The sequence below is a fragment of the Humulus lupulus genome, chromosome 8 (assembly GCF_963169125.1).
Source record: "Humulus lupulus chromosome 8, drHumLupu1.1, whole genome shotgun sequence".
Classification (NCBI taxonomy): Eukaryota; Viridiplantae; Streptophyta; class Magnoliopsida; order Rosales; family Cannabaceae; genus Humulus; species Humulus lupulus.
The window spans coordinates 79,251,825-79,323,913 of record NC_084800.1 but is presented as its reverse complement, the minus strand read 5'-3'; the positions used below and the strand labels follow the sequence as shown (position 1 = coordinate 79,323,913).

The window sequence follows — 72,089 nt, the reverse complement described above, 5'->3', positions numbered from 1 at the left end:
ATAATTTTAAATAAAATTATAATATAAACAAAGTAGATTCGGGATAGATATTATGTCCCCAACCCTATTTTATTGGGGACGGATTCCCGCAGAAATTTAGCCTATGAGTTAAATTGACATCCTACTTAATATTATTTCTTCTTCTTCTTCATTCCCGATCAGAATAAAAGATAAAAGGTAAAAAAAAACTGTATTAATATGGGAGAGAGACTTTATTAGGAACAAATTTGTCCAAGGAGAAGCAAATGGCTGGACCCTCCCCGAAGCTCTCTGCTTGGCTTCTTCCTTGGCTGCTCAGATCATCCTCACCATAACCAGCCACAAAATCTCAACTCTTTTTTTATTAGATCTATCTCCATACCCTTAACCATAACCATTCTCATACCCAAGCTCTTTCTAAATATATCAATTGGAGTTTGATCATAATACTCTATCTCTCAATCTCAATTATTTTTGTTTTTTTTTAAAAGTTTTTTGGTTTTTTATTTGATATTTTTTTTTAAAGAAAGCTGTATTCGCTTTTTGTTTTGTTTTTATTTAATTTGCTAATTTAAATAAGGGACAATAATTATCCTTTACATTGCCACATGGCAATTCCACAACAATTATGTGAAAATGATGGAAGAAGAGACTTGATTGCTACTTTTTAAAATTTGGGCACTAATTTGCTTACCCACTTATAATTCAAGGGGCTACTATTGCAAAAGAAAATAATAAATAAAAGTAAATTATCATTAAATTTATGTGGGTCTTTGGTATTATTTTTCAGGTAAATAAAATCTAGCCTCCTATTTTTTTTTTTTAAATTTATTTTAGTATTCAAACACTTTTTTTGAATTTATATAATTTTTTTTTTGGCTAAGAGGTCTACTATATTTACAAAGGAAAATTTGAGTTTTTATATTTAATGAGGTCCTAATTACAAAAAAAAAAAGTATTAGGTATTTTACCATTACAACAAAATTTATTAAGAATTCAAAGTAATTTTTATTATTTTTAGTATAAATAAAATAAAGGAGTATACAAATAATTTTATACAAATGGGTAATTTTATATTAAATGAGAATTAGAAATGGGTACTTATTTTAGAAAAATATAAGAAAAAAGAAGCATACAAAAAAATGTATAGTTTATGGGGGATTATGTCAAAAAGTAGAGTTCGTGATTTATCGAACCATCACATGTGAAAAAAATAATTATAGTTTCAACACACTGTAAATTATCCACAGTTTTCGAAAACGTACATGATGATTACTGAAACTAGAGTGCTTATCTACGTGTGTGTGAAATTGAAGTGTGCACAACAAAATTTGGCTAAGTCATAATCCAATGTTTTTACATAATGATGTTTACTGTAGTTATGAAGACCCTTCTAGATGTTTTCGAAAAAATAAAGATAATTTGGTGCACCGAAAAATAGAATTTATGATATTAAAAAAAAATCAATCATATTTTAAACACACTAAATCATCCAGAATATGTATAATTAAGGACAAGCCTATCATTATTTCTTTTTATAAAACTATTAAAAAACATTTCATTTAATTTTTTTTTGTGAATTGTTATTGGTAAAATCTAGATCAATCTCCTCTTGATGAAAAAGAAAAAGAAAAAAAGAAATCACAAAAATTATCAAGGAAAAAGAAAAACTGCTATCAAATAAAAATTGTTTTTACGTTGAGCAAGGCATTCAAAGTAGCGAGTTTAGGGTTTTTCAAATTACAAAAATACTGAAGCTTTGGAATCGAATTAATGGCGAAGAAGAACAAGAAAAGGGGCGATAGTGATGAAGACGATGACGAAACCTTCTATTATCGTTACGCCTCAGCTCCTACCACCGGTAACCATCCGTCTCGGACCTCCGGCTCCGGGAGCAAGCCCTCCGGCTCCGGTGCCCTAGCTCCTTCCAAATCGACCCTATACGTCTCCAACATCGACTACTCCCTCACCAACTCCGATCTCCACACACTCTTCTCCACCTTCGGCAAAGTCGCCCGCGTCTCCGTCCTCAAGGACCGCCAAACACGACTCAGCCGTGGCGTGGCCTTCGTCCAGTTCGTATCGCGGAACGACGCCGTTTCGGCAGCACGCCAGATGCACGGGAAGGTCCTTAACGGGAGAACCCTAACGGCTTCGATCGCCGCAGACAATGGCCGAGCCTCGGAGTTCATCCGCAAGAGGGTTTACAGGGACAAGAGTCGGTGCTACGAGTGTGGGGCCGAAGGGCACCTATCTTACGAGTGTCCGAGGAACCAGCTCGGCCCGAGGGAGCGACCTCCGCCTAAGAAACTGAGAAGGGGTGGCGATAATTTGAAGAGGGAAGACGAGGAGGATAACGAGGCGGGGTGGTCTGATGGAGCCGTGGAGGTGTTTGAGGATGATAATTGGGCGTCGGTGGTGGATAGTGGCGCGGACGAGAGGTTGTTGAGAGAAGGCAGCGGCGGTGAGGGTGGTGAGGAGGAGAAGAAGAAGAAGAAGTTGAAGAAGGCCAGCTACTTCAGCGATGAGAGTGGTGATGAGGACGACTGATGTTACCAGGTTGGGTTGCTCTGGATATGGGGTTAATCAAATTATTGGGCTTATGAAGGTATGAACTTTCTTCATTTGATTTCGTTTTCTCAGCATTGAGTTTGAGCTGGGTAATGCTGGAAGATGATAATCTCCAATTTTCGGACAGTGGGTTCTCTTCCCATGCTTACTTAGAAGTTTAGGAGCTAGAAAAAATCATTTTTAAGTATGGAAAGAGTTTGAATTAATGGATGGAGAGACTAGAGAATTATTTTGCAGTCACTTAATGCAGCTTTGGTTAAATATAGGCAATGTGTATGGCATCATTTTTTTTAATCCTACCGTTCTTCATTGGATTCATTTTTTTCTTTCTTTTTTACATGTTTAACGGGTAGACTTCTCTCAAAATGTTTAACAATGGCCATTTACATTGTTTAACTTGTATTATGAAAAATGTTTTGGCTGCTTGATACTGTGATGACTCCAGTTGAATTACAGTGAAGAATCAGGATTCTTATTTTCTATAGGCATGTCGCATGTTCTCTCGGCCAAGAACTTTGTGTGACAGTAGCAGACAAAGTGTAGTATTTCATCAGCAGATAATCTTATCAGATGAAATATGGTTTAACTGCCTTGGAATTTGCAAGTTCTGCATATGATGCTGTGGATTGGATTGTTGAAATTTTTGTTTGTTCTGCCAGCAAGTTTATATGTACAGTTTGAACAATAATAAGATTTTCATTACTGTACATTTGGCATTATGGTATACGATATACTTTTTTTTTTAAACCTCCCTTTATCTTCATTGTGATTACAATGACAATCTGTACTGTCTTAAATAGAATGCATATATATATATATCTTAAATGAGCATAAGAGCTGCATGTCATATTGGTACATGCTTACTTTTCTACAGCAAACAATTTTCGGATAACAGAGATATGAAGAGGTATGAGTAGGAGGATGCTTTTCAGGTCTATTTAGCACCAAAAATCTCAACTAACAAAGGTCAACAGAAAATCATTGCTCCTTGTGAAGACCAAGTCTTGTCAGCATTTCCAGAAGCTGTAGAAATCATGGAGCAAAAATTCTTCTCTTCCAAGTTTGGAATATGTATTTGGAGTTTTCTCGATCATTGTTTTGAAGTCTGGAAAATTAGGGGTAATTATAGGTGAGAAAGATAGTTTAGAGAAGATGAAATCTATGTATGAAAACAAAGAAACTTACCATCATTTCATGGTCTCCCATTATCTCATCTATCAACTCCTGCAGAGGTTTATCGGCACTGTTTGGAACAAGTGCTGCAAAGACAGCTGGTTCTAGTCCTATAAACCAGGAGCACTTTTAATTATACATATGATTTAATAAGAAAACCAAACAAGTCAAAACTCAGTTCCATGCTGCAGTACTACAACCATTATCTTCAGGATCTGATTTCAGCGCTGACATAGTTGAAAGCATTGAATTGAGATAATAGAAAAGGGTTTCAAATTTTCAAACCATTTTTGGGACATTTTTCTATTGAGTGGTAAAAATAGTAATTGGAAAAAATGAAACATAATAATCATACAAAGCAATATAAATAGATGGACAAGGAAATAGTAAGATGAGATGCAAGGGATAATTGTGGCGAAAATCTCTATCTAATAATGTTTGTAGCATTTAAGTTGTAAGTAATTTTTTTGGTAGCAAAAATCTCTGTAATTTGGTGTACATGTCCATTTAAGATTGGATAAAATAAATACTACATAAGGACTTAAGTGCCACAAATATGATTACTTAAGGATATTTTATTTTTGGTGCACATAACCATATTTCATATCATTATTTTAACCACATTTGTGTTTTATAAATAATTTTACTTCTAAAAATATAAATATTTTTTTATTATTTTATTGTATAATTTCTTTATTTTATTGAATATTTTAAATAAATTAATATTAACAATTAATACATGTATATTAATTTACAATATAATAATGATATATTTTAATTGGTTGATTTTGTATATACATATTATGTATACTATAAAATTGTAAAAAAATAAACTATAAAATTAATTATGTATATATATATTTTTATTAAAGAAATTATACTATAAAATGATAAAATAAATTATAAAAAAATATATTTATATAATTAAAAGTGAAATTATTTATAAAACACAAATGTGGTTAAAATATAATAATATGAAATATGGATATATGCAGCAAAAATCCTTATAAAGCCGAGTTGAGAAAGAGGGCTAGACCCAAGTTATCATATGTGTTAATCCAGTTAACTGCCAGGGACCAATTGTGCACCAAACACTAACCGATAGGACTTTTGTCACCAAAAAAATTACTTAGGGACTTAAGTACGATAAACATAATTATAGAAGAATTTTCACTGCAATTATCCCTAAATAGATGGACAAGGAAATAGTAAGATGAGATGTATACCAGCTTCCGGAAAAGCATCAATGAACATTATCATCTCCTCCCCACTGAGACCAGATAAGAAGCAAATTCGTGGCAGTGACTTGGCAATCTGTTAGAACGAATCATAACAAAGCATAAGCAAGCTCAACATGTGAGTTACTAGAGTTGGCATCATCCCAAAATATAAAATAAAATAGATGTACTATAATGTTTTGAAAAGCTTTGAAGAACTTCAGAAGCAGAAAAGCCATTTTCAATAAGAGACTACCATTAATGTGTTCAAATGATTTATATATAAGTAACCAAGGAACGTGATCTAAACGAGTTAAAATTACAGCTTGATTGCTCAGTCAGCTGATGTAGTTTGCCAAAGGAATTTTGGAAATAATTGTTTCTACCAAGTTCTAAAACTACTAAACTTTCCATTAGAATTTATGATGATCAAGACAGTCTTCAAATCCTTTCCATACATAAAAAGCCCACTAATTAAATTACCTTCACTTCCTTCAGATTGGCCTGCTTAGTATTAATAGCCTCCCAAAGTGAACGAGGAATCATGTCTTCAGTACAGAGAATAATCTAAAAAAAAAAAGAAGACATCAGTAGCAATTTAAGTAAAACATTTGTATCCCTAAGCACTAGTCAATTATTAATACTCGATCATACATATACCATCTGTTTTCCATATATAGCACACAAGAAAAACTAGTGTAACAATTATTTTGCTTGATTCCTTCCAACTGTGAAGATAGTTGGAAGCATATTTTATATTTGGATCAAACCAATCTAACCATAAAAGTGTGTTTAGTAAGAGGATGATATGTGGAAGGAATGAGAGGGGTGAAGAGACTATTGGATGGATTTGGAGTAGAGTGGACTGAGGGATTACATAATGAAATTCAAATCCCCAATTTTGACCAGTTTTCAATCATTTCAGCATGGGTGAGGCTTTAATAGGGAATTTTTTACTCAAGTGTTAGACTGTCATTTTACAGCTAAAATCCCTCCTTCCTTAATGCTTGCATTTCTAGCTCCTATACAAGAAAAATGATTACTTCTCTCATTTCTTTCATACCGAACACAAGGGAAGAGTATTGTGCCTTCTCTTTCCTTAGATAATATACCTATTGTTTCCTTATATTTCATTGTTGTGTCGTTTTTCTTTACAATAAATAATAGATATGGTACCTGTAAGAATTCACCATCCATTTCTTTCAAAAGCTGTTGTATCTGCAAACCACATCACAAGACTATGAGGTGAGGTAGAACTAAATTTATTGAACGATCTGATCTTTGAAAAGAATTTATATATGCACATCAAAGAAAGAAAAAAACACAAGATAACCAAACAAAACCAGGTAGATATAAAACAACAATCTCACCTTCACAATTTCGTCCACTTCAAAGCCCAGCAATAACAAAGCCTGCAAAACAAGAAAAGTTAATTCTGATCAACATCACTGGTATGATGGTTTCTTTAGTATATTTCAAGATTAATGTACTATGTTCTTTAGACAGCCAAAACTTGGAAGAAAATCTTAAATATAATAGTGTTCTTTGCAAAACAAATGGAACGAAAGAGAGTATATGTTGATATGTATTGAACAGGAAAGCAGAAGACACATGGAACGAAACTAACCAGAACTTACAGGTGGGCCAAATTGTGGATCTTCGGCATTTAAAGGAACAAATTTGGACTCTTCTGCAACTTCAAGTGGACCTCCTGTACCTGTAAGATAGTGAATTCATGAACAAAATAGGCATCGACTTCAAGTTATTACAAGAAAATTTGGGACAACTAGCTAGAGACAACAAAAAGAGAGAAAATAAAGCAGTGCTACGAAACACAAATCCATGAAGAAAAATGCACTGTTTTTGGGTCCCTTAAAGCTTTCCGGATAATGAATAGCATCCATTAAAGCCTTTATACTTTAATCCAACGAAAACCCATGTCCTAAAAATCCATTTCAGAGAGGAATTGAAGCTCAAAAGATGATATAATCGAGAAAGTTGAGAAGGGTAAGTCTACCATCAGATGATGTCCTTGTGAGATGTTTGATCTTGAAGTTGAAGCGGCGATGAGCATTCTTTGCTAAAGCGAAAGAAACTGTTGAAATGTGTGGCGTTGCTGAAGGAATTGGCGAGCCTGGAGGCAGAGGAGACGTGCGAGAATTCAGAGTTTGAATTAGAGAGAAGGTAAGAGAAGAAGCCATGAGGATGAACAACTCAACTCTCTACCCAGCTTACTATACTGAACTGAACTTGATAACGTTGGATAAATATCCCTCTTTTCTGTTCTGTTCAGTTATTATTTTTATATTTTTCTTGTTTACTAGTTAATCGGGTAACTAACTATCTCATTTACCTCTAATCTTACAACACCAAATTTCTTTTTATTATATTAAAGTCAAAGTCATTTTTGTGTTGATATTTAATTTTTCTAATTTTTCCATGATGTGTTTGATTGATAAGTATTTGTATTAATTATTAAATACCCGTATGATGTCTTAACCAATTTAACTCATCAAATTTTAATTTCAGAAAGTAAACATAAATTCATCAATACAAATCATGAATCAAGTCTCTAAAATATCAACTACAATGTCACCGAAATATAATATAACATAAAGTTGAATAACTCCAAATTGTTGCAAAAACAATTGCATCAAGGGACCTAAAACAAAATTAGTCAAACGCATCTAAGATTAAATAAAAAAAAAAACTTGGCTAGCATTGAACAAAATGCACCAATGGATAAGATCCCTTGGAATAAAAAATATTACTATTTATTACAAATATATGCCATGTATGTGTAAGTAGGTTTAATCCAATGGGTGATTTAACATAAAATGAGTGTTAGTAATAGTTTCCTGAATAATATTAGGAAATAGTTTCTGTCATTTTTAATTTCCGGGCTTTATGTATTAATTAAAAAATAACATAAATACGAAACTTTCACAAAGTGACTGTTCTTATAATAATTTTAGAATGATGAATGCATGTTGAACATTATTCACTGATATAATAAACTCGCCACTAACATAAATTTATAATTATATAAAAAGGTTATTTATTTTGTGATTTTAATAATACTAAATTATATTCTATTATTAATAATACTAAAATACATTTTTATGTTGAGAAAACAGTATGAAAATAGCTCAGTTTTAATCCACATATTTTTATGTAAATGATTATAGGGGGTTTCTTTGGTGCGGGCGTACGGAACGCCCGCACCTACGGTTTTAAGTATTGTTTAATATATATATTAGTTTATTTTAAGTATTGTTTTATATATATATTAGTTTATTATTATTATTGTTATCATTACCGTTTTGTATTATTATATTTAGTTTATTATAGTCAGATTTGTAGGCTGTTTTTATTAGATGGGTTTAACATTTAAAAATAGTTTACATGACGACAAAAGTACAAATAGTATTTATTATAAGTGGTATACACCACGAGATGAAGAAGCATAAAAATATTTTTGTCAGATATTAGTCAATTTGTGTATCAGTTAGTCATTGTATCTATCTCTCTCCTTTTTTTACTTTGATATATATGCTACACGTAATGGAACTTTGTTTGCAAGTGGGTGTGGTTCCATCCCTGTTATCCTTTCTTCTTCACTGAACTTTGTTTTTTCAAAGTTCAGCCGTGAGATCATTTCCAGTGATTTTGTTTCATTCTCTGGAGAAATGGGTTTGGTCTCCTTCTCCCATTTCTTCTTCTCAGCTTGAAAACAAGGTATTCCATAGTTTATTTGATTTATAGCAAATGAAATGATATGATTTAGTTTCTGATATGTATATTATATATATTAGTTTCTGAAATATATGCGTTTTATTTCTGATAAGAGGAAAACAAAACAAGGGAAAAAAGTGAGAGAAATGGACAAGGATTAGAAATGATGAACTCATGTGCTTTTGTATATTATATAAACATAAAAACATACCTAATACAGTGGCGCACTCTACAGTCTACTCACTCTTTTCGATCAGAGGATTAAGGGTGGTTGGTTTGTCATGATTATTGCCTTGGAATCTCTTTTCAATCTATTTTTATTTTATTTCGTTTATTAATAAGAAAACGTGCTTTGGTCTTTTGGATACCTACATATTTTCTATTGACCCATATTTTCTTCTTCTCAGCTTGAGCTATACAGGTATTGAGAGAAGAGAGAGTTTTTCCGGTTTTCGTTGAGGGAGGCAAAGAAAACAAGGTATTCCATGGTTTATTTGATTTATACCAAATGAAATGATATGATTTAGTTTCTGATATGTATATTATATATATTAGTTTGTGATATATATGCGTTTTATATCTCATGCTTCTACCTTGTCAATCTCACTCGTAACCCCTGCTTTTTTTCTTTGTTTTTTCAAAGCTCACATATATATATATGCGTTTTATATTAGTTTCTGATATGTATAATTCTCATCGTGTGAATTGGTGTGTATGTTTTTTTTACACATGGTTAGTTATTTTAAAAGCTATGCCCACTTTCAAAATCAGTAGGGGTATGTAAATATTTCAATTATTTTACTGTTTTGTGACTATAAAGGTGGTTCTGATTGATTATTTAGTATATAATTAGGGGATGTGAAGATGATAGAAAATTGATTTAAAGTAGGCAATGTAGTTAATTTTTTTGGGCAATGGTTGTAGTTTGTGAAATCAAGTTTGTGTTTTTGTTCATTTTAAGGGAGCATGTTTGATGTGAAATAAATTTGGAGGTAAGTTAAAATTTTCTTTATTGATGGTAGGTTATTATGGATAAAAAGAAGTTAAGCAAAATATTATTGGCATTGATTTCACACGAGGCTGAAATGAAAGTATTTAAACACGAACTTGCTTCTATAAGGCATGATGTTTTAGAGTTACTTCATAATTCGTTAAGAGACGTTGAAGATGAGATTATGTTAGACAAATTGGTTGAGGAAGCTATGCGGATAATGATGAAGGTGGAAAGTTGGAACGTGAGTTTAAATAATCCTTTTCTCTCAATCGAAGGTAAATGTTGCAGATAAATTATTGGGAAGCATTTCTTCCGATACTATGAATGTTTTGATTGGAGATCTGGATTTTCAGCTGAGTGGTGAAGGTCCTACTAATGTTGACAGTGCTGGAGTTGACTTGCATCCAGGTGGGTTTGTTGATAGAAAATTTGTAGAGGATGAGGGGTTGTTTCATAATATGGGTCCGGTTGATAATTTGGAAATTGAAGGACATGATATTTGGTTAGTTTCGTTGAATGGGAAAAGCAGAGAGGATGACACGCAATTTAATAGTTCAGATGAAGTTATATTGTCAAATGCATGTGCCAACTTCGACTCAGGTGATTTGAAGCTGAAGCTTCATTCTGAGGATGAATACCATTTAAATGTTTTGAAAGTTGATGAGGTAGATGTAAAAGAAAAGGTGAGCGATGAATGTTACACAATGGTTACGCCAAGGAATTTGGTTGAGGTAGAAGTTGCGGGTGGAGATATTGATGTTGTAGGAGATTTGGTAGATGCGGTCGTGAATAATAATTTGGCTAAGGCAACATTTCAAGAGGAACAATTGGAAAAGTGTAGTCCTCGTATGTGTATAGAAAATCGTATGTCTACTGAGGAAATATTTGATAGTAATTTAGTGAATACGGGTGCTGAATTAGGTGACTTTTGTACGCATCTTGATGGAACCACGAATATGTTGACCTTCGGGAAGAGAAGATCCAACACTAGATTTTCCAGTGTGGAGGATGAAATAAGATGGCACTTCAAAGATGAGATGGAGTTGGTCCTTCAATACGGTGGTTCTGGATTTGATTGTCATATGTTCGATGTGAGAGACAATGAAATTGGATTCTTTAATGCGCCAGTGAGTTTCTATTTATTGTACTTTGAATTTTATTAATTATGTTATTTTGTAGTAAAGTGAGTATTTTGATATTGTGCATATGTGAATGAGATGTTATGTTACTTATTTGTATGTTTTAACAGCTGCTTCTAGGTTCTTTATTCCCAGCAAGGATAATTAATCGTGGGGTGTAGGGAGATTTGGAAGATTTACATGACTGGGAGAAAGTTATTGTGAATTATGTTCTTGACCCAACTTTGTCGGCCAAGTAAATTTTATATAGGTTTTTCTGTATATAACCCTCATTTGTAATGTTTTTATCAAACGTTATAATTGTTTTATAAATATTTTGTACAGTGAGATTGTATTTCTTGGGGATAAAGTGATTGGGAGGAGGGCGGACTTTCTAACATTGAATGCACATCAACTGGTTAGCGCTAGAGTAAGTTTAATGGTGTGAAAGTTTTTTTTTAGTTAGTTATATTCCATTATTTTTTAGTAATGTATTAATTTTGGTGAACAATATTTGTTTCAGGTTGTAAATTTTTTAGTGGAGATTTTATCAGCAGAGGAGGTTCATGGACGTGGTAAGAGGAGAAGGTGTTGGTGGATTCCGACAGTGTTATCGGTGAGTTTTATTTGGTTTTAATAAGTAATATAATATAATGTTGTTGTCTTACTAGTGAGTTGTATTATGTGTGATGTTTTTAACAGTACCAAATAACAAATGTTGGAGTAATTTCAATTGTTTTTAGCGTCCTAATCCGTACAATTTTTCTACTAAGAGCGAAGGAAAAAAATGGGAAGAGTGGTGTGGAGAAGTTGGTGATTGTGAGAAGGTATTGATTAGGAGTAGGTTGAAATTTGAAAATTTGGTATATTTTTTATTTTTTTATGTATGGTATTGGCATAATGGGTTGTTTCGTTGTGATAGGCATATGCTCCTGTGCTTGCAAAGAGACATTTGTTTCTGGCAATTTTGAAGTTCGAAAAGAATCTTGTTGAATTGTATGATAACCTCAAAATTCCTTCGACACCATTTGGTCTTGCTATAATTGAGAATATGGTAGGTGTTTACTAGTGTTTTATTTGTGGTTTTTTAGCATGAATTTGATGAGGGAGATTGATTTTGAAGGTAGAAATTTGTTTGGAATAATTTCTTTTGTTTTAGTTGGAGTCAATGGACAATGCATTTAGTAAGACGTTGAAGGAGGTGCGAGGGAGTGATTTCTGTTTCCGGGGTTTTCATATTGAGCAACCTGTATCTCACAACAAAGAGTGCGTACAGTACGACTGCGGTGTGTATGTGATGAAGATGCTTCTGCAAGAATATGTGCCTGAAGTTCTAAGTCGACAGACAGATGATAAAATAGATGATTTGGAACTTGGGAAATGTGTAAGGAGTGGACCAACTAATGTATGTAGTTATTTATTCAATATATTTTGCTAAAGTATATTTTTGTTTTTTTACTACAATGTAACATTTGAATTAATTGTTCTGTTTGTGTCCTAGGTGGCGACCGAGTGGGATAGGCAACTTATTGCAGGTAGAATATTGACTTCTGGCATTAATAGAGTAAGAGATAATCTAATTGAAAAGGCATCCAAATGGTGGTGAAATGAGTAGGGATATATACGGTATGTTTGAAGTCTTGTAGAACAAAATTATTTTGATATTGTAACGCCCCAACTCCTGGGACCGTTACGGTGTGCCTTGTAAATAGTGCTAAACTCGCTAATCGAGACATTTGACCAAAATCGTGATCTAAGTATGATTAGCGGTTTAGGGATTAAACATTTTGGTTAAGATATAATGTTTCACTAGAACGTTTAACATATACATTGGGATCCCGAAAATACAATTCAGAGTTTATTACAGAAAATATTTACAACAGGCCGTTCTAAGCGGCAAAACAGGGTTCAACCCTAGGTCCACTTTAAACCTCGACCGTGGCGGTCGAGCAGCCGCATATGTACACGTCATCACCTAAGCCCTCCAACTCAAGGATGGTTTAGCTTCCTCTTGCCTTTACCTGCACCACATAGCACCCGTGAGCCGAAGCCCAGCAAGAAAACATAACACTTTTCATAAACATTATCAAATGATTATCATTATAATCACACTGAATATAAAGCTTTCAAACCAATGGGTGCACATCACATGATTCTAGCGGGAGAGTGTCTGTTACATAAGCCACTAGCCTCCAAGCTCTCTTTTCTAGCGGGAGAGTGGCTGTTAGGTAAGCCACTAGCCTCCAAGCTCTGTTTTCTAGCAAGAGAGTGGCTGATAAGTAAGCCACTAGCCTTCAAGCTCTGTTTTCTAGCAAGAGAGTGGCTGATAGGTAAGCCACTAGCCTTCAGGCTCTGTTTTCTAGCAAGAGAGTGGCTGATAGGTAAGCCACTAGCCTTCAGGCTCTGTTTATTCATCGACCCTCAGGGTCGGTCAGGAATTAATGCTCCATGAGTCATTCAATGCTAGTAATCGATTAGATCTAATCTCTGTTGGCTTGCGTGATTCACGCTAAGGCCGTTCTGACAAGTAAGTCAGCGCTTCCTGACCTGTGTCCAGTAACACTGCCGAGCCTGACAAATAAGTCACAGCCTCACAGCTGATACTAACACTTTTGTCGATTCTGTATTCAGTCCATACACAAGTAAGCAATGCTATCAATATGTATCATATGCCAGTTATCCAAGAATAGGGCATTCAACATGCTTACTAAACAGTTTCTAGCACAGTCATGATCATGCACAAACTCAGAGACTCAAGCTCAGACCAATCTCATACTCATCGTTCATGGCATGCCCTATCACATGTTTCTCGTGCATTACATGCATCACACTTAATCATCCAGCACGCCTCAATAATAATCATATGCAAATGGACAAGATTTGCCAAGCATTCATTATGCTAACAATGTTTACATTTAATCACCGAACATGCATCAATCATAGCCATGCATGTCATATTCAGTAGCCAATCAACATGCATCATAATAGCCATGCACGTCATGCTCAATAATCAACCAACATGCATCCATAATAACCATGCATGTCACATATACACAGGGTGCAGTTTTCTTACCTCAGATTCGAGCTAGTACTAATATAAGAACGATCCTTGAGAACGATCAACCTTTAAGTCCTTAGCGGTCACCTAATCATAACCATATATGGAACACCATTAATAACATGATAATCAAAGGTTCCACACCAATATCTAGCCCCCAAGAGATCAATCCAAACTAATCCAAGTAGTAGGGACACTCCCGAGGCCCATAACTAAGTTCCCGGGGTCAAAACGAGCAAACGGGGCGAAAACAGGGCAAGGGCTGCGGCCCTAGCACCTTGGGCCGCGGCCCCCAGGGTTCTCTGAGGCAAGGGCCGCGGCGCCCAGCAAGGCTCACTTCCTGACACCTGCTTCTTCGAACTAGGGCCGCGGCGCACAAGAACAGGGTCGCGGCCCCCAACCCTGGGCCATTCCCAAACGCGTTTTAAACACTCCAAATCTTCCAAAAACATACCCAAACATTCCCCAATCATCAAATCAAAGTTCCCAAGCTTCCTAATACTCCAAAACCCTCAAAACCCAAAGCTCAAACCGACCAAAAACTCAACAATTAACAAAGTCCAATTCTAAGCTTTAAAACTTTAAAAACTTAAAACTTCAAACTTAGATTACCTTCGATTGGGTTGTTTCTCGTCAAATCCTTCGGTTAAGAAGCTTCTAATCTTTCCTAGGATCGCTATGCCTCGACCCTCGCTTGATTCCGACTCCTAGAACTCAAGATTTCCTCAAAAAGGCTCAAACGGTAAAACGGACTGTTTTGAGAGAGAACGAGAAGTTTCTAACGTATGTTCTTATCTGTCAAGCTACTTCAAGCTTAAGTAACCTTAAATAAAACCTAGTGCTCGGGGTCCCGAAAACACCCCCGGGGACACTATAGTCAAAACTTCCAGAATTTCACCCTGATCTCAAATATTCCCAATCTATCACCAAATAACATTTCTATTACCCCAAAATTGACCCCGTTATGACAAAACCGCTAATCCATTATATATGACCGTCTCATGTCGAATAGCTCGAATATATCTCCATAATAATGAAATCTCATTCACATATTACAATATGCACCCAATTTACAAATATGCCCTCAGCAGGCCAAATTACCAAAATGCCCTTATCATTTTAAATACTCCCATACGCATGCATTTATCATCATATAATAATATAATTCACATTAACATGCATATATTCATTTTATAACATATTAAATCAATTATGGCCCTCCCGGCCTCCTAATCAAGGTCCTAAACCTTATTAGGAAATTTGGGGCATTACAACTATCCCCTCCTTACAGAAATTTCGTCCTCGAAATTTATCTGAACAGCCCGGAATAAGAATTCCGCACAACCAATTTCAGTTTCCCAGGTCATTCTCTTGACCTCACTGTTTCTGCAACATACCTTAAATCAAGGTATACTTTGTTCCTCAGAACCTCATAACTCAACTCATGAGTTCTTTCAACCCATGTCCACTGCATGGAAATGCACAAAACAATGTACAACTATCGGAACCCAAACTATGGTCCAACAAAAGATAATCTGACCAGTCCTATCCAGGACTTAAACTGTCATACCAATCTAGGCTCAACTTGCCTTTACTCATCACCCCTTACCATGGTGATTCTTTAGGAAGACATAACTTCCTACCTGGAACTCCATGTTCCTGCTTTTCAGTTTAGTATCACTTTCCATGTAATCTAAGAAGTGAGCATCCTTGCTCCAACCTCTAATAATCTCTATGGTTCCCTGGACCATCTCATGATCCAGATGTAACATCTCACCCATCTCACTCCAATGAAAGGGTGACGAACATGTTCCTGTTGGAAAAAACTTATACAGGATCTTTATTTATTTTCATGTATATCTAATATTAAACAAATTAATATGAGATAACCTAAAACATGTTTCTAAAATTGAATTCAAAGAGAAACAAAAATAGAATACTTACAGTATACGCAGCGGAATTAAGAGTCCTTCCTTCAGTTTCTCTAACTCTTGTATCCTTTCTGTCGCAGAGTATTATCAAGAAACTGAACCGATTTTCTATTTTCTTCACGATCTTCCAATGTATCCTTAGAACCACCTAGACTAGTGTGGGAAATTCTCAACACATGAGATAGATATAGAGAGAAGAAGAGAAAATACAAAGAGGCTTAGAAAAGGACTTGTGTTTAGAGAGAATATAAAACTATCAGAAAATCTGACTTATCAAAAACCCTTTTTTTGACTTTACTATCAGCACTCCTTTTATAGACTCAATTAGGCCATTTAATTTAATTAAAAAATCAATAAAATAACAGCCATTTTGAAGCCCTAGGTCGAAATTATCATGGGCTATAGGTCCGTGAAATTTCCCATTTGATTATAAGCCCATTGGACTTAAAATCAATGCCTGTATTATTTTCTATTGATTTAATTAATTAAATAATTATTTAAATCCTTTATCAAATTAATTATTTATAATTTGAACCTTGATTTAAATTTATTTATTAATTTAGATACCAATTTATCTTAATTAATAAATCTGCCATAATTTCTCTTTTCTTCTCAAAATTACACAACTCTGTGAAACTATCCAAAATTGACCTGGTCAACTTTGATAATTCTAATTGATGATTAAATCAATTAATTGAGACTATCTAGATGATTTTATCCAAGGTACAATGGGGACCATGGGCCTATGAAATCAAGCTCCAATAAGTTATCATAAATCTAACAAATAAATTTACTAACTTATTAATTTCTCGTGACTCCACTATAGACTTGGAATTGCACTATTGAATTCATAGAACGCTCTATAAAAAATATAGATACGCTATTAATTATCCATTGTTACAACCATAATTGTCACTCAATCCTCTATAGACGGTCTACAATGAGATAGGACTAAAATACCGTTTTACCCCTCATTGTATTTTATCCTTAAAACACTTAGTTCCTTGTAAATGATATTTCAGTAAACTAATTTAATTACTGAAATGAGATCTCTATCATTTAACACCTTGAACCAAACTAAAAGGAAACCATCGTTTCACTTCTTCATCAGAAGCTATAGATGTTCATATCTATGATTAACACTCCCACTCAATTATACTACCGAGTTCCCAAGATGTAAGTATGGGCTAGTCCGTAGGGTAAGCTGGTAACGAACAAGTCAAAGAACTCAAATAATACAATCAGTTTGAATACTAACCACTCAGAATTGAGATTGAATTGACCTATGGTCAACTATATGATATGACTAGAATAGATAATAACGGTATGTTTACTTATCTTATCAACTGTCAATATCGGTCCTGTCCGATGTAACAAATACATCCGATCTTATCTACTTTGCTAATGTTCTGGAAAGAACATAACACTGTAATGTGTAAGTAGATCATATCGTAGATTGGCAAGTCAGTGTAAATCCGGTGCACTGACTAATCTTAGGACTAACTTATTTTTGAACATATAATCATATTTATATTCCACTGTGATTACGTCACTATAAATAAGATTAGCTATATGCTCGGGATTTAATAGAAGTTTATATTAAATAAATAATCATGAAAATAAAACATGTGAGCAAAGTGATTGACCAAGTCAAAAAATGATTTCTATTCTTTTATTGATAATAAAATGAGATTACAAAGAATTTGGGTTTTAATTAGGGCATAAAACCCCAACAGTTCCGCCATACCTTATCTCATAAGGTACCTTTTCAACTCTGGACAATTCTCCCTCTGATTATCATCAGTCTGAGACTAATGAACTACATTGAATTCCACCCATATATTCATTGCCTTCCCTTCACCCCTTCCGTAACCTAGTAGTAACATTAGAGTCTTCATCTAATAAGATGGACCTTGAGTTCCCGAAGGCTCTCTATCCTTCTCACAAGGAGATTCAAATATAGATCAGCTATACTTTTCACCTGTCCTTACTGATACACTAGACTCACTTGGACTACCAGTCCACAATGACTTAATGCCAAATCATTTCAATCCATCAACCTGGGAATCCCACCGCGAAACCCATCGCGATGTTCACACATTTTTCTCCACCATAAAATACCCAAAGGCTGTAATGGCCTTGCTGTTTCCTGATGCACTGTCTCGACCTGCTAACAGGTTAAGAACTTTATACATGCCTCGATATATGCCCATTCATCTCAGGGTTAACAGGTAAAAATGAATTAATTTAGAAATTCCATTTCCAAACATTTTTAAATGGAATTACAATTCTTCCATTTCAATGTAGTAATCCCTTTGGAAAAAGCATTCTTGCAAAATATGAAACCAAACAAAGAAATAGAAATCTATTCAATTCCATTCCAGGAAATTTGTACCAAGCAAGCAAACATTCCGTATGGATTTTAATTTCATCAATTTTTCAGTTTATCATGTAAATTGTGATCAAGCAATAAGAACGGATAAAATAATTTAGAATATAACTGAATAAAGAATCATGAATTCGTCATAGTAATTAACAAAGATCCAAGTGGTTACATTGAAAACCCTAGAAAATAAAATTAGGTCATGTTTATAATTACAAAATCCTTAAAAAAGAAAGTAACATAAAGCAAAGATAAATAGAAAATATAAAAACTCTATGCCAATCCAAGTTCCTCTCCAAAGTAATCCCAATGCTCTTCTTCCAGTCTATGTCTGCAAAAAGTACCTCTTGTCTCTCAAAAATTGTGATTTAAACCAGATTAGGGTTTCTCCAATACATGAAATGACCCAAAAACCCTTGATTTAGTTGTATGCGATTTTCACACTTTTACATAGCTCATTCGGTCGCAAGAGGTGTTTTTTTTGCGGTCGCACGATTACAATATAAATGTCTATATTCTCTGAAATTGCAGCCTATTAATACTCTGTAAAGCCGTCGCAGGAATACCTTGTAAATGACCATGTTCGCTGGACTTGCGGCCGCATACTCCTATTCCTGCAGTCGTAGGAATACTTTTAAATGCCTACGTTCTCTGGACTTGCGGCCGCAGAAACATACTCCTGCGGTTGTAGTAATTGCGTAGGAATGCTTTTCTCCTCTGGAATTGCGGCCGCAGGATTTCCCTGGGAATGCCTTTCTCCTCTGGAATTGCGGCCACAGCATATCCTTCCTGCGGTCGCAGCACTTGCCTGGAAACACTGTTTTCCACCAACTTTTTTCATTCTGTTGGTTTTTTCACCACGTATGCACACCTATGTCTCCCAAGCCCTTCTATACTTGAAAACATATAGAAAGAAGCGTAAAACAGAACAAAAAATAACTGATAAGTGAGTTTTAGACTCATTTATCTTTGTGTTTTTCAGGTAAAGTATTAGATGTTTGTTTTTTTTTTGTTCTATTTTACGCTTCTTTCTATATGTTTTCAAGTATCGAAGGACTTAGGTGTGAAAACATGGTGGAAACATAGACAAAATGACAAAAAGTGGTGGAAATTGTGTTTCGGAGCACTTCCTGCGACCGCAGGATGTGTGTCTTGCGGCCGCAGCTTCAAAGGAGTTTTGCTTTCCAGAGCATTCCTGCGACCGCAAGAAGTGTGTCTTGTGGCCGCAGCATTGATAACTCTACAAAATAGAGTTATTTTACCACTTTTTTTGTGCTAATTGTTGCTTAATTCTTGAGTTTTTAATTGATTTATTAAGTTTTTAAGTAATTTTGAATTTATTAGTCTTCTTTTAATTTTATATATTTTTGTGTGTTTTTATAGTTATTTTGTTGTAATATATTGTAGTTTAATTTGTGGTAAAAAAATGTTATATTATTGAGCTTAAGTGTTAAATATAAGTTAAGTTATAATTAATATTTTCAAAGAATTAAATTGATTTATTTTATAGTGGAAAATATTCTATTATGATTTATTTTATATTTATGTTGTAGGGATTTTGGTATATTTTTGCTCTTAAAAAGCCAAGAAAAATGAATGAAAGAAAGGAGAAGAAAAATTGGCATTTATCAAAGGCCCAGTCCACTTGCCTCCTTAGGCCCACTTCAGCAGGCCCAAAGTCATTTGATGCTCCACCCAGCACATCACGCCTGGGCCTTTTTTTTTGGTTAATCACCTCCAAGCTGCTCCAAACATCACAAGACCACCCATGCACACCTATTATCAATGCCAAGCATAAATGCCCAGCTCCTTCCCACGCCTGCTTCAATCAATGCCCCATCTTCCTGAAATGCATCCAGCCAATTCAGTTAATTGATGCCATCCGAAGCTGCCACACGCCTGGGCCAGCCGCCCAAATGAACCAAAGCAACCTCCTTGAGCCCAAAAAATGATTTTGTACCATTTGTCCCCTATGACAAAAATACTACTTTTTACCACATTTTCTACACATTTTACCCCAAAACATAATTATTACACCCTATAATTTACCCCTATTTGCCATATTATAATTAATTCAATTAATTTAATCAATTTAATTAATTTGAATTGATTATTTTAATCATCATTTTTGGCTATAAATAAGGGATTTGTGGTGTCCATTTGGGAGGAGGTTACTCTACACAAAGTTTCTACACATTTCAAACCTCTCTATTCTCTTCATCTTCTTCTTCTTTTTATTTTTTTTCTATGTATTTTTAGAGGAAAAATTTGGGGGTTCATCCTCCAAATTTTCCTATTTATGTTTGTAATTTTTAGTTTGTATTTACTATTCTAGTTATGTGTTTCTAATCTTTTTAAGATTATTAAGGTGATGATGACACAATATGTAACTAGATAGTGTTTATTTTGTATGTTGATTTCCCATTTTGTGCAACAAAGTTTATGGAATTTTCTTCTTCAAATATCTTCTTTCATCTTAAATATCATGTATTTTAAATTGTTAGCACATATTTAAACTTTGTTCTTCATTAGTGCAAATACATAATATTCTTTGTGTAAGATGTGTCATTAAATTGAACACATCCATGCTTAGAACAAAAATATTATGTTTTGCCTTATAAATAATGTTCATTGATTTATTTGTTATTTCATTAGATTGATTTACACTAAATGCTTTGAAATTATAACCTTGAAAAGTGAAGAAAAATCCTATCTTTTTAGAAATAATTTGTGCTTAAAATTATAAATCTATTTAGAAAATGATAGTTTGATTTATTTTAACTATCACTAAAACTTGGGAATCAATGTACTTATAAATATTATTGAACTTATATTTTGTGGATTCTAATCCTTAACAATCTTATTTTACCACCTTCGTTTCTATTATTAATTTATGTTATATATATTGTCTTTAATTTCTAGATTATTGTATTTTATTTTTATTTTCATTATTCAAATTATCACCAATCTTTGGAACTAGGTTAGAATTTATTATTTTTGATTTAAAATAGTTTCATTTTCGATTTTAGACAACTCCTTTGGGTTCGACATCCTTGCTTACACGATCACTATTCTTTATGAACAATTCGTGCGCTTGCGATTTATTTTAAACATACCCGTTTTGGGTCCATCAAGCATCAGAGGAGTTTTGCTTTCCAGAGCATTCCTGCGACTGCAGGAAGTGTGTCTTGTGGCCGCAGCTTCAGAGGAGTTTTGCTTTCCAGAGCATTCCTGCGACCGCAGGAAGTGTGTCTTGCGGTCGCAGCTTCAGAGGAGTTTCACGTTTTAGAGCATTCCTGCGACCGCAGGAATGGCATCCTGCGATCGCAGGATACGCCTGAAAAAGAAAAAAAACGCATATTTTAACTAAGGGGTTTTTAGTCATTTGAAGGGAATAAAACAGGGATTAGGTTAAAAAAGGACGGGGAATTAGACAGAGAGAGGCGTTTTTGGAGTGCTGAACAGAGGGAGACGACGACGGAGAGTGGAGGACACCATTGGAGGATCCATTCTTGAGTTTTCTTCATCTGTCTTCATTAGTTTCATGTTTGTAATTGAATTCTATGACTGCTAGAATGAATATAATGGGCTAATTTTCCTTTAGGGCTATTATGTGAATATTTTGGAAACCCTTTTTATGGATTAATGCAGAATTCATGTTCTTCTTCATCTCTTTCAATTCCGTACAGTCTGTGTTACTTGTGCAATTATTGATTGATCACATCTAATTGTTATTTCATGAATCAAATTGAAATCTGAAAAGTGAAATTTGATATGTTTTGATTGTTTGGATGCAAATTCAATTTAGAACGAAAGTATCTAAATTGTTTGCCTATTTTACTGAGTTGCGTGGTTAATGCCTTCTTCATGATTCAACTGACCATAGAAATATAGGAAGTTTTCATTTAGATTGAATTTTGTAAATCTTAACCAGATTATGAATTGTTTTTGCAACTTGTTCTTGAATAGGGAGAAGGAGATATAATTCTTGCATTAGGAAATAAAATGGTGGAAAATAGAGGAGCATAATTGTCTTAATTTCATTTTCTCTGTTATTTTGTTTTAATTTTCATTGTGCTTCGTTAGTATTCTTCTTTGTTTGAAATCTCTGAAAATTGTTTAATCAAATAGAATTAAAAAGATTGATTGATTGGTAATTGATAAATCGGTCCTTGAGGACGATACTTGGTTTTTACCATTTTATTACAAAGTGCGACTGTGTGCACTTGCATAGCAAAAAAATATCGCAACAACAACATTGTAACCAAAAAACACACATGTTAATGAGTATAAAACTCGTTTATCAACCTTCCCCAATTTTTTACTTTGGAATGGGACGATGGAGTAGTTAAATAATAGGAATAAAGTTGCTAATTTTGGTTGATTTTGAATTGAGGTTTATATGCCACCCAGTTAGAACAATTTCAACTTTAGAACTGACTGTAGAGGGGTGATAACATATCAATTGATTGGCATTAACTTTTGCTGGAGTTAGTAATCCATTAACATCCTGGTGCTTAGTCAATTAGCGTACTTTAAAACAGGATTATAATTGGTTGTACGTTTTCATATAACTAACCTCAATAAAATAAGTAAGTCATTTATAATAAAAAAAAACAGAAAAGGTGTAATGCAAATATGGTGGCTTGGTTACGTAAATTGGTGATATGAGAGTGCCCACCAAAAATAAATGATGATTTATACAAATAACACCTCGGAAGATGAGCTAAAATTCTGGGAAACATGTCAAGTCTTATGTTGTTAAGCAACGTATGTACTACATTGATTTGTTTATTAATAACCCTTGTCTTTGTTTATTTGGCCAATTAGTTGTAGCCTTATTAGGGCTGTGATTTGAATATTCATCCCCATTATCACACAGAAATAATGAGAATAATAGATTTTGTATAAAATGTTAATTTTTTTTATGCAATATCAATGAAGTTATAAGTCCTATCATTGGGATTTAACGTTGACACATTAAGAGAGAAGAGTGCATATATATATTTAAAATGAACATAAACGAATAGGAGGTTCAGAAGAATGTATATGGGAAAAATAAATAAAGAAAAAAAATCAGATTTGAAGGGGTTAGGTGAGTTATTACAGTAATTATTGACAAAAATTTTAGTATTAGTTCTGCCTCCTTTAGTGAATTGTACACTTGACAATGTAAAATAGAAAAGACCTAATAAGCGGATGGGGCTTTTTTTGGGAGCAATGGTTTGTAAATTTCTGTGTTGAAACATGTCAAAGGCGTACGTTATTCGACATTGATTCTCCTTCGTCGTTATCAACTTCAACCCCTTTTGAGTTTGTCTCCTAACATAAAAAGAAAAGTGGTCAGTTTTTTATAATATTCATATCGACTTTGATGGATGATAGTGAACAGAAAACTCATAAAATAAAGAGTTGTAGAATGGGATGTACTACCATTTCCTTTTGGACAGTTTGAAGGATTCCTTTGTATTCCTCCACGGCATGGGCATTAGTTGTAATTTGGTGTATTAGTCTTTCACCAAAGCCTTCCATATTGTTTAGGAGTTGTTCCCGTCTTTCTCTCTTTGTATAGGTTGCGCAGTATATATAATGAGATATTTGTTACATTAAAAAGTGACACCATATAAATGTAAATAATAGAAAAAATTGTACCTCCAAACCACATTGCGGAAGAGGATTGTCCAAACTAGTTTTGCAGTTACTAGTGATTGTTGGATTTGTTTCCTGCGAAAGAAGTAGTAGCAAAACATTTGGATCACTTTTTGGATATGTTAAATAACCCAACTCCTATGTAATAATTAAACAATTTTTTGTAGTGCAAACAACTATTTTTTGTTTTACCTTCATCTTATTGGTTGTGCTTAAAACTTGATTTCTATATATATCCATATTCTTCACTGTTGTCTCGTCCAGGAAATGTTCTGCATTTTTTCCAATCAAACACCACGGCTTCGTAATAATGACTAACTTCTCCTTGCGGAGCATTGACTTTGGGGGGAGCTTTGGAATACACAGACACTTGACACGAGTTGATTTCCTAGTGACTCGCTCTGCCAAATACCACTCTCCACCGTCTGGTCCAACTACTAGTATCCGACACTTATTCGCTTCATCACTTTGGGCTACATAGTAAGGGCGGATGTCATCTTTCCCCATGGACACCAATCAACCTAATCAGCATTAGGTATGTTTGTTTGTTAGTTCCCAGTATTAAGTTGTATTTTACGATCCCCATCTTCCCTATTTAACCTGATAAAGATATTTAGATCTTCGTTACCTCTTCCAAACTCAGGCGACTTAATTTTCCTCTATAGTACTTCAACAAAACATAACGATCCATTGTCGGGGGTGTGCAATTACACCATATTAGACTACGCGGGAAGACTTTTGACGATATTGATTGGGGTGTGACACGAAGACATGGGAGGTACTCTCTCCCCCAGACCTGCCAGGTTGAAATAAATAAGAATTGGCTATGTGTTGTAATTCAATATACAAAACACATGTCAAATCTAGTTTAAAAATTAACTCATAAATTAATATTGAACTTGTATTTACCTCCCAAGTTTTCCAGAGTCCTCCTATGCAGTGTGTATTAAGTATGCACAAGTCATCCATTTGTTGGTATGCGAAAGCCAACCCAGCACCACCCCAATTGAAATTAGGTATGTCTGCAATACATTGTAAAGAAGGAATGTAGTATAGGTCGACCATGTTGTTACGACGTGCAAACATAGTTGATCCCAATAGTGCTAATATGAACACCCTAGCAAGTCTATCACAATCTATTCCAGTATTCAAAGGCATGTTCTTATAAACAGAGTACAACCAACTAACTTCCACTCTACTTTTTTTGAGGAGTGCCAAAGGTTCTCCAACCAAGGTCCTCAACAAATTTGGGTTTCTATGCACCCTCTTGTTCATTTTCAGAACTTTCCCGTACACCGGCAGGCCAGAAATTGCACTAAAATCTGTAGGAGTTAACGTCATCTCCCTGAAATCTTCAAAAATGAATGTGTGTGTTGTATCCCACCATTTTGATGCCAGCGCTTGAATGAGTGGAACGTCAATCTCAGACCGATTGATTCCATCAACTAGGGCATGCATACCAGCAACTCTAATTCGGTCTCTAACTGGCGAGGGTAGGGTATTATACCACTTTAACACAAGTAGAGAATTCCCTGCGCCTGTAATGTCCAGTAAATTTGTCTGGATTTATAACATATGTTAGTGGATTGATTGAATAATGTTAGTGGTTTTAAAACATTAAATATGCAACACTGTATCTGTGACGCCCCACGTCACTATGGCTGCTTTCTGGAATGACGACTGGCCCTACAAACCAAGACAAGTCTTTCCAGTGTGTTTTGTCCTCACTCGCACACTTCCTGGGAAAACTTCCCAGGAGGTCACCCATCCCTAGATTACTCCAGGCCAAGCACGCTTAACCATGGAGTTCTCAAGTGATGGGCTACCGAAAAGAAGATGCACCTTCCTGATATAGGTAGTACCCATCAATCCATTTAAGCCTTCTTCAACTGTGTAGTCCCATACCTACACAGTCTTAGAATCATTAAACTTGACCTTCCCCAGGCGGTGTGGGATTGCACAGCTTACCCGGTCTTTCCCCTTACGGATCACAGGATTCTGACTGTCACAATCACCCCCCCTTCTGGGCCCGACGTCCCCGTCGGCCACACTTCCGGCTGGGTCAAGGCTCTGATACCATTATGTGACGCCCCACGTCACTATGGCTACTTTCTGGAATGACGACTGGCCCTACAAACCAAGACAAGTCTTTCCAGTGTGTTTTGTCCTCACTCGCACACTTCCTGGGAAAACTTCCCAGGAGGTCACCCATCCCTAGATTACTCCAGGCCAAGCACGCTTAACCATGGAGTTCTCAAGTGATGGGCTACCGAAAAGAAGATGCACCTTCCTGATATAGGTAGTACCCATCAATCCATTTAAGCCTTCTTCAACTGTGTAGTCCCATACCTACACAATCTTAGAATCATTAAACTTGACCTTCCCCAGGCGGTGTGGGATTGCACAGCTTACCCGGTCTTTCCCCTTACGGATCACAGGATTCTGACTGTCACAGTATCCATACACCATCATAAACATTAAATTGCCCCCTCAATCACAAAAACCCAGTTGAAATTAGCAATATTTACCTTTTGTGATATGTGGGAATCCTCATTCAATCGCACTGTGGTCAAAGAATTCTTAGAGGGTGATTTTTTTTGCCACCGAATACCATGTTGCCCTTGTTGGACAACTAATTCATGGCTGAGGACTTTTCTTGTCATGTAGGAATCTATTTTGCTTTGGTTGGTTGAGGAGTTACTTACGACTTCCTCATTTGTTCCATACCAGACTTTGTTCATGTCCTTTTCATCTTCCGTTTTGCATAAGCTGTGTCTGCGCTTCATTTGGTCTGGTATTTGCACAATGCGACATCAAAAATTAATAAAACAGGGGTACAATAATAAGTTTAACACCTATATTGTAAAATTCTTCAGTTGTGTAATAACTAATAAGAAAAAGCAGGGGTTTTGATTCAAAAAATTAAGTTTAAAACAATTACTGTTATGACTAAGAAAATCTAGAACCACGATCATAAATAAAAAAAAAATTACGTTTTACTTAAGGAAACATTATAACACAAAATATATAAAACCATAACGATGCTAACAAATGCATTCAGTGCTTACATGGTTCGGTGGTCGGTTAGGAGGAGGCCGGTGTGAATAATAGGCTGAAGTGCACACCAATGGAGACTTGTGAACCTTAACAAGGGACGGTAAATCCGTGTCTCTTTTGAAATGGGAGTAAAATTTTTTTGAATGTATTAAATTCAGATATTAAATTCACGTGACTACCTCACCAGTCGACCATGGAAAGCATTGATGAGGACTGTGAAGAGAGTCTCGATGTGTAGATGTTGATGATAGAGATGATAGGTCATTGACAACTTATTGGGCCCATATGATTGGGCTTCTGCAATAATTGCTGAAAGACTTTAGTTTACAAACACACATTTTGTTTAAAAATTTTATGGGCCTATTCTGTTTTAAAATTTTGGTACCATGTTACGGGCCTGCTCCTATTTTCTGTTGATTAACATTTTTTTTAGACTTCAAACATGTAAACCAATGAACTAAACAGAAATAAAAATGAATAAAAAAAATTTCCCTTTCTTTGTTACCTGTTCATTTGCAGCACTTTCCCTCTTCTTTCTTCTGCGTCTTCTTCTTCTTTTTCTTCATTACCAGCCACCCACTTCAGCACATTTTGCTGGATAGAGCTGCAAGGCTGGGGGAGCAGCGGCGAGGACGGGCACAGAGCGACAAGGTCGGACCATTAAGTTGATGTTGTACAACGGTGAGGTTGGATGTGGCTGGGTTTAATTATTTTTCAACAAATCCCAGATCTAGCTTTATTGTTTGTTTCTGGCGAGCCTCTCTTCTTCTCATTCACTAATTCTCTTTCTCTAATATATGTTTTTTGTCAACTATTTCTGGCCTCCGACTTCGACTGCGACGGGGTTGGGTTTATGGGCTTCGATATCTCTGTTTTGCTGGTTTACTACTTTCTGCATATACTCCACTTGGTGGCGACTGATCTAGACAACATAAACCATGTATTGAAACAGAGATATGGCTACATAGGGTGATGGGTACGGGAATCAAAGTTAATTACTGTATGAATGAACAATTCATATAATTTAACTTTAACTCTGTTATCTACTTGTGTAACGCCCCAAACTCCAGGGACCGTTACGGTGTGCCTTGTAAACAGTGCTAAACTCGCTAATCGAGTCATTTGGCCAAAATTGTGAACTAAGTATGATTAGCGGTTTAGGGATTAAAAACTTTGGTTAGGATGTAACGTTTCACTAGAACGTTTAATTTATACATTGGGATCCCGAAAATAAGTCTCAGAGTTTATTACAGAAAATATTTACAACAAGCCATTCTAAGCGGCAAAATAGGGTTCAACCCTAGTTCCACTTTAAACCTCGGCCGTGGCGGACGAGCAGCTGCATATGTACACGTCATCACCTAAGCTTTCCAGCTCAAGGATGGTCCAGCTTCCTCTTGCCTTTACCTGCACCACGTAGCACCCGTGAGCCGAAGCCCAGCAAGAAAATACAATAAAGCATGATATAATATCAACAACGATCATAATAACCATTCAGGACTATCAGTCCAAACAAATAGGTGACAATAGCTAAAAGTCACAATACTGAGCATCGCTCCTTCTAGCCATGTGACGATAGGGTCACCAGGGCTTAACTGACAAGTGATCCTTTCATAAGTTTGATTAGGACAGGTGCATGGTGAATGGTCACCAACATAACCTTCCTCCCGACCCTAGAGTCGTGCAATGGACAACATCCCTTGGCCATGTGACAAACAGTCACCGGGGTCATATACCTTGGCCATAAACATCTGGTCGTAGACCAGGCAAGCGCTTAATAGTTCTTCGACCTTAGGGTCGGTCTGGCATTAATGCTATAAAGCCATTCAATGCATGATTCTCGACTTAAGCTTGATTAGGACAGGTGCAAGGTGAGTAGTCACCAACATAACCTTCCTCACGACTCTAGAGTCGAAACTATGGACAACGTCCCTTAGCCATGTGACAAACGGTCACCGGGGTCATATACCTTGGCTATAGTCATCTGGTCGTAACCAGGCAAGCGCTTATAAGTTCTTCGACCTTAGGGTCGGTCCCGCATTAATGCTATAGAGCTATTCAATGCGTGATCATCCACTTTAGAGTCGGTCCCTGACTAGTCAGTGTCGTTCACGAGTAAGACATGCCACCAATCATATATCACATGTTCAATATCCACAAACAAGGTATTTAGCATGCTCACTAACAGATACCAGTACAATTAGGACCATGCACAACCACAGAGGCTCAAGCTTTGAAAAATCTCATACCCAGTATACAAAGCATGTCCTAATCACATGTTTCTCATGCACCGTATGCAATATATCCAACAATCCATCATGCACCTATAACAGCCATGCTTGTCACGTTTAATAGTCAACCGACACGCATCAAGAATAGCCATGCATGTCATACATAATAATCAACCGACATGCATCAATGATAACCACACATGTCATACTCATTAATCAACTAACATGCATCATAATAGCCATGCATGTCATACTCATTAATCAACTAACATGCATCATAATAGCCATGCATGTCACATATACATAGGGTGCAGTTTTCTTACCTCAAAGCCGAGCTAGAACGATTAAAAGAAAGACCCTTGAGAACGATAAACTTTTAGTCCTTTAGCGGTCACCTAGTCATAACCAAATATAAGGTACATTAATAAAAATGATAACTGAGGGTTCCCAAACCAAATCCCAGCCCCCGAGATCTCAAATACTACCCAACCGGGTACTAGGTCCAACCCCGAGGCCTATGGTAAGAATCCCTAAGCTAAAAACCACTTTTTAGCAAATTTGGCCTTAAGGGCCGCGGCCCCCAAAAGCTGTGCCGCGGCACGCCCCAAGCCTCATCTGCCAGACACGCTTGGGCCGCGGCACGCAAAAGCCGTGCCGCGGCACCGAGCCCAGTTCAGCCTAAAACCAGCACGCGAACTCAGAATTGCCCCTGCGTTTTCCCTTAGAACCAGCCCCTCAAATTAGCCCAAAACCCCTTCCAAACACTCATTCAAACCTCTAGACACCACCCATAACCTCCCCTCATCAAAACCCAATCTAATCACCCATCAAAACCCCTTTGAATCCAAACTTCTCACAAGAATCAAAAGCTGAAAACCAAAACTTGAAAACAGAGCACACCTGAATTCATTGGCTAGAACTCACCTTAAACACAGTTTTGAATCCCCTTTGATGATTGCTACAGGTTCCCTAGCTGCCACCTTTGATTTCCAAGCTTAACTTCTTGATTTGGGCTCTCAAAATTCAAAGAAAAGAGAAGGGGAAATCTTGTACGGAATGGAAGAGAGAATGAGAGGATAGGCTCTGTTTTACTCTGCCTTCTACAACCTTCTAAACCTCATGCATATCCAAGCCAAATGACCTAAATGCCCCTAGGTCTTTTAAAGGCTTCTAAACACTCTCAAGGGTAAAATCGTCCTTTACAGCCTATCTCGTTAATTATAATTAACGCTCTCCAATTCCCGCTATTCTCAATATTCCCAAATACCATTAAATCATATCCCGTTTCCCTTTAATTCCCGGTAACGCTCTAATCATTAAATTCACCCCGAGACTCACCCCGAGCCCCGAACTTAAACCCGTTATGACTAGACCGAACACTTACATCTCATGATCGTCTCATGTCGAATAGCTCGAACCAATCCACCTTATAATGTGGCTATATTAGTCAATCACAAATATGCACCCAAAATATACAATTACGCCCACAGTGTCCAAATTACCAAATTACCCTCATAATTAACATATGAGCCCATATGCATGCATTCACCATCATATAATAATATAATTCACATAAACATGCATATAATCATTAAATACTATAATAAATCAATTATGGCCCTCCCGAACTCCTAACCAAGGTCTTAAACCTTATTAGGAAATTCGAGGCATTACAACTTGAGTGAGAGAGAACTCTGCTATTGTCTTTCCCAAGAAAAATGCTAGATATCAGGATGGAAATTTAACCCGAGTCACATGGCATGAAAACTGGCTTATTTTATTTATTTATTTAATAAAAAAATAAACACAACTCTACTGTATTATGATATGACAACACATCAAACTGTTCATTTTATTTTTTATATACTGAGCATTTTCTGTTTTACAGATAAGAAACCACTCACAGGTTTCTAGAAAAACCATTCCCCGTTTGTAATAAAAAGAGAAGAAAAAACTCACCTTTGTTATGAAAATAGGTTTCCATGACAGAAGTTGAAGAGTATGGTGTGATATACTATTACACTGTTATATTCTTGCATCATTTTTTTTTCAGCCCAAGTTAGTAATCTTTCGCTCACTTTCTATATACTTTAATTAAATCTTTAAAAATCTAGTAACAGAGTGGCCTATAAGCCATTTCACCAAGAAAATGAGCAGACCCATTACTGAGTATTCAGATCAAACAACATCAATATTTAGATTTTATAAAGAAATCAGACAAAGATTCTAAAGAATAAGAAATTTTCTTGACCGAAAATAGAAATACTATAGATCTATAGTACAAGTTTGAGATGAAGAGAATGAATCTAGATTTAATTTGAGTTTTGAGATGAAGAGATGCGTGAGCCAAGAATAAGTTTCTGAATCTTGAAGTGATATGCATTTATATACATACATACATATATATATATAAACAGGGTTCATATTTATAGCAGTGTTGAAAGCAAGTTTTTCTGATCGACGAAGTCTTCTTCGAACAACCCCGACGCCTCCACTAGCAATCCTTGATAGATCGACTCAAAATAATTCATCTCATAACCAACAAGAAGAAATCCAAATCCCCCTTAGCCACGCTCCCCACCTCGGCATTTGTTGCCAAACCTTGGTTAACAATGCCAGTGCGAAGAAGGACCTCAAGGATCTCAAGAGAAAAAAGACTATCTCAACCTTCCATGCCTTCCAAATCGAGCTTCACGACCTCCAATTCGTTGATTCTTGAATCGTCTCTCAATTTGAATATCACAAAGACACGATCAAGGTTGTCTCCATTGGAAGCTTTTGGATTTATGGAGCAAGTAATTTGTCCAGACATACATGGTAATGGCTTCTAGTTTCAAACGAGGAACTTTGGTAAGATAGATGTAGTGAGCACTGAGCAAGATGGGTTTTGTTGGAAAAAAAACAAAAAAAATATTTTGCTTATTCAATAATATTGTTTTAATAAACATATCAATAAGAATAGAGAAAGTTATTTTTCATTTGTTTTTTTTAAAAGAAAAACAAAAGCTGATTGTGTTTTAATAAGTGGAGCAGATCCAGGTGGCACTTGCCAAAAGATTACATATGGCCCGGGTTAATAATTCCACCGTCATGAATAGAAACTACATATTAAGTGTATAAAGGCTTGAGATGAATTAGTGCACTAACCATGGTTATGTCTGACTTTATTATACTTAGGCCAATTTTAAAAGTTTGGACATAGTGAAAGGGGAAAAAAGGTAGTTCAAGTATGGCCTGCTATTATATTTGAACTACATTTATTTTTATTTTTGTGGACTTCTTTTGCGAACTACTTTAATTTTTTTGCAAAGTCAACTTTTGGAAGTAGACACATTGAAGCAATTTGTGTTTTATGAACAAGGCATGAATGGGCTAGCGGTGAAGGCTAGGTGGCTGTGGTGTTGGCTTTAATTTGATTTTTATTTTTTCATTTCAAATATGATTGGTGTATTTTCTAGTTTTCAGTATACTGCAGCATAATTATTGTAAATTTTTGATAAGATTCTGCCAATTTGATGTATTAAATTCAGTTAAAATTTAATCTTTTTTATTTGTAATTTTTGAATTTTTTTTATGACATTTCGAATGGAGCAATGCCCGTTGCTATATGAACCTACGGAAATTGATATTTCCCGTTTTTATATCATAGAGCTATGGAATGCCCGTTCATGTAGAGTTCAGAAAATAAATAATAAAATATGTTTACCTATTATAAGGTTAAGGCTACTTAATATCAGCATAAGTACAGTTGCAAAATATAAATAACATGCAACCATTAAAGAGCCTGAGACTGTATTTTTATCATTATAAAACCATGACAGACCTCCATATCGATAGAAATGCTGACCAAGTATTTCGCACATTAGTTTTGCTACAAATTTATAACATAGTGTTCAGTATTAATTTCTAATATCACTCAACCAAACATTTTGTAATTACGGAGTGAATCTAACTTTGAGAAATCCTATTACTCCACCGATTTGAACCGTAGTCATATGGTTCTTCATCTACCACGCAATATGGTCACCAATCACTAAGCTTTGAAGTCAAACTCTCTTCCTTGACTGCCTCCCACTTCATATTCTTCAAAATTGAATGTTTTGTTTTCTGTCCATTGATGACCGCCCTCTTCATGATTTGCATATTCGTCATCTTCTTCATTTTTGAAATCTTCGGAATAGACACACTGTTCCTTTCCCTTCAGTCTTTTGGGGCATGTTAACTTGTTGTGACCAGCCTTCTTGCATAAACTACATTTCCTACCAACACTATTTCTTGTTCCTGCTATTCTCCCAGTCCCCTTAGATTTGGTGAATTCTGGGTCTTGCACAATGAACTGGGACGCCCTATGCATAGGGAGGTTGGACGTGCAACTATCTCCACCAATCACTAAAGCTTCTTTCAATGTTGCACAAATTCGATCAGTTTCGAGTGTAGCAATACGATGTGCATAGTCGGTCCAACTCGCGAGGAAGGCAACCTCATTCATTCGATTACTTATTTGTCCAAACCTAGCCTTTTGGAGGGTGGTTTTATCAATATGAATACAACTATCATTCCAGATTGAACTCTCTCCCGACCGAGCTTCAATTGTCCACTGCGTCACAATAAGTGACTTTGGCATGTGTCCCATGTCTAGGTGCTTCATTACGGCAAACATATGCCTACATGGTATCCCAAACGTAAGAAAATATTGGCATTCACAGACAAAAAAGTCATGAGCGAAAGTTGCATAGACTGCTCGGCTTGGTCCTCGACGAAACTTGTGTAGTTTCATCATTATAGCACCCTCCATGATGGTTTTTGTGAGTACAGTGTAGCAACCTTCCTTTGACATTTGTCGTCTAACCTTAAACAACATATTCCTTGTATATATCCTCAAAAGTTCTTCCTCCATAACTGGTAAGTTCGTCACTCCTAATTGTGGTGATGTGTGCAGTTTCGCGACGCCTAATCCATGAAAGGGCCATGTCAAGGGCCCTAACAAATTCATATAGCTTCAACTTATGGTTCAATTTTTTCTTCAGAACGGCATTAATACCTTCGTTACGTTAGGTGGTTGACATGCCACAGAAAAAGTTCCCTCTCAAGTAGGTCTCTGCCCATTTATGTCTTGTATTGTACAATTTAGTACCATACTTCTTTCCTTGCAACCCATACTGTATCATAACTTCACTGAATTTCTCCTCAAACTCGTCAACATCATAATACTTGAACACCAGCTTTGTTAGGCTTTCGCTGAAACTTGGGTCTTTCACCTTCTTAACAGCTTTGTTGTGCATATGCCAATAACAAAGGCGGTGGGTTGCATTTGGGATCAAAGCCTCTATTGCTATTGCAATCGCCTCATCGTCATCGGTGACAACTGTTTTGGGTTGAGCCTCATCCATACATTCTAAAAAGGCTCGTGTCGCCCACATGTAGCTGCTTGCAGACTCGTTTGCGAGAATTGCATGGCCTAGTATGGTAGTCCTGAAATGGTTGTTGACTCCCACCCATACAAGTAACGGTTTGCCATAACTATTGGTCTTATATGTTGAGTCAAATGCGATTGCATGTCCATACATCTCATAGTCCAATCTTGACTTCCCATCCGCCCAAAACAAGTTTAAAAGTCGTCTTTTGTTGTCGTACGAGAATATTCCATAAAATCTCGGGTCGTGATCATCTTTATGCTCTAGATACCCGACAGCACGACCCGCGTCCGATCCTGCAAACTGCACATTTGTTGCAGCAGACATACGATTGTACAGGTCTTTCACCGTGAACGACAATTTATGATAACCCCCCACCTTGTCGGCCATGTACAACATTATGTGGCATGTTCTAACACGTGCATCCTTCATTGACTTTGCCTGCTGAAGATCACCAGGTGACACAAACCTGTTGGACCGTAGAAACTGCTTGTGGTCATTGATGGTGACCGGATGTGAGTGTTCTGTTAAGAACTCCTTGCAACTCCATTTACCACTACACTTAATCAGATTAACCCGGAATGCAACCTTACAATGGACTCTGGTAATTTTCTTCGGTTCCGTTTTTTTATCCTGCCTATTTAAATTTGCCTCTAACCTAGACCCTTCCCTAGAGCACACCCACTCTCGCTCGCGAATCTGGCCATCGCTATTCTTCCTCATGTGACCTTTTCGAATGCTAAATCCAACCACTCTTCCATATGCATATATAAATTCCTCTGTAAGGTCCAGTGTCTCAAAAAATGGCCTATTAGGGTGTTCTTACTCAATTCTAGTGGGTTTTCAAAGATTCTGTACTTTGAAAAAATTCCCTCTCCTTCCTCATCCAACACAGTTGGGTCCTCATAATCTGCCAAATTCGGTCCTGCAAACGTTCGTGGTTCAAAATTATTTTCTCCATATAGTTGTTCTATTTCTTCCATTTCACTGATGTGCAATTCCCCATCCACATTCTCTTCTCCATTATAAAAAACCATTTCACTTCCTGCCTGTTAAATATAACCAAAATAAAGGATTTCAGTGTTAAAGAGTGCATAAATAAATCAACTCCTACTATGAGTTTATCTCAGGAGGTATACTTTCACATAGGTATCAATATAAAACAATCGTATCACATTTATAATTAGCAAGATTTATCATTTCTTTTCAACTAACTTCACTCATATGCTAAAATATTCTAACTCAGTATAAACTTTACCAATTTTTAAATTTTATGTTTACCTTTGGTTAATGTGAAACGTTCAACAACTCTAGAGGATTCCATTTTTTAAAGATAAATCATGCATTGAATTGTTTAATCAATTCCACATAAAAATTGGTAATGAGGTTAAAAGTTACAATGAATATCAACGTTTTACACAATCTTGAAGAGTATATGGTGTGTGTAAAGGTTAACTACATTGTAATTTTATAGATAAGGTGGGAGGCATATAACCTGGGATGGAGTCCCTGAGAGCGATTTTCAATGGCCCTCTTTTCGCCGATTAACTCCAGATTGCTTCACAGAGGACTTGGCCTGAATCCATGCAACATTGTTTGAATTATTAAAGTTGTTTGGTTTTTTTCTGGTATGAGGAAGACAAACACAAATCACTTATGCCTTTGTTAATGTTTGGGTTAGAGTGTAGGATAAAACAATTAATGAACAATAAAAATATTTAATTTCTTTTAACTACTCCTATGGTCATTATGACCTGTGAAACATGACCGGTATATCCAAAAGAATATCATAATTTTCATTTATATTAAACCAACCTGTGAACATTTAATGTGAACATAACTCAGATCTAGTACATCATCACCACCTGTCTAATTTCCCAATACTAAACCATGTCTACCCAATAGTAATCCGCCACATCAATTAAAATTTTATTACTAGTGTAATTGTGTTTGTGATCCTTTATTTTTAATTTTGTTACCGGTGGTATTTATTTTGTGTGGGCTTTTAAATTTTTTTTTTAATAAAAATTATAAAAACTTTGTCAGTCAGAAATTGTAAAGTAAGCTATTGTCAATCATAATTAATGCTTTGTTTTTATATTACACAACGGGATTTGTTATCAATAATAATCAGTGTGAGTGCAGATAATTTTTTGGTGAGAAATGCGGTAGAATTTTATCGCGAACCAATACGGCAGTACACTTGCTAATATTAAAACGTGCCACACCTAAAAAAGTGTGACATTTAATAAGTTTAGTTTTAATTGAATCCAAATAAAAAAATTAAAACTACATATTATTTAATATTAAAAAAGTATACAACTGTAACAAACTTTAATATAAAAAATAAATTTTGTTGTCTTCCTCCATGTCAAACTTTAGAAATTTAAAACAAGTTTAATAAACCCCCATTTTTTATTCCCTATTCATCCCCTCTCCTTGAGACGGTGATACCCCGTATTTCTAGCTTACTCATTTTCTTCTCACACGGTAGACCACCACCATCACCTCTGTCATGCTAGCTCACGATGACCACTACAACCACCATTTTCACGCCATCGTCGATGAACCCCGAAAGCCACGACCACCACCACCTCTTCCGTCTCGCCACTACAATGGGTTTCACGCCACTTCTTCCACCATTGATGTCGATGTAGAGCTCAGTTGATGAAGATGATACGGGAACTGAACTTCTTTCACCAAGAGGAGGACAAAGCACCATGAGCCACACAAAAGTTGTAAACGAAGACAAACACAGTCAGATAGTGGAAGAAAGCAAAGTTTAATTTTTTTTATATTAAAATAATATTTGTTCTTTTATTTTTTTATTATTTTTTTTAGTTTAAATCAATAAAAAATAAACTTAACAAATGTCAGACGTTTTAAGATGTGAGAATTTGTCTTTTTATAGCATTTGTATTTTTTGGGAGCCTGCCTTGCATGCAAAGTCAATTTTTGCGGCTCACTAGGCATGTGGCAATTCGGCCATACTTGGATCTCTACAAATTTAGCTACATATTCAAAGTGTGTATGTGTTAAAGTTAATAAAGCTAGCTACCTTTTTTTTTTTTTTTTTGTATATACCGAAATTTTTTATATATATTATATCACATGTGAGTCTGACACGCTTGTTTTCTTTCTATTAAATTATAATATTTTGTCTAAAGTCTCAACACATCTAATAGCCTAAAAACTAATGTAGTTGGTTCAAGAAATACTACTGTGGTTAAAAAAAGTGAATATCTTATATATTTTAATTTGTCAAATATAATAAATTAAAATTTTGTTAAAATAATAAATTAAAAATTACTATTTTTGTTTTACGTGATTATTTATTTGATAAAATCTACCAAAATTAATCTATTACTTGATTTGCTCAACAACAAAAAAAATTCAACGTGTTTGTCCACACTAAGCAAATTTGACTCCGTGCCAGTTGGCCAAAATCAGGGTCAACAATATCTAAACACAATGTTGACATAGATATATATTTACATAGCTATATGACATATATATAAAATACAATAATATTTAAAAAGAAATTAATAATAGATATAAAATAAGGATAGAAAAAGTCATAGTGTAGATAGTAGTATATATGCATCAACTATTTTTAATTTCTAATGTGTCTTACAATGTCCTTTGGTGAATTTGATGAAGAAAAATAGCTTCAATCACTTGATAAAAAATAAATTATCACACAAATTTATAAGATAAAAAATATAATATGTATGTCTTTATTATTTTTAAATAAATATGAATTAATTATTTAAATTATCATAAAATATCTTAAAAATATCATATTTTAATTATTATTTTTTGTTTAAGTTTATGTTTGTTCTAGTTTTTTATTTTGGCAGTGACAACAAAAGATTATATATTATATGTTTAATATAATATTAAGTTTAAGTTTAATTATATTTTATTTAAATGATTATCATTGTAAAATATCTCAAAAATACTATATTTTAATTTGTTTAATTATTAGTTTATTTAATTTTATTTAATTTTAAGTCATGTTTACAATCTATCATTAATTATAAAAATATTATGTTAAATATAAAAATATTATGTTAAAGTTAATGGAAATAAATATAAAAAACCGGTAAAACAAATAATTCCTGTTATTTACACATTTTGTATATTTTACTTATGTTTTATTATGACTAATATAATTTAATTAATTTATTATATTTTATTTTTTGAAACTAAAATTAAAATAATAACTAAAAATAATTTTGAGTAAAATAATTTTGTTGTTGAGCAAATCAAGTAATAGATTAATTTTGGTAGATTTTATCAAATAAATAATCACGTAAAACAAAAATAGTAATTTTTAATTTATTATTTTAACAAAATTTTAATTTATTATATTTGACAAATTAAAATATATAAGATATTCACTTTTTTTAGCCACAGTAGAATTTCTTGAACCAACTACATTAGTTTTTAGGCTATTAGATGTGCTGAGACTTTAGACAAAATATTATAATTTAATAGAAAGAAAACAAGCGTGTCAGACTCACATGTGATATAATATATATAAAAAATTTCGATATATACAAAAAAAAAAAAAAGGGTAGCTAGCTTTATTAACTTTAACACATACACACTTTGAATATGTAGCTAAATTTGTAGAGATCCAAGTATGGCCGAATTGCCACATGCCTAGTGAGCCGCAAAAATTGACTTTGCATGCATTACCAAAAAATTATCTCCTCACCAGTTTGATAACAAGTGGACATAGTACTATATAAAAACAAGACATTAATTACGAGTAAAATAAATTCATGTTATTTACATTTTACCCCATATTTATCTTACTGGTTTTGGTGGTCACATCCAATAATAGAGTAAAATAAAGCCGTGTGGTCACTTCTAATAAAGATTGGTTTCTGTATTATTTGTCTGTTGTGGACTGCTCACTTGTGATTTCTTATATGTTAAAAATTGGGCATAATAATTTAAGTTTACTGATTACATGTTTTGTCCACTAGTTTCTCCAAGTCTAGACCGCTTTCCCAACTTGGATTCCTGCAGTCTCTCTGCTGAGTAGCTTTCAGCAGTGCACAGGTACCGAGAAGACTTTATTCAATGTTTTGGACATTGGACAGTCTAGATGCATATAATAATGTGTTCAGTTTTTTTTATTATTGTATTAGCCTTTATTTGACCATTCAAATCCCACCATAATAACAAAGTTTTCCTTCACTCGCATAATAAAAGGTTCAGTTTCTTTTATTATTGTATTACACGATCATAATAGAGAATGGGGTCACCTGCACAATAAAAGGTTCAGTTTTTTTTTATTATTGTATTAGCATTTATTTGACCATTCAAATCTCATTGTAATAATAGAGTTTTCCTTCACCATATACCATACAACTCACTGGGACCCACATAGAAGACTGTTCATCCACCATCCCACTTACTCTTATTTATTCTATAAATAACTAAAATTTTCTCCAATATTATCCCACTGCAATATGTTCAAAGTCCCCAGGAAATTTAGAGAAAAGTTGGAGTGTACCTTATACCCCATCTACACACATCATTTCAATATGTAAGAAGCTTCTAAATAAGAGATGAAGGAGACGTGGACGCCTGAAGAATTTCAATGCACAAAATGTTTCTGGCTTAACCATTTTCAAATTGGTAAAGTAAGATTTCCAACTATGTTACACATTTCTATTTCAATCCTAACGTCTGCTTTATACAGGCAAACTAATCGACCTATAGGGGTCACTAACAATTATGAAGGTTATTCAAGTAGATTTACTTTCCCACATTTGTTTAGCATCTAAACAAATAAACTTATATAAGGTGGCCTCGGCCACACCGCTTCCCAATCAGCACAAAAATTCACCTACCCGGCAAGCCTATAAGAATTAGTAGGTGGTGGTATAGGTTATCTTGGTGCTGAAATTGATTATCTTTATGAAGGCCGCGGAGTATCCGCATCTCATCAGTCTTGTAATTTCAATAATATGTTTAATATGCAACCTTTAGTATCAAATAAGGTAATCTTTATATGTAGTATTTTATTTTATTTTTGTAAAAGTATTTCTATTAAGCATTACCTCCATGTATTATCATATGAGAATGCAAATTAATAGTTGTAGATGTTTCTTTATCTATGGATAAGAGGTATAAAATGTTTGTAGAATGTAAACGTTTGTAATATTCAAAATTCCCAAAATAATGAATAAAAGTATATGGAGAACAAGATTTTTGAACTTTATTTTAGATGATATAATTTGTTAGATTTTTTCCAAAACCTACAAGAGGTTCGATACCCTGTATATATATATATATATATAGGCTGTCAATAGTCGGGGAAATGTCAGATACCCTTTATATTTCTTAAGCACTTCCTTAGCTACACGATTGCAACATATACAAATACACAGCTTTGATGATGGAATGGCACAAGTCCCGCCTCCGTATCATGCGAGACATCATACAGGTGCTATAATTAACTGTAATTGGAATATTAGCCACAATAAACAATTAAATTTCCAAACTAAAATCTTAGAGTACTCCCGTCCGGTGAGGTATATTACCAAAATCTGTAAAAAATAGTTAAAATCAAGAAAAATGGGTATCCATTGGATGATGTAATTTAAAAATATTTTTAGATAAAGCTACAATACAAAACTATATCGAATGCACACTATTCATCCTTCAACCCAATATTATAACATTAAAATATATAAGGATATTATTAATAGTTATAAAAAATGTTTGAAAATTTAATATTTAAATGATATAGAGAAAAAAAAAATCTGATGTATGGTACAATGTAAAATTCATAGGTAAAATAGAAAAATGTGTATCTTGTGGAGGTATCTTAAAGGATGAAGTAGAGCACCGGATCATAGTGCTCTTACATACTAACTTAACCAAAAATCTTTGTCTCACTTTATAATTAATCATATATTAAAGATTACTAAAGATATAAGTATGGATATAGAAACATGTGAAACTGCTCTCATGCACTGTTCATTAACAGTACGAGAGTTTTCAGTACATGGGTGTACATATTAGTAAGTTATTTTATATTTGTTATTCAGGCCCATGTGTGGTTGAAACACGTGTAAAAAAAAAAATCCATACACCATCCCATCAGTGCTACTAATATACTATACTTTCAATTAAGTATCACTACCTACATTATCTTCTAATAAACCACTGAAGAAAACACACAGATGAAGGTGGAAGCAGTATCCCCGAATCCACATTTCCCACTTGTTGTTTAACTTCTCCTCATTACACATTTCCTCATTACACTGTATGGAGTCGGACTCCTCCATCGATTCATGCAACAAGGAGGTGTTCCCAGAGGAACGAAGACTGCATCGGGGCTCGCCGGATCCAGAGGAGTTCGGACAAATGGACTTTAAAATTGCTCCGGATGATCCTGTGGAAAGTGTGAAGGACCTAATGCAGCAGCTCCATGAAAAGGATTTCCAACTGTCATTGGAGAGGACTATCCGCCGTAACCTGGAAAAAATCAACCTCAGTTTGAGGACAAAGATTGATGCTTTGGAGAAGAAGTTGCAGGAGAGGTCCTCCCACTTAAATATTCATACCGTTCAGGCCTCAATGGACTACAATGATGCCATATCCGACCAGGGGAAGGTAGCCGAGTCATCCTTCCCGGATAAAATGCATGACATGGGGTGCGTTAAAAATATTCGACAGGGAAACGTTCCACGTACTGGGGATCGACTTGTTCCAAGGCAGTAATTTAACAAAACTCCACAACTAACATCATATTGCTGGATGGTAGTAGGTTGGATGGCAATAGTGCAGTCCCAATTAGGTGCCGTATAAATGTAAAAAAATAAACTGATGGTAAGAAGTTATGGTCTTGTAAGTGGAACTATGATGTTTTTGATGCTTCTGTTCTTCATCCATGTAAACAGTATATGTAACGCCCCAAACTCCAGGGACTGTTACGGTGTGCCTTGTAAACAGTGCTAAACTCGCTAATCGAGTCATTTGGCCAAAATTGTGAACTAAGTAGGATTAGCGGTTTAGGGATTAAAAACTTTGGTTAAGATGTAACGTTTCACTAGAACGTTTAGTTTATACATTGGGATCCCGAAAATAAAGTTTCAGAGTTTATTACAGAAAATATTTACAACAGGCCGAACTAAGCGGCAAAACAGGGTTCAACCCTAGTTCCACTTTAAACCTCGGCCGTGGCGGACGAGCAGCTGCATATGTACACATCATCACCTAAGCTCTCCAACTCAAGGATGGTCTAGCTTCCTCTTGCCTTTACCTGCACCACGTAGCACCCGTGAGCCGAAGCCCAGCAAGAAAACACAATAAAGCGAGACATAGTCTCAACAACGATCATAATAACCATTCAGGACTATTAGTCCAAGCAAATGGGTGACAATAGCCAAAAGCCACAATAATGAGCATCGCTCCTTCTAGCCATGTGACGATAGGGTCACCAGGGCTTAACTGACAAGTGATTCTTTCGTAAGTTTGATTAGGGCAGGTGCATGGTGAATGGTCACCAACATAACCTTCCTCCCGACCCTAGAGTCATGCTATGGACAGCGTCCCTTGGCCATGTGACAAACAGTCACCGGGGTCATATACCTTGGCCATAAACATCTGGTCATAGACCAGGCAAGCGCTTATAGTTCTCATTGACCTTCCGGTCGGTCCAGCATTAATACCCCATATGAGTCATTCAATGCCGACCTCGATTAGATCTAATCTTTACTTGGCCCGGCGTTCACAACGCACTGCCACCTCTGACCCTTGGGTCGGTAAAACACGACCAGTGCTCAGCCCGTGGTGAACTTAACTAATAAGTCACAGCTTCACAGACGGATCTGACACTACTGTCGATTCTGACTAGTAAGCCAGCGCCATACACAAGTAAGCCATGCCACCAAACATATATCACATGTCCAATATCCATAAACATGGTATTTAGCATGCTTACTAACAGATACCAGTACAAATAGGACCATGCGCAACCAAAGAGGCTCAAGCTCTGAACAATATCATACTCAGTATATAAAGCATGTCCTAATCACGTGCTTCTTATGCATCATATGCAGTATATTCAACAATCCAACATGCACCAATAACAGCCATGCATGCCACGTTTAACAGTCAACCAACATGCATCAAGAATAGCCATGCATGTCACAAATACACAGGGTGCAGTTTTCTTACCTCAAAGTCGAGCTAGAACGGTTAGAGGAACGACCCTTGAGAATGATCAGCTTTTAATCCTTTAGCGGTCACCTAGTCATAACCAAATAATCTCCAATTAATGAAAATTACCAAAGATAGGGTCTTAACCTAAACCCCACCCTCGGGACCTCGAAACATGCCCACATAGTGAGTAGATTCGATCCCGGCCCTTAAGGATTGAAACCCCAAGCCAAAAGCCCTTAAAAACACCCAAAACAGGGTTCTGAAGGAGCAGGGTAGCGCTATAGCGCTGCCCTTCTAGCGCCCCAGCGCTCAAGACAGAATCACAAACCGCCCAACTGAGCCCTGTGTAGCGCTATAGCGCCCTCTGATGGGCGCTGTAGCGCTACCCCCAGACAGCACCACCCCTGAAACTTCCTTCTTCGACTTCCTCAATTCTAACTCGATTCCAATGCTTCCAAATCCCATTTTTGGTGCCAAAAGAACCCAAAAACCATCCCCACATGTCCTAGGGACCACAACCCCAAGAACCCTAGCCAAAACTCCAACCAATTCCCAAGTTTCCAACCCAAAAACCAGCTGAAACTTAACTAAGAAAACAGAGCAAAACCAAGAGTTCTAGTGGCTGATAACTCACCTTAATCTCAACAACACACCCTCTTCAATGGTGGAGCACAACCCTAGCTTGGTGAAGCTTGGCTCCTTGGCTTAATTCCTCAAACTGAGCTTGAAAATCCAAAGAGAAAAGAGGAAGAAAATCTATCGGGAGAGAAGGAAAATAAGCTCTATTTTTGTTACTCTTCTATAGCCTTAATGGCTGATATATATCTCTTAGGGTAAAAAGACCTAAATACCCTTAGGTCTAAAATAAAACCTTAGCAGCCACCAAGGGCAAAACCGTCCTTTCGCACCTATTTCATTAATCACAAATAACACCCTCCAATTCCCGCTATTCCCAATAACCTCAAACACCAATAAGCCATATCCCATTACCCTTTAATTCCCGGTAATGCTCTAACCATTAAATTCACCCCGAGACTCACCCCGAGCCCCGGACTTAAACCCGTTATGACTAGACCGAACACTTACATCTCATAATCGTCTCATGTCGATAGCTCGAACCAATCCACCTTATAATGTGGCTATATTAATTAATCACAATCATGCACCCAAAATATACAATTACGCCCACAGTGGCCAAATTACCAAATTACCCCCATAATTAACATATGAGCCCATATGCATGCATTCACCACCAAATAATAATATAATTTACGTAAACATGCATATAATCATGAAATACTATAATAAATCAATTATGGCCCTCCCGGCCTCCTAATCAAGGTCCTAAACCTTATTAGGAAATTTGGGGCATTACAATATACCCTTTAATATAATGAACTTTGATTCTGTCAAAAAAATGTTGGTAACTAAAGATTAAGTGAATGTAGAATAATATGGAGAAGTTGGTATTGATAATGATCTTCTCCTATGATTATTGGGATCCTATTTGTTGTTAAAAACTAATTTGAGTAATTGATGCAAAAATAATAGTTGGAACACACGTGAGTAAAACAGAATAAGTTGAACGACATTTAAGACTCCCATTGGCATGTCTCCTTATCGGTTGGTTTTTGGTAAGACTTGCCATTTATCGGTGGAATTAGAACATCTAGCATACTGGGCAATGCGAAGGTTGAATATGGATTGGAATGCAGCTGGGAAAAATAGGCTAATGCAATTGAATGAACTTGAAGAGTTTAGGAATGAAGCCTATGAGAATGCTAAGATTTACAAGGAACGTACCAAGAGATGGCATGATAAGAACTTGTCCCGAAAAGAATTTCAACCCGGTCAGCAGGTATTATTGTTCAATTCACGGTTAAAACTTTTTCCAGGAAAATTGAAATCGAGATGGTCGGGTCCGTACACAGTAGCAACAATGTTTGTGTATGGATCGTTGGAGTTAAAAAATCGAAATAATGAAACATTCAAGGTGAACGGTCAACGTGTGAAGCCATTTTTGGGTGGTCCTATTGATCAAGCCAAGTCAATTATTTTGTTGAAGCCTCTCTGAAGAGGAGGTCAGCGTCCGGCTAAATGACGTTGATGACAGCGCCATTGGGAGGCATCCCAAGTTCATTTAAGTTTTTTTTAGTTTTTACGAAATTTTCATTGAGACAATTTTTATTTTATTTATTAGTTTTTGGTTTATTTTATTTTTTTGTAAATATTATGGTTTTGTCATCGTCAAATACGTGTGAACAAAAAAGAGAGAAAAAAAATAAAAAAATAATAAAGAAAAAAAAATAAAAGAGGAAATTGTGGTTTCTAGAGCAATCCTGCGACCGCAGGAATCATCTTCTGCGGCCGCAGGATCAGAGAGTTGGGCAAAATGGACGTAATCCTGCGGCCGCAGAATTTTCATGTTGCGGCCGCAGGTCCAGAGCTGCACGCCAAATGAGTCATATTCTGCGACCGCAGGAATGGGGTCCTGCGGCCGCAGGAACCAGTATTTCTTTAAAAAAAAACAAAAAAAAATTAATAATAATAATAATAATATTAGTATCAGATTTGTTTTCTATCTTTTCAGCTTCATTGTCTCATTCTCCTTCTCTCCTTCTCTCATTCTTTCCTTCTTTCAAATTTTTTTTTCAAGAGGCAATATTTGGCCAACTCCAAGGTTTTGTAAGTATCACTCTCTTCTACTCATTTTCACTCTCTCTCCATTATCATCTACCATTGTAAGTCCCCTTCCTCTTTCTCCTTTTAAATTCTACATTGTGTTCTTAAGAAAATTTTTCATGCTAATCTCTTCAATCCGAAATTTTGTGTAGTGTTTGATAAATATATCTTATTTCTGGATTTTTAATATATTATTGAAATAATTTTGCATGTGAGTGGATTTGCATGTGGATTGAGAATCTTTGATTTTGCAATTGGGAAATTTTGACCTAATTTTGGGTCCGAATTTTTCTTTGTGATTTTATGAAATTGAACTGACATTGGTGAAATTGAGAACTATAGTTGCTTATTTTTATGTTCAATTTCATTGGGTCTTCAATTTATTTGGAGAATTTTGTCATTTTCTTATTATAAGGGGTAAATTTGGGGCTTTTGACATTTGAAGGAATTGATCATTGTTTGTGCTTGTTTTGAGTGGGGAATTTTATAAATTAAACATTGATATCACTTTTGCAATTGGTGCCCTTGAATAAATTGCTGGTGGAGTGTGCATTCTTTTGAGTAGTCCTGGTTCTTGAGTCATAATGTCTACCAGTAGAAAACGCCCTAACACAGGAAAATCTAAGAAACGTCAACCACCTCCCCCACTCATAGAGAATGAGGAACACCTAAATTTTGAGGATGTACCTAGGTTTGTCAACCCAATAGCCAATTCTAGGTACGTTCAAGATAAGGAGCGTAGCCTCATTCGAGAGAGAGGGTTTGCTACCAATTGGAAAGATGAGTTTATTGTCCCTGAGGAGTATACATCAGTGATTAGAGCCCATAAGTGGGAGGTTTTCTGTGCACCTCCAATTGCTGCTATTATCCCTATTGTTAGAGAATTTTATGCTAATGCTTTTCATCATGATTATACTTGGGAAGCAACTGTTAGGGGCAAAATTGTGAAATTTCACAAAAGTGATATAAATAAAATTTTCAAATTGCCTACCTTAGAACATGATGAATATATGGACTTACAGGATCAACTTTGTGAGGAGAGTACTTGGGACACTATCTTGCAAGCCTTAACCCCGTCAGGTACTGAATGGACCTTCAATGGCACTCATCGAGTGGGGTTTCCCTTCAACTTATTGACTAGGGAGAAAAGAGTGTGGTTGTATTTTATTTGTTCAAATCTGACACCCACCGAATCTTTTACCAATGTCACACCTAGTAAAGTCGTATTGCTGTATGCTGTTTTACACAAGAAATCCATAGATGTTGGCAACATTATTGCTTCTAATTTAAATGAGTGTTGTGCCACTGGTTATGTAGGGCTTTATTTTCCTAGCCTCATCACTAGTTTGTGTTTGCAAGCAGGGGTCCCCATTAATGACTTAGAGGAGAAATTGCCCCCTCTAGTTTATGATTTGGTTAAGATTAACAAGGTCAAAAAAATTTCAACTGATCCTAGTGCAGGTACTTCAAGGCAGGCTGCTCGTCCACCACCAAGACCTCAGAATCCCAACCAAAGGTTGGACGCTTTAGTGTCACAGTTTCAGCAGCACCACTTGTGGAGTGTCGGTGTGGCACAGAACCAATATGCCTACAACCAAGCTTTCGCCACTCATTTTGGCATAGACACAAGTGGATTTCCACCATTTCCACCACCACCTAATTTCGCATATCCTCCACCTGAGGGGGATGACGAGGCCGGTCCTTCAACCTGAGTCGAGTCAGGTAAGTTTCCTTTCCTTAGCTTTTATTTAAACATTGGGGACAATGTTTTTGATAAGTTTGGGGAAGGGGGATTTAGTTATTTGTGTTAATAGTTAGTTGAGTCAAGTAACTGTTTCGTTTGATGTTTTGTGTTTTGTTAAATTGTTAATTGTGTTGTGTGTTAGGGTGTCTAGAGAGTCTGTCGAATCAAGATAACAATGATTAGCCGATGAGAATAAGTGAATGACTTGTAATATAATTCGAGAAAAATATGCTTGATTGTAAAAACAATCTCTGTGCTTGGTTTGACCACTTCTTTGGATTACTTTAATTCATTGAATCACTGAATATTTGATCATGATTGGTAAATTCTTGCATTTAAATAAATTTACACTTGCTGAATTTTGAATGTGGAAAGAATGTATGAACAAATTCTAGAACTTGCTTGCTTAATATTTGAGGCGAAATCATAGACAAAATGCTTGTTTAGGAAAATGATTTAGGCGATTTTTTTGGAACGTTTGAGCCTTTCAAGCCATCCTTGATTAATTTATCCTTAGTTACCCTTTTCGAGCCTAAAAGTATAACTTTTTATTGTGAACCACTTTTTTTGAGCCTAATTGAACACTTAATTATTTTTTTTCATTCCCTTGATCTATACCATGAGCATATAAACATATAAATGGGGATTGAATTGTAATGGGTGTTATTGTTTGATTTGGTTGTCACAATAGAAAAATAAAAGATTGACAGGAAAATTCAGAAAAAAAAACATTGAAAATAAATTACACTTCTTATGTTTGTTCACATTGAAAGACATAAGTTTGGGGAAGTGTAGTTGAAAAAAAAAAAGATACAATTAGTGTGAATTCTTCTCAATCTTGGAAAATAAAGGGTAGGTGCAGGTTGTTTGGATTACAAAGTGGATATCCGGTGTGGTTTGTTTGGATTATATGCTTATGGTATATATGAGCCTAAATGACTATTTTATCTACCGGTACCTAAGCCTCTCAATACAAGCTTTAAAAGACCTCTTGATTCTTGAACATGCATTGATTTTTATTAGTGGAGAATAATAAGTTAGCAAGCATATGGAAATTTGGGATTTGATGGATTGATGGTGAGAGTTCAGCATGTGTAAATTATTTTAAATATTATTTATTTACTGTTCATGATTGAATAGACAAACAGACCAATGGGTTAAGGTAAGTTGAAGAAGTGGTTGGATTGAAAATCTGGATTACTTGTCAGTTATTGTTCGAAAATTATATATGCTTGTCATTCATTAATTTTGAGGCTTTAAAAATTGTGGGTATCTTGATTCACTTGTTTAGTGTTTTTGTTTGTTTGTTTAGTTTTTCTTAAGTTTTGTTTTCTTTGCTCGATGGCGAGCAAATGTTAAGTTTGGGGAAGTTTGATAAATGAGTTTTAGACTCATTTATCTATGTGTTTTTCAGGTAAAGTATTAGGTGTTTTGATTTGTTTTGTTCTATTTTACATTTGTTTTTGTATGTTTTCAGGTGTCGAAGGACTTAGGTGACTTAGGTGTGGAAACATGGTGGAAAAATCGACAAAATGACAAAAAGTGGTGGAAAATGTGTTTCAGAGTACTTCATGCGACCGCAGGAAGTGTGTCTTGCGACCGCAGCTTCAGAGGACTTTTCCATTTATAGAGCATTTCTGCGACCGCAGGAATAGTGTCCTGCGATCGCAGGATGTGTCTGAAAAGGAGAAAAACGCAGATTTACTCTTGGATATCTGAACTGAGAGAGGAGGCTAAGGAGGCTGTGGATTGATCATCTACTTTTTTTTTTCTTTTCTTTTTAATTTTAGTTTATGTTAATTTCATGTTTATGGATTTCTTAATGATAAAGATGAACTAAATTTCTGTTTAGGTTTTCTAATTGACTCTCTTGAAACTCTATTATGATTTAATGCATTTATTTATTTCTTCTCCATCTGAAATCTATTCCGTTTGTGTTTATTGTTTATGTAATTGATTGATCACCTTTTACATATGAATTATGAATTTGAATCAAAATCTGAAAAGTGAGATTTGAATATGCTAAAATTGAATAGACACATATTTCAATTTACAACGAGAGTATCAAATTGGTTTATGTGATTTATGGTTGTATTCATTGCTTCCTATTGTTTGAATTGACCATAGAAATATAGGGGGTTCACATTAGGTCCAGTTTTCTCTTTCTTAATTCGAATAGTTAACCTTTTTGTATGCCTATCATTTCAGCGAGAAGAATTTCATTAATAATTAAATTAAAGAATAATAGAGTGGATAGTTGAGAAGATTAGGATTCCTAATTGTTTTACAGTGAATTTAATCCTTGTTCTTGTTATTATTTAATTTCTGCAATTTTTATTTATTTCTGTCTTTTTGTTTTCAAAATTCACAAATCCTGTTTTTATTAGTCAAATAGAAACTAAAAATTAATTATTTGGTAATTATAAATCAGTCTTCGTGGGACGATACTCATTCTTATCGAGATTTATTACAAATTGCGATTACGTATACTTGCGTAGCTTCATTTTCGCAACAGTTTTCAGGTTAAGTGTTAGGGGTTTAGTTTTGTTTTGTTCTATTTTACGCTTGTTTTTATGTGTTTCAGGTGTCCAAGGGATTAGGTGACTTAGGTGTGGAAGCATGATGGAAATAATGACAAAAGAACAAAAGTTGGGGGAAAACGGTGTTTCAGGCTACTATCTGCGCCTGCAGTAAAAGGATTTTGTGGCCTAGACTGGGAGAAAAGGAGGCACTTTTGCAGACCTGGACTGAGAGAAGAGGAGTGGGATCATATTTTGGAGAAGAATTGTTATCAATATGAATATTTTGGAGTGGGATTATATTTACTTTATGATTAATTTTTTGTTTATGGATTTCTTAATGATGAACAACTACATTCTGTATTAGGGATTTTAATTGAATCACTGGAAACTATTTTACGAATTAAAGCAAAGTTTTATTTTATTTATTCCTCTATTCAAATCTTCTCAGTTTATGTTTCTTGTTTGAGAATTGATTGGCCATCAAATTTCATAACCTACACGATTTTTAATCAAAACTTACAAAGTGAGATTTGGATATGCTATAATTAACTGGACATAAAATTGATCATTCAACTTTCCGTATATGATTATTTATGTGGTTCTTCAATTATTGTTCTTATTGCCTCCTAATGCTGAATTTCTCATAGAAATATAGAAAATGATTCATAAGGTTGAGTTTTATATTTCGTAACTTGAATATAAATAGATTTTGTTAACTTGCCATCTTAATAAGAATAAAGAATAGAACAAGCATCGATGAATATTAGAGTGGATAGTGGATGAGATTGAATTCCCTAATTTATTTTTCTATTAAATTAATTTCTTGAAGTGTTTCTGTTAGTGTTTTCAATTTATGGTTCTGAGTTTCAATTGTAATTATTTTGTTCATGCAGTAAATTTTCCATTTTACAAATCAAACATTCCATTAACCAAATAGAAATTATAAATTAATTTTCTGGTAATTGCTAAATCAGTCTGTGTGGATGATACCCGAATTTACCGGTTTTATTACGAATTGCGATTACGTATACTTGCGTAACACAAAAACCTCGCAACATTTTCATTTTGTGCTTATTCCCTTTCAAACAAAGATTTAATATGACAGCTGTGATATTTCACATAGGAACCAAATTGAGGTCATTTTCTATGTTCTCCATTCAAGTTGGACAACTAACATTACAAATTTGTCAGGGACAACATGCACACAAGTTAAAATCTCTACAAATGTTAGTCTGTACAACTAAAAAATATCTTCACATGACTGTCCACCATCCATATATTGTGTTATGTGTTAGAAATAAATATTCAACCGACTTGTAAAAATTTGAAGTAGAGAAAGAGCAAAATGGCCCGGTATCGGTCCCAAAAGATGAAGTACTTGTGCAACCAATTCCATCCTATACAGGCGGTCCCAAAAAATAACAACTGTCAAACACTCCCCTGTAAATGCACTTAAAATAACTTCCTATTTAATCCTCCCTTCATTCCCTGGTTCTTCGTCTTATTCCACACATCGAAACCAAGCTGAACTTTGCCCCAAATTTTGTTGTGCGTAGAAGTCACCAGCCCAAGAGCAATGCGAATCCTCTCATTCGCAGAATTAAACTAAAATGAAAATCATTCAATACATATTATAACTCAGTACATCCATATTAAGAAAACTTTTGTAATTAAGGACAAACAAGATTAAAAATTTATTTAACATACCCCTCTTCGACATATATAAAAGACACTTACAACGGAGTGTTTGAAATAGACCTCGTGACGACCCTCAATCCGGTCAATGACGTGGATGCCACAGTCATATCCATTTGATTGTTGAAGAACTCCAACATTTGTTTGAACCTGAAAACGGGTGAATGAAAAAGAAGGCCCCATTTTGTCGGCTATTTGGTCAGCAAGTAAGTAATCAAGCTTCTCCATCTGAAGATCAATTAACAAAATCATCAACTTCTAAATTCATGAATATATTACACTCCCACCTTAACTAGTTCTCTTCCAAATTTAACAATAAAATATTTCATTAAAATACCATTCTTATTTTGCAACTATTAACTTAATCCCACATCAAAATCTAAGTTACACTTACCACCATTTTCACAAGAGCACTTCCAGTTGACGACCCATGTTTGTCCAACATCGAGTCACATATTTCTACAATACCATCACCGATGTGTACTATAAAAAGCAACCAGTGTTCTATTTTGTCATTGTGGATTGGAATAAAAATCTGCAACTCAGAAACATAACATTACTAATATTTAATATTAGTGCACAAGAGAACAGTACAAAGTTTGTAAGGGGAACATACATGCTGACATTTCTTCAAATCACCAAAGTAAAACTTCCGCGCAGAATCATCACGACCATTGTCTGGGAATAAACTGTCAATGCTAATTCCAGCTACCTGTGTTGTGATATAGTCGAATTTAGTATTTATCGGGCCCAAACAACCAAACTAACCAATGAATAGACCAACCTACTGTCAATCTTGTATTCAAATACCAAGCTCTTCCGTCTTCTGCTGACACTAGCAGAGCTGCACGTGTGTTCACCTCGCAAACAACATTCAACACCTACATAAGTAAAATAATATCAAAATAAATTATTAAACCAAAAAACATAACATACTTGAATTAAACATTCATGTGCTCCAACTGTTTCTCAAATCTAATTCTCTACTACTAAATGCATATTCAATTTTATGCATGAGCCCGACTTTATACAAACAGATGCAAAATTAGTTTATTATAATATTTCAACAAATTAAAAAGGTTAAGTGTTAAACCTCACCTCACCCATCACCTTCTTACCCGGACCCAAGCTTCTAATCAAATCTCTATTGAGGAAATTAAAATCCGTCTCCACCAATATTTCACTGCATACAATCAAATTATTTGCTACTTACAATAATTTAGATATATAAACTGTCATTTATTCTCTATAATTATATAAATTTGACTCAAACGAACTTACTCAGGTACAACTGGGTCAAAAATAAATTCAACCAGTGACGCAATATCAGGATCGTCAAGTATCGGGGTACTTGCATTAAATGGACCAGTCATTTTCATCTGAACATCACCCTTTAATAGTGCAGAGCTAAGTGGCAATGACTGAGAACTACTCTCACCCTGCATATACATAATATTCGGTACTAAAGACAATAATATTGAACAATTAAAAAAAAATTAATATCATCGTTACCTTTCCAATATGGGAACTACCACCTAATGCACCTGCCCGACGATGGCTTGTTCCCTTAATGTATGTAAATAATGTCATCGGCTTTATCGTACCTACTCTAGCCTTCTGCATTATCCACAATCAAATATAAATATGTCTTCAAAATAATGCTTTTGTATATACAACAGAAATATAAGAACATTCAAATTCAAATTACTTACTTTCATCGACATCTCACGCTGCAGTAGAGTTTATCCAAATTGGGATGACATCTTAAAAACTTTATCGTCAAATTTTCCCCTCTTCATTCCCCCACAACTACCCTCCGTCTTATGTATAACCTTTTCATTTTTCTTACATAAATTAGTAGAACTTACAGAACCAAATTTAATACCACTCAAACCAGAAGAAGAAGTGGGGTGATTCAACTCCCCGGATTGACTTTTACGCTTCGGTACTTCACCACCATGGATATCTCCAACCTTAGTTTCATACTTATTACCCCCTTCGACGAAACGAACTCGCTGGATATCCAAATCAACCCCTTTCCCTTCATCATAAATCATTTGGTTCACGAGTTTCGCATCATCACAATTGCTGCCAAATCTTGTAACCATTTCACATTCATACATTCTTCGCTCATCGTCTCTACGTTTCCTAAGATCAATTAATGTCTGCAAATCACCCATTATAATCCGTACACTATCCTTCACCTCCCGATACTCATTCCGTAGGCTTTCCACAGAGTTTAATATGCGATTAAGAAATAACTCTTCCATACTAAGTCTCCTGAATTTTATCAACTTAAATTTCAACTTTCCTTTATCAATTATGTCATCAAAACATAACAAAATCAATAACCACTAATATATAACATTTTTATAGTTTTAGACTTTCAAAGAACAACATCTCAACCATTCGATATCAGTTTTACCTCCAAAACTCTATGATACTCACCTTCACTAAATCTATGAATTTCCCAAGAGAAGTTAGATTAATAAACACAAGTTAATGGAAAACTGACACAGTAACAAACATGACAGAAAATCCATTTAGATTAAATTGTCCTGATATGAATGAAAATGGGAAAGAACGAACATCTAAAGTTTCACCTCATATTAATAATACTTAAAACTGCAATAGACACATGGTCCCTTAAAAATGAACAAAAACAGAAACTTAATTATGCAAAACGTTGAACCATTGGGCAAACAAACACATGTTAATTCTCAGTTTCTCTGTACCATAAGCCTCTCTCGCTCTCTCTCTATATATATAAATTCTCCTGATAAGTTCCACAAATCCTAAGCTATACTGTAAGTAACACACTTGCAAGCAAGAAAACTCAACTCAAATAGAAATAAAACCAAGAACAAAACAAACCCATACGGCAAAGTAATTTTTTTTTGCATGTATAACACAAAAGGTCCACACTTTGCAGGAAAAAAATCATAGACATTATTAAGGTGACAGAGTGACACTTTGCAGTGGGAATACCTTGTTTTCTTTGCCTCCCTCAACGAAAACCGGAAAAATTCTCTCTTCTCTCAATACCTGTATAGCTCAAGCTGAGAAGAAGAAAATATGGGTCAATAGAAAATATGTAGGTATCCAAAAGACCAAAGCACATTTTCTTATTAATAAACGAAATAAAATAAAAATAGATCGAAAAGAGATTCCAAGGCAATAATCATGACAAACCAACCACCCTTAATCCTCTGATCGAAAAGAGTGAGTAGACTGTAGAGTGCGCCACTGTATTAGGTCTGTTTTTATGTTTATATAATATACAAAAGCACACGAGTTCATCATTTCTAATCCTTGTCCATTTCTCTCACTTTTTTCCCTTGTTTTGTTTTCCTCTTATTAGAAATAAAACACATATATTTCAGAAACTAATATATATAATATACATATCAGAAACTAAATCATATCATTTCATTTGCTATAAATCAAATAAACTATGGAATACCTTGTTTTCAAGTTGAGAAGAAGAAATGGGAGAAGGAGACCAAACCCATTTCTCCAGAGAATGAAACAAAATCACTGGAAATGATCTCACGGCTGAACTTTGAAAAAACAAAGTTCAGTGAAGAAGAAAGGATAACAGGGATGGAACCACACCCACTTGCAAACAAAGTTCCATTACGTGTAGCATATATATCAAAGTAAAAAAAGGAGAGAGATAGATACAATGACTAACTGATACACAAATTGACTAATATCTGACAAAAATATTTATATGCTTCTTCATCTCGTGGTGTATACCACTTATAATAAATACTATTTGTACTTTTGTCGTCATGTAAACTCTTTTTAAATGTTAAACCCATCTAATAAAAACAGCCTACAAATCTGACTATAATAAACTAAATATAATAATACAAAACGGTAATGATAACAATAATAATAATAAACTAATACAAACAGCCTACAATTAATATATAATAATAAAACTCTTACTAAAATCTGACGTAATGATAACAATAATAATAATAAATTAATATATATATTAAACAATACTTAAAATAAACTAATATATATATTAAACAATACTTAAAACCGTAGGTGCGGGCGTTCCGTACGCCCGCACCAAAGAAACCCCCAATGATTATATTCCTTTCATGTTAATTATCTAAAAGAATTTATAAATTTATAAAAGATAAAACTTAGATAATTTTTTTAAGTTGTTCTCGATTAATTATTTTATAGAGCTTTTTTTATTTTAAAAAAAATTGTGTTATAAGATATCAAAATTATTTAAATATAATATTTAAAATTTTAAAATTATTTTAGATAATTAATAAGAGAATAATATGATTTTTTAATATAGAAAATATGAGTATTTTAAAGGAACTTTTATTCTGACAGGAGTGCAACAAATGAACATAGTTAAACAAAACGGAGACAAAGTAATATATGTCCATTTTTTCCATATAAATCTCAATTAGTGAGTATCCATGTTACCCTTTTAACATTTAATAATAGTAATAAAAACAACAACAAACGTTATTAGATCAGAAGCCATAAAATTTGTTTCAAGGCATTTGAGCTTCAGATAAAGTGATTAAAACATATAAAACAAGTTAAAAGGAAAAAAAAAATAGCAGTAACCATGCCAGGACTAGAAAAAGAAAATTATGGATTGCCATGTATGGAAGGAGCCTTAAGTTCATTGTTTGTAAGTTCCTGTAACTATCAGAACTCATGGGTTTCGGAATATTTACAACCACATTGAGAAACAGCATAAAACATATATTGGCTATTCTCCTAAAGCATTCCGAAGTCTTTAAAACAAAGCTTAACAACATACAACACCCAGAGAAGTGATCACATCTGAGCAACCAAATTTTCTGGCTCTGTTGCAGTTTCAGAAAGATTGCCCCGAGTCCACCTTACCAACATCTCCAGTGCAGCCTTCGGCTGGTCCATGGGAACCATATGGCCTGCGTCATGTACCTGTTTGATTTTTCATAATCCAAGCAACTATGTCAGCTTCGACCACAATTGGTTTTAAAATATAAGTAAAAACAAATGTGTTCGCAACGATGTGAGTGCGTGTGTGTTAGTGCGTGAGCGGATGAGAGTGAAATAGACCTTGAGGAAACTGAGAGGTCCGTGACTTTTTAGAACTCCAGCTTCAGATCCATCAACTAAGAAAGGAACTTCAGAAGAAGCCCCAAACTCTTTCTGACCAGACCACTCCATTGCATGAACCCATCTTGAATTCCCTGTTCGTATCAATTTATAAAATATAAAGGGTAATTGTCACATTTCTTGAGAAGAAAAGTTTCCTATAATGATTTCATCAATGTCTCGTACTATGATAAAATGGAATCCAAAATCTTACCAAGCCAGTTGCAGATAAGATCATATTCTCCAGCGTATATAAGCAACTTCACTCCATCATCAAGAAGAGCAGGAATACCAACTTCGAGATTCCTCATCCAGTCCAACAACATGGCCTCATAAACAGTTCGACTACATGACACAAATTCTATTTCCCCAACTCCAAGTGCATCTCTCACAGGTTTCTGGTTCAAGAATTTCTCCATATTTGAGAAGTCATAGCAAAGACTTCCCACACATTTCTTCCTGATGTCATAGTACTGCAGAGTGGAGGAAAGAGTAAGTTTTAATCAAGCTTCACATTTAGTTCTTTAAAATACCTATTCTCTTTAGAGATTAAAATGAATAATAATTTCTAAACTTAAATCAGTGAGAGAAATACAACTGACATATGTTAGAAATTTACTAACTATGCACTTGTGAGTCAGATATTAAGTAGACTAGACAAGAAATGAATTTCTTACATTTATATTTCCAGCGCGTGCTAGGATGCTACTGAAGACGAGATTGCAGACAAAATAAGAAGCCATGCAAGCGACTGTACCATCAGTGCCTAAAGTATTCAAATAATACAAATATATCAACAAATTCTAACCAGCAGATATCAATAACTTGAGTATGTAGAGGATAGAAAAGAAACAAAAGAAAGACTGTTCTCCGGTGGCCTACCACAAAGCTTTATTGCGAGCTCACAAGGTTGAACCAACAAGTTGATATGATTATAATCGGACTTCGTTATTATGCTGTTGTCCAATGCATAATCTGTGTAAGCCTTGTACTGAATTGCAGGATCTGTAAGTCCATTGCCAATGGCAAATCCCTGTCAATCATTTTTCACCCATTAAAACATTTCTTCAGAAGAAAAAATAAGAACATAAATTATACATCAAAACCACAAGGTTAGAAACATTAGCGATACCTTTAAATTTATATGTATTCCTTCATTAACTTTGTTTCCTCGGTGGACTCGAGCAGCAAAAGCAGGTATGTAGTGCCCAGCATATGATTCTCCAGTAATGTAGAAGTCATTTTCTGCTAAATGAGGATGCTCAGCAAAGAATGCCTGAAACATTACAAAAAAGCATGCTAGGCAATATCAGTATTCTCACATAAACATGTTTGAACTTTTATCATTTTAGAGCAATGGCTTTCCTTCTCACATCTCACTGTGAAAGGATGAAAAATTTTCAATACAGATTTTGGAATAACAATCCATTGTATTTTTTTTTTATTATTATGCGTGATCATTTAAAAACTACTGACCAATTATAAATGGATCATGAAATTTGAGAAACTTCACATAATTATATATATAAGCTGAAACTGGAAGGGTTAGAAAATGCACCTGTAAGAAGTCATACAGGTCATTACTGACTCCTTCTTCATTGTGACGAATATCACGTCTATCAGAACTGTAACTAAATCCAGTCCCAGTAGGTTGGTCAACATACAGAAGATTGGATGCCTGAAAAATCCAAACAACTGACATGATAAACCCTCTTGGAAACAAATAGAGTAATACCAAATACATTACGGTAAAGTAAAAATGAAACAAGACTAATACAAGACGCAAAACTCTATGGCTATGCAACTTTACCATAATATATATATATTAAGGCCAACAGGCAAAAAAACATACAATTATGGCAAAAGCAAATCACAGTACCGTGCACTAGATCGCTTAAAATAATCCAAATTACAATGCATACATAAAGAAAGGAAACAAAAGAACAAAAGGGGGAGAAAAAAGACCTTATCCCAACCATATGGGTTCCAAACAAGAGACAAGTTGTCCGCAATATTGAAAGGACCATTTTCATAAAACACAGCCAACTCACTGCTGCACCCTGGACCTCCTGTTAGCCAGATTACAACAGGATCCTTCTTGCTGCTGCGTGACTCGAAGTAAAGGTAGAACATCCTAGTACAGATACAGTAGTTGCAACAGTAAAAATAAATTATTAAAAGAAAAGCAAGAGAACACTGAAGTCAACAGTATACGATAATACACATACATATGGTATAAAGAAAAAAGCCAGGGTTCAAACTAGCGACTGTTGATTGTGAATTTAGCCATAATTGGTAGGTACATTTTACTTAAGCTCTGACAAAACCCAATACATACAACTCTCATCTAAGTCATCATCTCTCTAACCGTGCTTCCGTGAAAAATGAAGCTCAAGTTCAAATTGACATCAACAACCCTAAAATCCATCCAACTAAACCACCCAAACCTTTCCTTTCAAAACTACATCACAATAGTAGGTGAAGACTCAATCTTCATCAAACCCTAACATGCATATAAAAGTGATCGAGTCCGGTTCAATTGAAGAGAAAACAAAAATAATCGGTCAAAGTTATCTCTGCACCTATCAATAGGGGAACAAAAAGCATACCTAGCATCATAAGAATGTTCAATCTTATAGTAACCGGCATGGTGGCCGAGGTCCTCGACGGAGACACCAGAATCATCGAGGTTGGGCATCCTGAAGCTCTTCTCGACGAGCTTCTTTGACTGATCAAGCGAATCAGTGCCGTCGATGATGTTGACATCGTGTTTGGGGAACAGATTGAGGTCCCTGATGAGCTTCTGAGCCTGTCCAGACGGGAAGCTGGACTTGGCGAAACCCATTCCATCGTTGAAGCTGGCCGAAGACAGAGGAGAGATAATCAGTAGCAGAACAGAGAGGAAGGAGAGAGAAATCGAACGCTCCATTTTCGTTTTCGTAACTTCCAAGTTTAGAGAGAGAAACTTGAAACAGAGATAGAATCAACACCCGAAGAAAGATATTTAATATAGAAAGAGAAGGAACAGGTGGCAGCACCTAACGGTCTGTGAGAGGCAAAGGTAACTGTTAGCTCTGTAAAATGACGGAGAGTGAAGACGATGATGATGCAATAATCAGCTGCAACCAGTTGTACAAGAAGAAGACATCTCTACCGTCATTCTCCTAATCCTGATATATTTTAATGGCATGATCTACGTTGGATGATCGTGGCCGTTGGATTTGGGTGACGTGTTGTAGGCGATTGGGGCCCAGAAATGGGGGTGCTCGTGAAACGTGGTCGTCGTTTGTAGTTATATAGCGGGAAGCAGAAACCGTTTAGCGCATTTTAAAAGCAAGCAATATAAAGGAAACTGCCTTGAAAGTAAGCGGAGAAAAAAAGAATAATAATAATAATAATAAATTGAAAGGGTAGGGCTGGGCTGGGATTACGTGTGATGATACTCACCGTTACAAAACTCGTGGTGCCGATAGAAAGTTGTGATGTTGAGGACAAAGATGGAATGTGTGGGATCTGAGTTGGTGTTAATCTGTTATCGGCCACATCGGATTACGCAGCATCTTAAGATAGTTCAATTTAGCATTTGCCCACCACGAACATTCCGAACGCTTCATTAATATTATAACTTGTGAATTAAGTTAAGAAAATTATTATAAGGTCACTTTTGGATAAGAATAGATATTCATAGAAAAAAAGGGGATTTTTTTTGTTTATACAGTAAGTAGTAAAATACTTATAAAAAATACGGTATGTTCATAAATAATTTAAATATACAAATTTAAAGTGTTTTTTTTTTTCAAAAATCCGATTTCTTCCTCTCTCTTTCTAGTTTTTATGTAAATGAACTCTATGTTTCTCCATTTCAGCCGAGACAAGCTTCTCCTCCACGATAATCATTCTACATCAGTTGAAAATTAAATGAATTCGCCTCCTCAACGACATCCATTCCGGAGCAGCTGAAGCAAATGGGATCCAACCAAAAGAAAATTGAAATTGCACAAATCAAACAACATGTGAAATAATGAGTTTTTTTTGTAATCTTTAATTTAATATTATTTCAGTTTTTCTTCTTTTTCAATTTTAATAATGTTTTAGAACCTCTTTAATGATTTAATTTTTCATTTCAGACTCTCTTGAGAAACTTGCAAAAATGATCTACTATTTAAATTTAGGAATTGCTATAGTCTATTTATTGGTACTATATATCGTTATTCAATAAAAATTGAGCAACCCAAATCAATTGCACTTTTTTTATGTCAGAATCTCACTTGATTTCAGAGGTAATTTATTTTAAAAGTTTGTGGGTTTTACTTGTTTATTGCATTTTTGGATTGCATTATGTTAGATAGCTACATTTTCTTCTTTGTTTTGATTAATTAGAAGTTTATGATACTCAGTTCATATTGATGTGTCAATTTTTTTTACATTTCAGGTTGCATTTAGTTGATAATGGATGTTTAGAATATAGTGGTGAATTGTAACCAATTCAAATATAGTTTCAGCAAAAGGTAAGTTGTATTAAGTTGCAAAGCACTTTATTTATTGTTTATATATTCTTAGAGTTTCTATTTCAATTTTACAGTTCCATTTTCATTTGAGGCAACAACATAATGTGAGCTCTATTTGCAACCAGAAATTGCTCCGGTCATATCCAAATCAACAAAGCTAATCACACTTATCCAATCCTGTCAAATCCAATTGAAAATGCGAAAAATCCATCAAAGCTAGGTGGCATTAAGTCTCAGTCAGCAAAGGTAGGTTGCTTAACATGATTAATTGTAACGGCCCAAAATTACTATTAAGGCTTAAGGGCATTGATTAGTGTGCCGGGAGGGCATAACTCGATTATGTGTGATTTAAATGATTAAATGCATGATCATGTGATAAGCGTGCTTATATGATTATATGGATATATGAGATGCATAATTATGAGTATTAGTATGCATGTAGGCCCTGTTTAGGTTATAATGACATATTTATAATTTTGGCCCGTTGAGGACATAAATATAATTATTTGCGATAAATTGTTGAGACCACATTATTATGTGGATATATTTGCAGCTGGTGACTCGAGGCGATTCTAGTGAGCAGTTTAGCGAAAAAGTCATGGTGGGGATTTATACCTGGCTCGAGGGAGCCTGGGGGTATTTCTGGAAATTTGGGAGATATATTGGAGACTATTTGACATTGAGGAAAATAATTAGTGATTAGTTAGGTGTCGGGATGTAAGCGGTAATTATTAGGGACACTCGAGGAATTAGCGGGAATTAGGAACAAATGACCAAAATGCCCTTAGAATGTTTAAATGCTTAGGTTTTAATGGGAGGGAAAAATGGTCTTTTGGGTGGTTAAAAGAGGATAAGTGATATTCTGAATTTATAGACTTAGTGGGATTTATAGAAAATAGTAGAAGCCAAAGGAAAGAAAAGGAAGATAGAAAGAAGGAAAAACAGAGTTCTTGACCTATCTCTTTCTCTCTCACGAATTGTGGTCCATCTCTCATTCTCTTGTGAATTTGAAGCTGTAAATTCAGAGAGAGTCTAAGTTAAGTCTTGGAGCCTTGATCCTTGAAGTAATTGAAGAGGGTTAGCTGGAGTTAATTCTCAAATTAAGGTAAGGCTTAAAGTTGTTTTGAGATTTCTGAGTTTTTGTGAGTTTGAATTCTGAATTTGGATTTGTGAATGGAAGTTAAGAAGTTTGAGCTTGAGGAATTGAGGAGCTATATGCTGGAAGGGCACTAAGGGCAACCTAGGGTCGGATTCTCCATTAAAGGTAAGAATTTATGAGCTTGATCATCTGAGTTTGTAGGTAGTTTCTGGTTTTTCTAATGAAGTTCTTGAGCTTCAAGCTCAATCCTTGTTTTTTTGTGCTTGATGGTGCATGTGGCCAAATTTGATTGTAATGCCCCAAATTTCCTAATAAGGTTTAGGACCTTGATTAGGAGGCCGGGAGGGCCATAATTGATTTATTATAGTATTTAATGATTATATGCATGTTTACGTGAATTATATTACTATATGATGGTGAATGCATGCATATGGGAGTATTTACTATTATAAGGGTATTTTGGTAATTTGGCCACTGTGGGCGTAATTGTATATTTTGGGTGCATGGTTGTGATTAATTAACATAGCCAAATTATAAGGTGGATTGGTTTGAGCTATTCGACATGAAACGATCATGAGATGTAAATGTTCGATCTAGTCATAATGGGTTTAAGTTCGGGGCTCGGGGTGAATTTAATGATTAGAGCATTACCGGGAATTAGAGGGTAATGAGATATGATTTATTGGTATTTGGGAATATTGAGAATAGCGGGAATTGGAGAGTGTTAATTATAATTAACAAGATAGGCGGGAAAGGACGGTTTTACCCTTGGAAGCTTTTAAAGGGGTTTATTTGGCTTAAGGGCATTATGGTCTTTTGACCCTAAGGATTTATATCAACTTTTAAGTTTTTGGACGGCAAAGGTGGGTTGATATTAAAACAGAGCCATCCTCATCCTCTCTTCCTCTCTCTCCCGTACAAGCTTCTCCCTTCACTTTTCTTTGATTTTTGAGAGCCCAAATTGAGGAGTTGAGCTAAGAGATCAAAGGTGGGAGTTAGGGAACTTGATTCAGACATTTAAGGGGATTCAAAATCGTTTTTAAGGTGACCGCTAAAGGACTAAAAGTTGATCATTCTCAAGGGTCGTTCTTTTAATCGTTCTAGCTCGACTTTGAGGTAAGAAAACTGCACCCTGTGTATATGTGACATGCATGGCTGTTATTGGTGCGTGTTGGTTGATTATTGAGTATGACATGCATGGCTATTATGATGCATGTTGGTTGATTATTGAGTATGACATGCATGGCTATTCTTGATGCATGTTGGTTGGTTATTAAGCGTGACATGCATGGCTGGTATTGATGCACGTTGATTGCAGGATATATTGCATATGATGCATGAGAAACATGTGATTATGACATACTTTGTATACTGGGTATGATATTGTTCAGAGCTTGAACCTCTGTGTTTATGCATAGTCCTAATTGTACTAATACCTGTTAAGTAAGCATGCTGAATACCTTGTTTATGGATAATAGACATGTGATATATGTTTGGTGGCATGGCTTACCTGTGTATGGCGCTGACTTATTAGTCAGAATCGACAATGGTGTCAGATCCTTCTGTGAAGCTGTGACTTATTAGTTAAGTTCACCACGGGCTGAGCACTGGTCGTGTTTCACCGACCCAAGGGTCAGAAGTGGCAGTGCGTTGTGAACGCCGGGCCAAATAAAGATTGGATCCAATCAAGGTCGGCATTGAATGACTCATATGAGATATTAATGCTGGACCGACTGGAAGGTCAATGAGAACTATAAGCGCTTGCCTGGTCTATGATCAGATGACTATAGCCAAGGTATATGACCCCGGTGACCGTTTGTCACATGGCTAAGGGACGTTGTCCATAGTTTCGACTCTAGAGTCGTGAGGAAGGTTATGTTGGTGACTAATCACCTTGCACCTGTCCTAATCAAACTTAAGAAAGAATCACTTATCAGTTAAGCCCTGGTGACCCTATCGTCACATGGCTAGAAGGAGCGATGCTCATTATTGTGACTTTTGGCTATTGTCACCTATTTGCTTGGACTGATAGTCCTGAATGGTTATTATGATTGTTGTTGATATTATATCATGCTTTATTGTGTTTTCTTGTTGGGCTTTGGCTCACGGGTGTTACGTGGTGCAGGTAAAGGCAAGAGGAAGCTGGACCATCCTTGAGTTGAAGAGCTTAGGTGATGATGTGTACATATGCAGCTGCTCGTCCGCCACGGCCGAGGTTTAAAGTGGAACTAGGGTTGAACCCTGTTTTGCCGCTTAGAACGGCCTGTTGTAAATATTTTCTGTAATAAACTCTGAAACTTTATTTTCGGGATCCCAATGTATATATTAAACGTTATAGTGAAACGTTACCTCTTAACCAAAATGTTTAATCCCTAAACCGCTAATCAAACTTAGTTCACGATTTTGGCCAAATGACTCGGTTAGCGAGTTTAGCACTGTTTACAAGGCACATCGTAACGGTCCCTGGAGTTTGGGGCGTTACATTGATGTTGTTGGTGTGACGCCCCACGTCACTATGGCTACTTTCTGGAATGACGACTGGCCCTACAAACCAACACGAGTCTTTTCAGCGTGCTTTGTCCTCACTCACATGCTTCCTAGGAAAACTTCCCAGGAGGTCACCCATCCCTAGATTACCCCAGGTCAAGCACGCTTAACTTTGGAGTTCTCAAGTGATGGGCTACCGAAAAGAAGATGCATCTTGTTGATATAGGTAGTACCCATCAATCCATTTAAGCCCTCTTCAACTGTGTAATCCCATACCCACTTGACCTTCCCCAGGCGGTGTGAGATTGCACAGCTTACCCGGTCTTTCCCCTTATGGATCACGGGATTTTGACTGTCACAATCACCCCCCCTTACGGGCCCGATGTCCCCGTCGGCCACACTTTCGGCTGGGTCAAGGCTCTGATACCATTTTTAACGACCCAAATTTTCTTAACTAGACCCACCGAACACGACTATGACTATCCGGGGTCAATTGGACCCTTACAGTCAACTTTGGTAAAAATCAGACGTTAAAAACTAAATAAACTTTAGAGTAAACTTTAGAAAATTTTACATTGGATTACTTTGAAATAAAATAGTATTTGGATGGGATCCCATAGTTTTAAAAACAAAATGTAGTTTAAATGTAACTTAAGAAATAGTTTGTAGCCACATGGCTTTCTTTAGATAAACTAGGAAACATGAAACTGATGAAACTGTTACTGGACTCAGCGGAGAACTTAAGAGAACCCTGACAACCCTGCAGGTCGGTTGTTTCACAGTATGCATACTTCAGACATACTCCCCTCCAGCTCATTGCACTGCTCCTTAAGCTTTGCCCTTACCTACACACACAGAGTAACTGATGAGCTATAACGCCCAGTAAGGAAGCTAGCTACAACTCATGATTCTACTATCTAAAACAAACTTTGCATAACAGAAATGCATGTCTAGAACCTACAAACTGAGCAACACATCAGCATATTCACATAAGTCAAAGTGTTGCGTAACATATTGAAAACATATAACTGAGCCATCGTGGTATCTGTGGGGTTTTAATCCCAATGTGGCCTCCCCGGCCCAGAGAATACTCACCTCCCGTACCAAAGGGGTACACTCTGCTAAAACACGATGACTTTACTACCTTGGCGGATAACCCCACTGTACGGTTGCATGGGGAATCCGCCTTCACAAGGCCTTGTACTGAGCCATCGAGTTATCTGTGGGGTCATGATCCCTGGGTGGCCTCCGCGGCCCAGAGAATACTCACCTCCCATGCCAAAGGGGTATACTTCGCTAAAACCCGATGACTTTACTGACTGGACAGCGAACCCCACTACACGGCTGCATGGGATCCACCCTCACAAGGTTTCCCTTGACAGTCACAAACATTGCACATGCATTCATGATAACTTTACTGCACTAAGCACATTCAAACTCGATAGATGGGTACTATCATGCGCATCCAGCCATATAATCACACATATATATAGCATCTAGAATTTAACCAGCAGTATACTAACATGCAAACAATTCACTAAGATCACAACAAGCTAAGTTACTCTTGGTGTATACTTCCTTACCTCTTGCTTTCTTCTACAATCAAAACATAGGCTCTAAGGATGTGTCTAAGGACTGTAACCCAAAGAAAAACCAAAGAAAACTCACCTTTGATTCCTCCTTCTTGGACCCGAAGTGAACGTACACCAACAACAGAACTATAAGTGTTCTTCTTCTTAATATCTCAAACTCTCTTTGTTTTCTCTAATAACTCCAACATTGACTGAAGCAAATGAGGGGAAAATGGCACCGGTTCCCTCCCTTGTAACCTCCAAAACTGCCAAGACCATTTTTAAAAAAATGGTTTCCCTCCACTCCACGGGGTGGCCGAGACACCCACGGGAGAAGCACAATAATATGTGTGCTGAAATGTTACATGCATTTTATCCAAAATAATGCATTAAACCATGGCTTAAAAATAATTAACATCAACTATGGTCTAAGCACTAAATAATGCAACTTTGGTATAAACTTATGTCTATGATTTTATGTGAGTCTTTTCGACATAAAATCATAATTTTAATCCCATAAAATTCCTCTTGAATTATTCATAGACTCTTAGTGAATAAGTCACAAGATCATAGTCTAAAATAATTCTAAGATTTTATGTGGATTTCAAACACATAAAATCATATACTTAAACTCTTTGAACAAGATGTCCATCTTAGATTTATTTCACATCTAAGTTCTCATACTATGGTCTAAAGCGATCAACTCACACTTCTTTAATTGAAATAATATTCACCAAATATTATTTTAATTATTACTCATACTCTTGATAAAAACAAGATTCACAGAATAATGTTTACATAAAACACAATAAATAAATAAAAAATTCGGGTTATTACACCCTTCCCACCTTAAAAGAATTTCGTCCTCGAAATTTTTCTTACTCAAACATCTCGGGATACTTCTCGCGCATGTCATCCTCCAGCTCCCAAGTAGCTTCTTCAACCGCGCTATTGCTCCACAGGACTTTAACTAGGGGTATCCTTTTAGTTCTCAACTCTTTGATTCCCCGTTCCAGTATCTTAACTGGTTTAACTTCATAACTTAAGTCCGGTTGTAGCTCTAGCGGTTCGTAACTAAGCACATGAGACTGATCGCACACATACTTTCTGAGCATGGAGACATGAAACACATTGTGGGTACTAGCCAATGTGGGAGGTAGGGCTAAGCGATAAGCAACTGGTCCCATCCTCTCGAGAATCTCAAAAGGACCTACATATCTGGGACTTAACTTCCCTTTTTTCCCAAACCTCTTAACACCTTTTGTTGGCGAGACTTTCAAGAAGACTTTGTCTCCCATCTCGAACTCGATGTCCCACCTTTTGGCATTGGCATAACTCTGTTGTCTACTCTGAGCTGTGAGCATATGCTTTCTTATTCTTTCTATAGCACTCGTAGCCTCAAGCACCAGTTCTGGCCCAGCTAGTCGCCTCTCTCCTATCTCATCCCAATGTAAGGGTGAGCGACACTTCCTGCCATAAAGCATCTTGTATGGGGCCATTCCGATGGTTGTTTGGTAACTATTATTGTACGCAAATTCCATGTGGTACAAGTACTCCTTCCAAGAACCCTTGAATTCTAAGGCACAGGCTCGCAGCATATCCTCCAGTATCTGGATGGTTCTTTCTGACTGCCCGTCTGTTTGCGGGTGGAAGGCTGTGCTGAGTTTCAACTTTGTACCCATTGCCTCTTGCAAGCTTTCCCAGAAACCTGATGTGAATCTCGGGTCTCTGTCTGAAACTATAGATACGGGTACACCATGGAGTCTGATTATCTCTTTCATGTACAACCTTGCAAATTGATCCATAGTGTACGCCATTTTCACCGGAATAAAATGAGCTGACTTAGTAAGGCGGTCCACAACCACCCAAACTGCATCGTGACGCTCTTTAGTCACTGGTAGACCAACCACGAAGTCCATAGCGATATCTTCCCATTTCCATACTGGTATTGGTAACGGTTAGAGTAACCCACCGGGTCTTTGGTGTTCTGCTTTCACTTGTTGACAAACCAAGCACTTGGCTACGTACTCGGCTATGTCCCTCTTCATTCCCGGCCACCAATACATGGACTTAAGATCTTGATACATCTTTGTTGCGCCAGGGTGCAACGAGTAAGGCGTTGTGTGTGCTTCTTCAAGAATCTTATCCTTGACCTCTTGGTCGCTAGGCACACACACCCTGCCCTTGTACCTTAATATCTGGCATTCTGACATTGTGAAGTTCCCACTATTCTCTTCTTGTAACAAGGCTTTTTGTTTAACCAGATTGTCATCCAATTTTTGCTTTTCCTTAATCTCTTCCAAGAGATCTGATTGCAATGTGAGATTGGCTAGCCCGCTTGTAACTATTTCTATCCCAGCTTTCACTATCTCTTTTTGTAACGAAGCTTCCACCAACCCTAAAGCTGCAATGGTGCCATGACTTCGTTGGCTTAAGGCATCAGCCACCACATTAGCTTTTCCAGGATGATAGAGTATCTCGCAATCATAGTCTTTAACTAGCTCGAGCCACCTCCTTTGCCTCATGTTTAACTCCTTCTGAGTGAAAAAGTATTTAAGGCTTTTGTGATCCGTGTATATTTCACATTTATCCCCGTAGAGATAATGTCTCCATATTTTCAAGGCAAAAACCACAGCCGCCAACTCCAAGTCATGTGTTGGATATCTCTGTTCATATTCTTTTAGTTGTCTGGACGCGTAAGCCACCACTTTTCCTGTTTGCATCAGTACACATCCCAAACCCATCTTGGATGCATCACAGTAGACTATAAACTTTTCGTCGCTTTTGGGTACACACAACACTGGAGCAATAGTTAATCTCTTCTTTAACTCTTGAAAACTTTGTTCGCATTTATCAGACCACGCGAACTTCTGCTGTTTGCGAGTAAGGTTTGTAATGGCATTGCCAATTTGGAGAATCCTTCCACGAATCTCCTGTAATAGCCGGCTAGACCAAGAAAACTTCTTACATCAGTGGCATTCTTTGGTTTTGGCCAATCCTTGACAGCCTCAACCTTAACTGGGTCCACTGATACTCCGTCCTTGGTTACTATGTGGCCTAGAAATGCCACTTTCTCCACCCAAAACTCGCACTTCGTCAGCTTGGCATATAATTGTTGCTCTTTGAGCCTCTGAAGCGTCTTTCTCAAATGATCCTCATGATCCTCCTCTGTCTTCGAATATATCAAAATATCGTCAATAAAGACAATTACAAACTTGTCTAAATACTCCTTGAACACCCTGCTCATTAAATCCATGAATGCTGCAGGGGCATTTGTTAGGCCAAATGACATTACTAAAAACTCATAATGTCTATACCGAGTCCTAAAAGCAGTTTTGGGTATATCATTTTCCTTTATCTTAAGCTGATGATATCCCGATCTCAAATCTATCTTAGAGAATATTGCTGCCCCTTGTAATTGGTCAAACAAATCGTCAATTCTAGGTAACGGATATTTGTTCTTTATCGTCACCTTGTTCAATTCCCTATAGTCAATACACATACGCATCGATCCATCCTTCTTCTTGACGAATAGTACCGGAGCTCCCCATGGTGAATGACTTGGTCGAATGAATCCTTTGTCAAGCAGCTCTTGCAACTGTTCCTTCACATGTATAAATATAAATATATATTCTTATGTTTCTCATGTAAATTTTTCACACAAACTTGGTGGGAAATTTTGAATGAATCTTGGGAGGTTATTTGAGGGTGGTTGAGAGGGAGTTGAAGCCACTTTCTCTCATTTGGTTTCAGCCATCCTCATATTGAAGCAAGAACCGAGAGGGAAGAAGGAAAGGAAGAAGTGCACGGTGCACTTGTGGTGTGTACGTTCGGGTTCAAGGAGATAAAAGCAAGGTGAGTTATTTCTTTGGTTTTTCTTTGAGTTACAGATCTTAGACATGTCCTTAGAATCTCTGTATTGATTGTAGAAGGAAGCAAAGAAAGAGGAGAGAGTTTCACCCAAGTTTCGGAAACTTTGGTCGGAAATCCGAACTAGTGTAAGTGCCATCTTTGGCTTCGGTTTTCTCTTAATTCCTTGCATAAAACTCATGATGAACGGTTTGTATGTGTTCATAGTGTTGAGTAATATAGGAAAGGGTAGAAGAAATCACCAGGAATCGGCCACAGAAAGAGGTACAAGCCTATAGTTTTCTTTCGAAGTTTTTACGGTACCGTTTTCGATTTCGTTTCCTTAAAAGTTGGGATTAATTTCTGAGTTGATATACATGGTTTAAATCAGCACTTTGTGTCTAGAAACACTTATTAAGGTGTTGGGAATGATTCATTATGATAGATCTTGAGTTTTGGGATGATTTGGTGGTGGTTAGTGCTTGGTAGGTGGCTATCATGAAAAATACAGCACCATTGTTGCCGGCGTTAATGGTGGAGGCCGGTGATGGTGGTGGTTGTGGCCGAAGTGATGGTCATGGTGGTGATGAGGGTGATATCTTGGCTGCCATGGTGGGGGATTTTGGGTCAAAGCAAGGCTCGGGTTGGTCTTGGAAGTTGGTGCGTGAGGGTGATGACATATTTTCCAATATGATTATAGGGTCTAAACGCGATCGGAAATACTCACAAAGACATAATTGGCGAAAGCTAAGGACAAGAGGTAAGGAAGTATACACCAAGAGTAACTTAGCTTGTTGTGATTCTAGTGAATTGTTTGCATGTTTGTATACTGCTGGTTAAATTATAGTTGCTATATATATGTGTGATTATATGGCTGGATGCGCATGATAGTACCCATCTATCGGGTTTGAATGTGCTTAGTGCAGTAAAGTTATCATGAATGCATGTGCAATGTTTGTGACTGTCAAGGGAAACCTTGTGAGGGTGGATCCCATGCAACTGTGTAGTGGGGTTCGCCGTCCAGTCAGTAAAGTCATCGGGTTTTAGCGGAGTATACCCCTTTAGCACGGGAGGTGAGTATTCTCTGGGCCGCGGAGGCCACC

At 35.9% G+C, this 72,089-nt stretch overlaps 5 protein-coding genes and 1 long non-coding RNA gene across 8 annotated transcripts; 2 read left to right on the top strand and 4 right to left on the bottom strand.

The window, feature by feature from the left end:
- Positions 1 to 1,545: 1,545 nt before the first annotated feature.
- LOC133797907 (U11/U12 small nuclear ribonucleoprotein 31 kDa protein) lies at positions 1,546 to 3,297 on the top strand. Of its 2 annotated transcripts, none has more exons than XM_062236011.1 (2): positions 1,546 to 2,587; positions 3,036 to 3,297. In XM_062236011.1, exon 1 carries the CDS (start codon positions 1,753 to 1,755, stop codon positions 2,527 to 2,529), a length of 777 nt encoding a protein of 258 aa, XP_062091995.1. In that variant the 5' UTR covers positions 1,546 to 1,752; the 3' UTR covers positions 2,530 to 2,587; positions 3,036 to 3,297. The 2 variants fall into 2 exon arrangements, with proteins under 2 accessions (XP_062091995.1, XP_062091994.1); XM_062236010.1 differs by having other exon boundaries at positions 2,996 to 3,297.
- Positions 3,298 to 3,370: 73 nt separating this feature from the next.
- Positions 3,371 to 7,233, bottom strand: LOC133797908 (uncharacterized). The gene is made up of 8 exons (XM_062236012.1): positions 6,958 to 7,233; positions 6,578 to 6,657; positions 6,311 to 6,352; positions 6,117 to 6,158; positions 5,424 to 5,507; positions 4,950 to 5,037; positions 3,736 to 3,833; positions 3,371 to 3,655 (listed from the first exon to the last, which is right to left on the bottom strand). Exons 1-8 carry the CDS (start codon positions 7,139 to 7,141, stop codon positions 3,641 to 3,643), a joined length of 633 nt encoding a protein of 210 aa, XP_062091996.1. The 5' UTR covers positions 7,142 to 7,233; the 3' UTR covers positions 3,371 to 3,640.
- A 26,914-nt stretch (positions 7,234 to 34,147) lies between these two features.
- LOC133795687 (protein FAR1-RELATED SEQUENCE 5-like) lies at positions 34,148 to 35,233 on the bottom strand. Its single transcript, XM_062233145.1, has one exon. It carries the CDS (start codon positions 35,231 to 35,233, stop codon positions 34,148 to 34,150), a length of 1,086 nt encoding a protein of 361 aa, XP_062089129.1.
- Positions 35,234 to 45,311: 10,078 nt separating this feature from the next.
- On the top strand, positions 45,312 to 45,776 carry LOC133795686 (uncharacterized). Its single transcript, XM_062233144.1, has one exon. It carries the CDS (start codon positions 45,312 to 45,314, stop codon positions 45,774 to 45,776), a length of 465 nt encoding a protein of 154 aa, XP_062089128.1.
- Positions 45,777 to 52,446: 6,670 nt separating this feature from the next.
- LOC133793913 (uncharacterized) lies at positions 52,447 to 53,544 on the bottom strand. 2 transcript variants are annotated; one of them, XR_009875023.1, is made up of 5 exons: positions 53,444 to 53,544; positions 53,130 to 53,226; positions 52,962 to 53,057; positions 52,740 to 52,880; positions 52,447 to 52,573 (listed from the first exon to the last, which is right to left on the bottom strand). It is a non-coding gene; the product is annotated as an uncharacterized LOC133793913 (long non-coding RNA). The 2 variants fall into 2 exon arrangements; XR_009875022.1 differs by having other exon boundaries at positions 52,962 to 53,226.
- Positions 53,545 to 56,961: 3,417 nt separating this feature from the next.
- On the bottom strand, positions 56,962 to 60,620 carry LOC133797906 (serine carboxypeptidase-like). The gene is made up of 9 exons (XM_062236009.1): positions 60,082 to 60,620; positions 59,438 to 59,606; positions 59,031 to 59,150; positions 58,605 to 58,748; positions 58,355 to 58,505; positions 58,150 to 58,238; positions 57,687 to 57,945; positions 57,434 to 57,567; positions 56,962 to 57,295 (listed from the first exon to the last, which is right to left on the bottom strand). The coding sequence occupies exons 1-9, from the start codon at positions 60,399 to 60,401 to the stop codon at positions 57,167 to 57,169; spliced, it is 1,515 nt and encodes a 504-aa protein (XP_062091993.1). The 5' UTR covers positions 60,402 to 60,620; the 3' UTR covers positions 56,962 to 57,166.
- Positions 60,621 to 72,089: the final 11,469 nt, after the last annotated feature.

What these genes read in the sequence shown, in the direction of transcription:
- LOC133795686 (XM_062233144.1), top strand. Translation starts at nt 45,312, where the DNA reads ATGTCTCCTTATCGGTTGGTTTTTGGTAAGACTTGCCATTTATCGGTG.
- LOC133795687 (XM_062233145.1), bottom strand. Translation starts at nt 35,233, where the DNA reads ATGAGGAAGAATAGCGATGGCCAGATTCGCGAGCGAGAGTGGGTGTGC.
- LOC133797906 (XM_062236009.1), bottom strand. Translation starts at nt 60,401, where the DNA reads ATGGAGCGTTCGATTTCTCTCTCCTTCCTCTCTGTTCTGCTACTGATT. An exon ending in ACCTGTATGACTTCTTACAG is followed by an intron (nt 58,749 to 59,030) that starts GTGCATTTTCTA and finishes GTAATGTTTCAG; the next exon opens with GCATTCTTTGCTGAGCATCC. An exon ending in GCTCGCAATAAAGCTTTGTG is followed by an intron (nt 58,239 to 58,354) that starts GTAGGCCACCGG and finishes TGAATACTTTAG; the next exon opens with GCACTGATGGTACAGTCGCT.
- LOC133797907 (XM_062236011.1), top strand. Translation starts at nt 1,753, where the DNA reads ATGGCGAAGAAGAACAAGAAAAGGGGCGATAGTGATGAAGACGATGAC.
- LOC133797908 (XM_062236012.1), bottom strand. Translation starts at nt 7,141, where the DNA reads ATGGCTTCTTCTCTTACCTTCTCTCTAATTCAAACTCTGAATTCTCGC. An exon ending in AAGTGGACGAAATTGTGAAG is followed by an intron (nt 6,159 to 6,310) that starts GTGAGATTGTTG and finishes TGTGGTTTGCAG; the next exon opens with ATACAACAGCTTTTGAAAGA. An exon ending in CCAATCTGAAGGAAGTGAAG is followed by an intron (nt 5,038 to 5,423) that starts GTAATTTAATTA and finishes TCGTTCTAACAG; the next exon opens with ATTGCCAAGTCACTGCCACG.